The 72,089-nt window shown below is 41.2% G+C and overlaps 1 protein-coding gene across 2 annotated transcripts; it reads right to left on the bottom strand.

Moving 5' to 3' along the window:
• Nucleotides 1-42,003: 42,003 nt before the first annotated feature.
• Nucleotides 42,004-62,251, bottom strand: bag6 (BCL2 associated athanogene 6). 2 transcript variants are annotated; one of them, XM_030781894.1, is made up of 25 exons: nucleotides 62,086-62,251; nucleotides 61,226-61,317; nucleotides 60,917-61,034; nucleotides 57,978-58,222; nucleotides 57,671-57,742; nucleotides 57,451-57,573; nucleotides 56,916-57,109; nucleotides 55,961-56,090; nucleotides 54,693-54,896; nucleotides 53,571-53,796; nucleotides 53,405-53,464; nucleotides 52,939-53,258; nucleotides 51,962-52,043; nucleotides 50,424-50,752; nucleotides 49,808-50,120; nucleotides 49,199-49,368; nucleotides 48,600-48,653; nucleotides 47,479-47,581; nucleotides 46,677-46,801; nucleotides 45,959-46,093; nucleotides 45,546-45,596; nucleotides 45,148-45,309; nucleotides 44,656-44,763; nucleotides 43,836-43,982; nucleotides 42,004-42,806 (listed from the first exon to the last, which is right to left on the bottom strand). In XM_030781894.1, the coding sequence occupies exons 2-25, from the start codon at nucleotides 61,304-61,306 to the stop codon at nucleotides 42,711-42,713; spliced, it is 3,648 nt and encodes a 1,215-aa protein (XP_030637754.1). In that variant the 5' UTR covers nucleotides 61,307-61,317; nucleotides 62,086-62,251; the 3' UTR covers nucleotides 42,004-42,710. The 2 variants fall into 2 exon arrangements, with proteins under 2 accessions (XP_030637754.1, XP_030637753.1); XM_030781893.1 differs by lacking the exon at nucleotides 62,086-62,251 and adding an exon at nucleotides 61,473-61,588.
• Nucleotides 62,252-72,089: the final 9,838 nt, after the last annotated feature.

Raw genomic sequence — 72,089 nt, 5'->3', positions numbered from 1 at the left:
TGCCTTCTTGCTGCCTTCTACGCTCTTCTACCTGTCCGAGGTATTTGGCCTTTTTCTGCTCGTGGGCCTCCTCAATCCGGTCTTCCCAGGGGACAGTGAGTTCTAACATGACCACTTGCTTAGAAACCTCAGATGTTAAGACCAAATCTGGCCTTAGTGTCGTTCTCGCAATGTGCTCCGGAAACTTCAGCTGCTTCCCTAGGTCCACTTTCAGCTGCCAGTCACGAGCTGAGGCTAGCAGCCCAGTTGAGGCCCTGAGCTCTGCCTGAGCTTTTTCTCCCGCCCTGACAAAGGCAGGGCTGTCAGCTCTCACGCATTGAGCGTGAGACTCACACAACTGACACAGATCTCATGATCTCGTGCCACACATGCCTTTTGTGTGTAAGCCTGTTAAATTACTAATGTGTTGGCCCTTTTTCATAGGTTTGGATTTCAAACGCATATTTTGTGGTCGTGCTGTGTAGTAATGTTTCAAGTTTAGATGTAATGTTTCAAATTTAGATCTGCAAATGATAGTGTGTCAAGCCTTACTAAGTGTTTTATGTTTTAGAATGTACCTTGCAAATATGTGTTTTGATGCCATGTAAATAAACAGGACCTGAAACCCCCTTTTTTAATAGATGGAAATCTCTTCCATCTATATAAGAAAGAAGGGATCCAAAAAGGAACTTAAGGTAAAGGTTGTTGTTACACTGGATGAAGCAGATCAAAAATTTGTGGAATTCCACGCAAGTGCCATAGATGCTCAATGTGGCCAATTTAAAACAAAAGATGCTATCTTCAAACAGTACTACTGGCCAGGAATGTCTCAGGACATTGATGACTAGGTAAGTTCATCATTTTCAAGATGCAAGTTGGTAATTGGTACACTGCAGTGATGGGCCTATGCAGCTTGATTGCCATTGATATAGCCTCACATGCCAGCTTTATAAGATATATAAGACATAAACTGAGAGCCTATTTCATTGATGTAACAAATGTGTCCAAACCAATCACATCAGCTGAGTAAAGGCAGGTCTAAAGTGTACGCAGCGATTAAAACCAGAAAATACATATGATTCCACCGCAAACAAATGTCATATTATTTCCTTAGTTACAAAATTTTGTAATCATTTCTGCAATAATTGAAAAGGTAGGATCAATTTTGTTTAAATGTGCCTACAATGGAAAGTCAAGGACAAAAGTTATGTGGTATGAATGCCAGCCATACACAATAATACAATCTTTCATATCTTTCACAATCTTTCATAACCATTTTTGCATGCTCAGGTGTTGAAGTGTCAAGAATGCCAGTGGAAACAGAACCCAATAAAAATACAGCATACCATCACTCCCACTGAAGTGTGTTCACATTATATTTCATATTTGAGTATCATCATTGCCGCGAATTATACAATTACTATAGATCTATTGGGAGATGGGAAATTGTAGGCATGGACCTAATTGGAAAATTGTCAAGAACCCAAAGCGGATATAAATATATATGTGTAATGATTGTCTACTTCAGCAAATGGCCAGAGGCCTTCCCAATTAAAGCACTGGGTGTGGTACTGTTTTTAACAGCAGGGATTATCCAGGGAGTGGAGTCTGTCCAGCCTTTTTGATGCTCCTCAGAGTCTGAATTGTGCCAGGAACCTAAATTTAAAAAAGAATAGTTGCAGTTTAGTATTGGTCAGACATGCACGAACTGACAGATAGCTAAACACTCAATGTAGAGAGGCTTGAATGAAGACCCAGGCGCAGAAATAAAGTTCATCCACTTTTACTTGTATTTCCTCGGTAATCATGTGCTTTCTCTGACACTGATTTTTGTGAAACTGAAATAACAATAAAGAAAGCATTTAATATCAAGCTGGGACATACAGTATAAAACAATTAAGAGATCTGCAACAGACAGAATGTAAAATGCAAATAACGTAAAGAAAATGTTACAGAATAACGCCGTATAGCTTAGGCTATCATTTGAACTGCTGAATACGAGAGCGCTAACGACTGAGCTAATGTAACAGTACGGCAAACACGGTGGTGAGCTGCTTATGTTACACAGCATCACGAAGTGTATGCGATCGCTAAATGTGCACACGCATACAACTTAATAGTGTAGATGAACAATGCCACTTACAAACGAAGCTTCTCCAAGGCTTAACACGAACAGGAATAAAGATAGTTTGACAGAACCGTAAATGACCTCTACACTAAATGCTAGAGATAAAATGGAAGAACAAGGAGTGATGTCGGAGGTCACGTGCATGAGTTACGCCAATGAGGAAGAGGCCGTCTCTTAAAGTGACCTCACTTAAAGCAGCTTTCCTCACTGCCCTGAGAAATGGCTGGTAGGAGGTGCTAAAACACGGAATGAAGTAGAACATGACATTTCAAGGTATCACATCAAACAGATTTTAATAAATAGTTGTGCACATTTAGCATACCTGTTCCCTGATATGTAGAAAGTTGACATGTGCTTTTTGAAAGATTTAGGACAGGCATGTGAGGTGGGGCAAAACATTGGCCTGGAGGTAAGCAGCTCAGGTTCCCCTGTAGGGTCTCAATGGCCCTGTGCTTGTGTCCTTCACTTCCTGGAAATGTTGCAATTAAAGACATAATGATTAGTTATGAATGGACACAAGATAACTTCTTTGGTATCAGATTACCGTACATTATTACATTACACAAAATGATTAGTTATGAACATACAGAAGATAACAACAATGCTATCAAAATTACTATTACCTTTATTTTCAAGCCACTGTGGATGTTGCCTTGAGTGTTGAAATACAATTTGCACTGTTTCTGAAATATAAATTAAGTTCTTGAAGGTGGCCCCTGAAAGTAGAGGCAAGGGCCAGACTATAGGCAGCACAAGCAACAGCCACAGTCTTTGGGAAGCTGTCTGTAAGCTGCTTTGCAACCCCATTCACATGCCCAGAATTTACATAAAATTATTGCGTGACAAACATGGGATACAATAAACAAAATAATCTCACATGGGCATGAAAGAATTACCCATCATAACGGCTGGCCCATCAGTCCTGAGTCCATAGAGATTCTCTGTTGGGATGCCCTTCTTCAAGATTACCGTTCTTGACGGTTGTCACAACAGTGTCTGCTCTGCAATTGGCAATAGGGACAAGGTCCAGGAATTGACTGAACACATGTCCCTCTTTATCCAGGTATCTGAGAGAGAGAAGAAGAAGAAATAAGAAAGAAATAAGAAAGAAAAAATAAAAATAAAAACATTACTTCTCATTATTTATTCATGATAGCACAAATTATGTGGATATTAAATATACCATGCTGTTTGTGGAACATCCAAGTCTTAAATTGAGGCATATTCAGCCACTCTGGATTAAATCCAGTGCCTCTGTGCTTGCTGCTTGCTGATGATTCAAGATTTTTATTTGTCACATACTCAGTTATAAACAGTATACAACTAGCAGTGAAATGTAAACCTGGTCCAACTCCTTAAACTTTGCAAAACAGAAGCGATAAGAATAAATAAAATAGATACAAAAGAAATGTACAATCAGTTGCTCGGATGGGTGGAGTCCTTAACAGTTTTAATAGCTCTGGTACTGCATCGCCATGCAGAGAGGGGAAGGCTGTCCCGGAAATGCACTCAGCAAAGCCCACCACTCTCTGCAAGGCTTTGCAGTCCTGGACAGAGCAGTTTGCATACCACACTGAGATGCACTGAGTCAATACACTTTCTATGGCCCCGGTATAGAAAGTTTTCAGAATCACTGGGGGGACCCTGAATTTCCTCAGCAGTCTTAGGTGGTATATCCATTGTCTGGCCTTTTTTACCTGAGCTTGAATGTAATTAGTCCAGGTCAGGTCCTCAGAGATATGTACTCCAAGATACCTGAAGCTACTCATTCTGTCCACTTGGGTCCTGCCTATCATGAGTGGGGTGTAAGTCTGCAGCTGTTTCCTTATGAAGTCCACAACCAGCTCCTTGGTTTTGCTGACATTCATATAGAGACAGTTCATCTGGCATCAGGTTACCAGCTTCTCCACTTCGTCCAGGTAGGCTTTCTTATTGTTGTTGGAGATGAGGCCCAGAACCGCTGTAGCAAACTTGATGATAGAAGTGGAACTGTGTGTAGTAGGGGGCGCAGGACACAACCCTGCAGGGCTCCTGTACTCAGAGTGATAGTGTTAGAGGTGAACTGGCCCATTCTCACTACCTGAGCTCTGTCTGTAAAGTTCAGAACATAGAGGGGGGCATTCAGTCCAAGGTCCTTGAGTTGGAGGCCAGCATGTGTGGGTCTATGGTATTGAAAGCTGAACTACAATCAACAAACAGCAGCCTCACATAGTTCCCTTTTCCACCGTCTGTGTGTGTAAGGGTGGTGTGCAGGACATGAGCGATGGCATCCTCAGTAGACCTATTAGCGAATTGGACCTATTAGTTGTGGATGGAGGAGCAAATGATGTTTTTAATAAACCCTTCAAAAACCCTCATAACCTGTGATGCGAGGGCTACTGGTCGAAAGTCATTCAGGCACAAGGGCTTATTGTTCTTCGGCACAGGGACAATTACTGATTTTTTAAAGCAAGTGGGAACCACAGACTAGGCTAATGACTTGTTGAAGACAGAGGTAAACAACCCAGAGAGCTGATCAGTGCATGATCTCAGCACATGGCCAGGAATGCCATCCGGGCTGGCCGCCTTCCTGATGTTCACGTGCTTCAAAGCCCTCTGAACCTCATCCTCCGACATGGTGATCACGCTCTCACCACTGACAAGACTGCTTCCCACTGCAGTGTTAATCAGCAGGCTAGTACTAGTGCGGTTAGCCTTGAATCGCACATAGAAAGAGTTCAGTTCGTCAGCTAGAGAAGAGTCAGTAATCTCCACGGGTTTGCTACCGAAGTCGCTGATAGTCCGTAGTCCATGCCACATGTGTCGGGAGTCGTTCACTTGATGTCCCGTGTACAAGGAGGAAGAATGGAAATGAGGCCCCTTTTCCTAAGAAATCTGCTTTTCTAACCTGCCCTGCTTCTACATCTCTCAGTGTTGCTTCTGTATTAGCTGACTCTCCCACAGCAGCATGTGGGCTGCTGTCTTCCTCCTCCTCTCTTTCATCTCTCTCTTCATTAGCTACAGCTATCTCCTCCTAACCCTTCAGCTGCCACAGCAGCACTGGTTGAAGCTTGGAAATATTCTAAAAAAAATTAATTAAGTAATCACACTGGTTGGACTGTTCAGCTTTCCCACTTGTGTTTTCTTAAGTTTCTAACTCTGTTTTTCTGCATTGATCGCCCAGTGAGTGCTGGGATAGGCTCCAGCACCCCGCGACCCTAATTAGGATAAGTGCATTAGAAAATGAATGAATGAATCTGGACTGAGGGAGCAAACATTCAGTGTCAAGAGTTAAAGAATTAACATTAATATTATCCACTTGCATGAGCAGTCGATATTGACTAGCAGCTACATACAGTGTGCTAACCTCGACAACCCAGCTGTATTCTAACGTAAGCTTAGATATCCTTACTAGTTTGGCATGCTTGCTAATAACTTATTTGAAGAGTTGGGTCTCTGCGATTGACAACATTGTGTTAAGAACGTAGATAGACTAACTTATCAGAGTTGACTTGAATGCATCAGTTTTGGACAAATTTGTGCAGAGGTGTTCATGATACTAACCATGGACCACAGAACCGGTACTTTTGATCATCAAACATGTAAAAAGAAATTGGAATCCATCAGTAACCACATACTGTATATCATACACTCCTTCCCTACGTGCCCCCACATAGCCTATGAGAAAGCAGTAAATTATGTTATCTAAAAATGAGTTGGCTAATTGTGTCATGTGACATGAATCGATTTTCACACACCAATGCTGCTCCCTTCAATCAGTTAATGTTAAACTACTACTTCATTTTTCGATTATCTAGTTAGCTTACTGTATAATGAAACGCCAAAAAATTACATATTTTTTCAGGGCAATACCAGCAAAAGTCAGAAAGGAGTCTGCTGTCACTGTAGCCAATCATGAGCCCTTTGAGGAATCTTCAGAACAATGCTCCATATCTGCTCCAGCTAGCCATTCTGCCTGTATTCCTCTAGCGAGCCACTCTGTGTCTGGTGCCTCTGATCCAGCCAATGACATTCACTCTGTGTTCCAGCTAACGTTACGTCTTCTGCATCAGCTCCAGCCAACATTAGCTACTCTGCCTGTTCTGTCGCTGCTCCAGCTAGCCACTCTTCCTGTGCTCCAGGAAACGATAGCACTGCATGTACTGGCTATGCTGCCCCAACTAGCTACTCCTCTCCAGCTATACACTCCTCTGTTGCTCCAGCTACCAACTTTGCTCCTTCTTCAAGCCTGGCAGAAGTCCACCAACCAGACGACCCAGCTATTCTCTGAGGTACAAAACGTGTACAAAGTGGAACACAGAAAAGCTTATCCGTTCAGCTGCAGTGGTTTAAAAGAGTTCCGTTGGCTAACATTGTGTCAAACACGAGCAAAAATGTTCTGCACTCAGTGTTGCCTCTGGGCTATTAAAGGGCTGGGTTCAGGATTAAGCAAAACTAACGAACATGCTTTCTCTGTGTTCGGATTCCGAAACTGGAGAAATGTTGTGTGCTCTTTTTGGAAACATGAAAACAGTAAGTATCACAGAGAGGCCGTGGCTTACTACAATGTATATTTATCCCAGCAACTGATTGCGTCCCAGCTTGACGCCCTGCTGAAAGTTAAACAACAGCACAAACGCGAAATGCTACTTAAGGAGATAACCTCCATCATTTATCTCATGGGTCAGGCCATGGCCTTGGATGGCAATGATCCGAAGAACAGCAATCTTTACAAGTTGCTGGAATTACAGGCTCAGGATTGTCCTGAAATTTACCAAGGGTTAGCTGACAGAAACTACATGAGCCATGACATTATCAGTGAACTGATTGATTTAATTTCTCGTTCAGTTCTATGCCAAGTTATTTCGCCTATTTGTTGGGAGTTCTATGCAATATTAGCATATGAGACCAGACACATTTCAAATAAAGAACAGCTAGTGGTTCTATTCTGCTGGATTGATGACAGCAATGTCCCTCACTGATTTCATAGGTTTATTTGACTTACCCCAGGCTGACGCTTCAACCATTCTCACTGCACTGAATGACATTCTCACCCGCTGCAATGTTTTGTCCAGTATGTGCTGTGGACAGGCATACGATGGGGCTGCAAGTATGTCCGGTCATTTGAAAGGACTTGTAGCAAGCTTTAAACAGGACTATCCTGCAGCCATTTATTTCCATTGCCTTGCGCATTGTCTTAATTTATGTTTGCAAGACATTGGTAAAAAATGCAAAGTTGTTGAGATTTGGACTTCGTGCAAGAGGTGGTACATGTTGTGAAGCAGTCCCCTAAACAAAACCACAAGTTCCAAGTCTTAAAAAATTAAATGAAATGGCTTAAAAAATGAAATGGCAATAATAAACTCCATACTCTCTGTCAAATGAGATGGATGGTGCACACAGATGCAGTGAAATCTGTGCTTGACAATTATGCTGTACTTTCCTTATAGAAATTAATAAAGAATCATATAATGATGCTGGTAGGAATGCTGGGGGAATTTTGACAGTCCTTGATAAATTCAGCACATTCTTTGGCCTGCACCTCACGTTGATGTGTTTTTCTCCCACTGAACAGCTAACATGGACCTTTCAGACTGTAAGCATAACATTACAGGATGCGCAGAAAGCTGTGGCTTTTACTCAAAGCTGCCTGTGGTCGCTTTCCATCTCTGCTCATAATATGGCAAACAGGCGTGATTGCAGTGGATGACTTTTGGTGAAATTTACTGTTCCCACTGCTTCAAATGCTTAAATCCGCAGGCAAATCCATGTTTGTGGCCAGTGCCTGTCTGTGGATACTGTAGTGGACAGCTGTGACCAGCGAAGCCATGTCTTTGACCTTTTTCACAACTCCAGTGAGTTTCCCCACCATGGCCTGTGCTCCATTAGTGCTTAGAGCCACACACTTTTTTAAGTGTATTTCACTGGAAACCATGAATGAATTCAGTGTTCAAAAATGGTTTCCACTGTAGTATGTTAGGGCAAAGGTTTCCAAAAAAGAAAATCTTCATGTATTTCTCCATCATATTCATATCTGACAAAAGCAAGCAAACTTGACACACTTGCAGTGTCTGTCGACTCATCAATCTGGCGAGCATAGAAAAGACTTGCTCATATTATGCTCACTAGCTGCTTTAACACATCTTCAGCCATATCACCAATACGGCGCTTTACTGTGTTTACTTCAAAGAAATCATGTTAAGTTGTTTAGCTGCTTTCTCACCAATCATCACTCGAACCATCTCTTTGGCAGCAGGTAAAATCAAAGCCTCCCCAATGGCGTATGGCTTTCTGGTTCTTGTGACCAGCTTTGCTACTCAGTAGGGCACCTCCATTGCCTTGGTGTTTTCACTCCCAGTGACACATGTGGATTCAATTGCTTTCCTGTGGCTCAGATATTGTCTCAGCTTGTTTTCAAAAAATTCTCGAAGCCTGGATGAATATGGTCCATGTTTAGTTTCTAGATGGCAGGGCAGCTTGCATGGTTTCAGGGCCTCGTTTGTTAGCATCTCCGAGCACAGCACACAGACAGGCAGGGGATCATCTTCTGGTCCCACACTTGTAAATCCCAGCGATAGCGACTCATCTGAATACTTTCTATGAGTCCTTCTTTTTGTTTTCATGGATTCCTTTTGATCTCATGATTATTCTCCATTGCCACCTGATAGCCACTGCTCCATTTTAACTCGTCCCCTGCCAATGATGAGGTATTCCATCAATTGCAATTCCCTGCCATTGATGAGATATAAGATACATTCCGGATCAAAAATAGGTCAGACATAACTTAAATCCTATGGCTTTCTTTTAGTAGTTCTGATTACTTTTTTAAAATGTCAATAATTAATCATGAATATTTTATGGTAATTTAAAACTTAATTACAAAATTGAAAATTAAAAACTTATTTATTTATCGTAAATGACCTTTCATGTCCCATCCTTTGGTAAACACTGTCTTAACGGATAAAAGCTTATCTCTTAACTCATCCTAACTTGTAACTACTTAAAAGTACCTTAAACCAAATTAGAACTTAAATTACTAAGACTCCAAGAGTGTGTGTGTGTGACGGAGGGCTCTGTCGGTAACCACGGCGGCACTTTTGATTGACACCCAAACGCATTACATTCCCCTCCCCGTTTGTAGTTAGACGCTTCTGTGAGTGCACGCACAGAATTAGCGGCTAAATATGTTCCATTTGCATACACGCAATCACAACCACAACATAATTCATCCCGGTCCTACATAACACAAATCTACACAGACACAAAAATCCATTTAAAGCCTTGTTTATTGTCTTATCTGTTCGTCGTTTTTGAAGATCTTCGTTTGTCGTTGTTTGTAAATGCGCGTTATGTTTGTCCACTGTCTTCCGTGTTGGCTATGGCTATGGATGCTGCAAAAGGCCAAACTAAGTCACGATTTCCCGGACGGTTTTAAAGCTTGGTGGGTAGCTCTTTCGCGCCACGAGCTGGTGGGGCAAACCATGCCCGAGTATTAGAACATAAAACATATTAAAGAAATGGCTTGTGGAAATGGTTATTTTAAATATTATGACCTTTTTATCATCACCGTGGGATGTGTAAATGGAATGTGATTTTTAGAAATGCCTCAAATTATAACAGGGGGAAAAAAAGGAGGAAAAATGTATTTGGTGATCAAGCCTCCAATATGGTATGAGCTAGGGGCGGGGCTTAGGATAGAAGAAGAGCCCCGGGGTACCTAGAAGGGGAGAGTAGTTGGGAGAACTCGGTCATGGTAGGACCATTGAGAGTTGAGTACATTAAATCGCATTTGTATATACCTGTAAATTGGGATTCCTTTTGTTTTTGCTTTGTCTTTTGTTTTCTGAAATTTAAAAACGTATTTTGCACTTTTTGGAAATTTTTTTTTTCACGGAATTTTGCGTTGTTGGACTGTTTGGGGAAGCACTGTAAATAAAACACCATTGCACCGAAGTGCTATTGCGGCGGAGCCAGTTTTTTTTTGTTTAAACAACCCACGAATCACGTCACTCCACGACATTTGGTGTCAGAAGTGGGATGGCCAGCCGTAAGTCAGTGCGTACCACAGCCAGACGCATAGGGCTTCGGTCCCAGACAAAAGGTAAAGAAGCCGATCGGAAGAGGGACGACTGGGATACCGTTGATGAAGACCAGTATGAGGAGGAAGCAGCACACCCAAAGTCCAGTTCACCACGTCCAGAGCCAATCATTCCTAGGCCAGAAGTTGAGATGGTGGCCCTCTTGAGGGATTTCCTCACCTCCCAGCAGAGAAGGGAAGAGGGTTTTCTCCAGGAACTTCAGGGTATTAAGACAGCAATACTAGAAGTTCCTCGCCAGACAGCACCTGACGAGTCCAGACAACCGAGGTCAACACTGAGCTCAACACAATCCGAGAGCCCCAGACTTGACCTTCCCACACCAGCCCCTCGACAGCCCATCCTGGGGCCATCACCTCAGCCAGCCTTCAGCAGCCCACCATGGTCCCCTCGGAGAGCGAGAGCATCAGTCCAGCCACCTCAGCTGGTGGAGAGAGTGGTCCGCCAAGAACCCAAGATGCCGGTGTACCAGCAGGGGGAGGACATTGAAAGTTACCTCCTCCGTTTTGAACGCATGGCAAGAACATGGCAGTGGCCGGAGGAAGATTGGGCTTGCCGGCTGGTGCCACTGCTAACTGGCCGAGCGTTGGAGGCCTATACAACCATGGATGAGGAGCGGGCTGACTCCTACTATGACCTGAAGGAGGCGCTGCTAGAAAAGTTTGACATCTCCCCAGAGACCTACAGACAACGCTTCAGGGCGCCTACAACGCCACCTGGAGAGACACCCACCGAGACCTACCACCGTCTGAAAGGGCTTTATCGGCGCTGGATTAAACCAGAGCAGCACACCAAGGAGCAAATTGGTGAAGCCATCATCTTGGAGCAGCTCCTGCGTGTACTGCCTTTTGACACCAGGACCTGGGTACGAGAGCACGAGCCTGAGAACGGACTCACCGCGGCAAAGTTGGCACTGCAGTACATCAATGCACGCAAAGGCCATCATCGACCCAGCACAGCAGCTCCGAGAGGTACCCGAGACAGCCGGAACATTGGAGGTAACTCTGTAGAGACTGACTTTAGAAAGGGGGAGGGTAAGGAACCATCAGCACGAACTGCATTTAAGGGACTAATATGTTTTTACTGTCAGCAGCCGGGCCATAAGGCCTCTATGTGTCCTGTGCGTAAGCCAAAACTGTCTGGATTTTGTTATGTGCCGAGGGATGGTGACAATGTGTGTGTGGGTGGAAACTGGAATGATGCTGCTACCTGTCGTGTTAAAGTTTATGGTCAGCAATTGCAAGCGTTGCTAGACACCGGGAGTTCCCTTTCTCTCATTAAAAAGTGTCATGTACCGGATAGTTGCCTGGATTATGAGAACTCCACTCGTGTTCAATGTGTACATGGCGAGCGTAAAATGTGTCCTATAGCAGAGGTCACAGTGGCGATTAATGACCAGCTGTATTGGTTGAATGTGGGGGTGGTGGAAGGGCTACCGGTAGACATGATACTGGGGAGAGATCTGCCTGTTCTGAAAGACTTGATGCAGGATGTGAGATGTGATGTGACTGGTAATGAGCACCTGTCTTGTCCTGTAGTCACAAGGGCCCAAGCAAAGACAGGTCTAGAGCCTCTCCCAGACTTGTGCAGTAGTCTGTGTGAGGGTGGCACCAAGGGGCCTAAGAAGTCACGACGACAGCGTCGTCATGAAAAGTATTTGGGCACACCTACCTCCAAATTGCAGACATCAGGGTTAGAAGTAAAGGAATGGGAAATCCCTGAAAACATAGCTGTGTTACAGGCAGCCGATGTAACATTATCACCTCTTTTTCAGAAAGCACGTGGTGGGGAGGCCACAGCAGGTAAACACTGTGAGGAATTTTATGTGGTTGATAATGGCATCTTGTATTTGCAAGGATCTGAAACCAGACGGTTAGTTGTGCCTACATGCTGTCGACCACTTATCCTACATCTAGCACACACAATCCCTTGGGCAGGACACCTTGCACACCATAAAACATACATGCGAGTCAGTACAAGATTTTTTTGGCCCTCCATGTACACAGATGTCCAACAACACTGCACTACATGCCCTATTTGTCAGAAAACCAGAGCTGTCCGTAGGTCCGACAGAGCCCCTCTGCAGTCTCTTCCTGTAATTTCCACGCCATTCCAACGCATTGCAATGGACATTGTGGGACCCTTAGAGAGGAGTAGTGCCGGGTATCAGTACGTTCTTGTCATCTGCGATTATGCAACTAGGTACCCAGAAGCTTTCCCTCTACGCTCCATCACCACTCCCAAGGTGATCAGTGCACTAGTGCAGCTGTTCTCCCGAGTGGGCATCCCAGAGGAGATTTTAACGGACCAGGGGACTAATTTCACCTCCAAGCTGATGAGGCAGCTCCATCAACAGTTGGGTATTCGAGCCATTAAAACCAGTCCTTATCATCCCCAAACAGATGGCCTGGTCGAGCGGTTTAATCAAACACTGAAAAATATGCTCCGGAAGTTTGTGGCTGACACGGGGAAGGACTGGGATAAGTGGCTCCCCTTCTTGCTGTTTGCCTATCGGGAGGTACCACAAGCCTCTACAGGCTTTTCTCCATTCGAGCTTGTCTATGGGTGGCCCATCCAGGGACCGTTGGACCTCCTGAAGAAAGGCTGGGAGGCGCCACCTGTGGATGCTGCAGAAAAAGGGATTGTACAGTATGTCTTGCAAATGAGAGACAGGCTGGAGAAGTACAGGGAGGAGGCCCGGGAGAACCTTGAGAAGGCCCAACAAGCTCAGAAAAGGTGGTATGATCAGCATGCCAGACATCGGGAGTATCAGCCTGGGCAGAAGGTTCTGCTCCTCCTACCTTCATCCACCAACAAGCTGTTGGCCAAGTGGCAGGGACCCTACACGATCACCCGTAAGATGGGACCTGTCACCTATGAAGTGCATCACCCTGACCGAGGTAAGGACCGACAGACATACCACGTCAATCTGCTGAAAGAGTGGAAGGAGAAGGTGAACCCAGTGAACACAACCCTGATGGCGAGGAGGGTAGAGGAGGATGAAGAAGAAGACTGTGGTTTGGAGAGCTGGAAACAGAAGACCCAGGTGGAGGTAAGCCACCTAGAGAAGGGCCAGGCAGCAACACTACAACAGGTATTCAGTGAGTTTCCTGCCTTGTTCCAGCAAAAGCCAGGGAAGACTCCAGTCATTGAGCACAGAATCTACCTGAAGGACCCTACCCCCATCCGCCAGCGACCTTACCGGATCCCAGAGAGGCTGGTCGAGCCTCTAAAGAAGGAAATTGAGACAATGAAGACTCTGGGGGTAATAGAGCCATCCGTGAGTGAGTGGAGCAGCCCCATAGTTATTGTGCCCAAGAAAGACGGATCATTGAGGGTTTGTATTGATTTTCGCAAACTTAATGCCGTCTCCCAATTTGACGCCTACCCAATGCCACGCATTGACGACCTACTGGAGCGCATTGGGAAAGCCAGCTTTATCACCACCTTAGACCTATGCAAAGGTTACTGGCAGGTTCCTTTGGAGCAGAGGTCAAGGGAATACACTGCTTTTAGAACACCACTAGGCCTGTACCAGTTCACCACAATGCCTTTTGGGCTACATGGAGCAGCTGCCACTTTCCAGCGGCTGATGGATCAAGTGCTCCAAGGCTGTGATGACTGCAGCGCTGCATACTTGGATGATGTTGTCATCTATAGCGCCACCTGGGATGAGCATCTCCACCATCTGCGAAGGGTCCTGAGACGCATCCATGGAGCAGGCCTGACTCTGAACCTGCAAAAGTGTGCCTGGGCCAGGCAGGAAGCTCGCTACCTGGGGTATCAGTTGGGCCGGGGGACAATTAGGCCTCAAGTGGACAAGGTTGAGGCCATACGAAATAGTCCACGCCCACATACCAAGAAACAGGTGAGGTCCTTTTTAGGTTTAGTTGGCTGGTACCGGCGATTTATTCCGCAGTTTGCCTCCCTTGCTGTGCCTCTTACCAACCTGACTGCTAAAGCGGCAAAGAACCCGGTGGAGTGGACAGAAGACTGTGAAAGGGCGTTTAAGGTTCTCAAAACCCACCTTTGCACTTCACCAGTCTTGCAGAGCCCCGACTTCAGACAAAGGTTTCTGGTACAGGTAGATGCCTCAGCGGCAGGTCTTGGTGCAGTGTTGGCTCAGGGGAGGAAGGGAGAGGAGCGCCCTGTCCTGTATTTAAGTCGTAAGCTGCTGCCACGGGAAACTAGGTACTCAACCATAGAAAAGGAGTGCCTTGCTATAAAATGGGCCCTGGAAAGTCTCCGCTACTACCTGTTGGGGAGGGAGTTTGACTTAGACACTGATCATCGGGCCCTTACCTGGATCCAGACTATGAAAGACAGCAACGCCCGAGTGACCAGGTGGTATCTTGCCCTCCAACCTTTCAAATTCCTCATCCGTCACCGTGCGGGGAAGCAAAATGTCATTGCAGACTACCTATCCCGACTGCCGAACCTGGTCGGTTCCGGAGAGGAGGGAGGTGGTGTGACGGAGGGCTCTGTCGGTAACCACGGCGGCACTTTTGATTGACACCCAAACGCATTACATTCCCCTCCCCGTTTGTAGTTAGACGCTTCTGTGAGTGCACGCACAGAATTAGCGGCTAAATATGTTCCATTTGCATACACGCAATCACAACCACAACATAATTCATCCCGGTCCTACATAACACAAATCTACACAGACACAAAAATCCATTTAAAGCCTTGTTTATTGTCTTATCTGTTCGTCGTTTTTGAAGATCTTCGTTTGTCGTTGTTTGTAAATGCGCGTTATGTTTGTCCACTGTCTTCCGTGTTGGCTATGGCTATGGATGCTGCAAAAGGCCAAACTAAGTCACGATTTCCCGGACGGTTTTAAAGCTTGGTGGGTAGCTCTTTCGCGCCACGAGCTGGTGGGGCAAACCATGCCCGAGTATTAGAACATAAAACATATTAAAGAAATGGCTTGTGGAAATGGTTATTTTAAATATTATGACCTTTTTATCATCACCGTGGGATGTGTAAATGGAATGTGATTTTTAGAAATGCCTCAAATTATAACAGGGGGAAAAAAAGGAGGAAAAATGTATTTGGTGATCAAGCCTCCAATATGGTATGAGCTAGGGGCGGGGCTTAGGATAGAAGAAGAGCCCCGGGGTACCTAGAAGGGGAGAGTAGTTGGGAGAACTCGGTCATGGTAGGACCATTGAGAGTTGAGTACATTAAATCGCATTTGTATATACCTGTAAATTGGGATTCCTTTTGTTTTTGCTTTGTCTTTTGTTTTCTGAAATTTAAAAACGTATTTTGCACTTTTTGGAAATTTTTTTTTTCACGGAATTTTGCGTTGTTGGACTGTTTGGGGAAGCACTGTAAATAAAACACCATTGCACCGAAGTGCTGTTGCGGCGGAGCCAGTTTTTTTTTGTTTAAACAACCCACGAATCACGTCACTCCACGACAGTGTGTGTGTGTGTGTGTGTGCATGCGCACAAGTATGTCAGAACTGAAAGAGGGAAAGTCAAAAAGGTCACTGGGTGACCACAGCACTTTTGTTTACATAGCAACAGTTCATTTAAATCAAGAAGTGCAGGTATAAAGACTTCTCACACGCATGAAAGAAATGGGAAAGATTCAGTGTAAAGTGTGGGCCAAGAGAAGGGCACAGAGACAGGAGTGGCAGTGCAGAATTTTGGTGTTTATTGAAAGAAGTATCAGTTAATTGGGGAAAAAAGGAAAATCCAATAAACTATGGAAAACTAGAAGTGAAGCAAAACAAAATGAAAAACAAAATAAATCTATAGAACTAACAAAAAACAAAGTGTGCTCTAACCTCTGTCAGTACAGAGGTCTAAAAACAGCAGAAACAATTTTGCCAGTTTTGGCACTTGGACAACAGACAGGTAAACAGACAGGTAAACAGACACAGCGACAAAGCACAGGGACCAAAACGGAGACAAAAGACAGGGAGTTCCCACACACATATAGTTTGGTGGCCAGCACCAAACAACAAACAGAGGGGGTGACAAACAATAGAACATAACTAGTACATAAATGTATAAGGTTACACTCAACAAATATAACAACTGAGATTTACATAGTATCATTTCACAATTAATCTTAATAGACAAAACAAAGCAAAATACATTTTAAGAAGAATTAAGGAACACGGGGTGATCTTTGGTCCCCTCGGGCAATTAAGGATGGTAGTTTCCTCCGCCTTCCCCTTAGGAACCCGACAAATACACTGTGTTTCCACACGCACCCCTTTTCTTGGCACACCAACCTGGAAAGATGACTCAGGCAGGTAACAACGGAAAAAGTAAATTACAGAGTCCTTCAGTAACTCATTTGTGCACTTAACTTAGCAACTGAAAGTAAATAAAAGGTTGTGGAAGACAAATAGTAGTTTGTGTTATTATTTATTGCAGATTTATGTGTAATGTGATAAATGAGGTGGAAACTAAACTGATGTAGTGACCTATATGTGTGGCCATCACACATAGCCGTCACATTCAGTCAGTTTCATATTTGTGCCGAACACATTACATTTTGAATATAAAGACCCAGGGTTGTATGACGGGACAACAAGAACACATCGTAAGCTGTTAATGTCTACATGCTTGGTTTATATTTTTGACTCTCTTGGAAGTCACTTTGGATAAAACTGTCTACAAAATGAACAAATGGAAATGTTATAGGGCTAAGCTGTCGGCTCTTCCTTATAATGTTTCCTGTCACCGTCGCATCATTACTAGTCAACTGCCTTATACACTAACTGCACAAGCTAAGGTTAAGTGCGCAGCAACAGTAAGAGAGGATAACCCCCCACCCCAAAATGTGTGGATGTGTGTGTGCTTAATAATCTCATGCATGAGACAGTGGGTGTATGTATGTGGTTGTTTACAACTAAAACAGTGTCATGCCCACCGCTCTAATGATTCCCCCTTTCTGCCTCAGCAGGGAAATGACGACCTGTCTGTCATCGGTGGTGTGGCGTCCCTGCCACTTCTCTTTTCCTTTCTCCAAAAGTGGGTGGGCTTCAAGAATTCATCATTTAGTCAATAACAGTTTCATTTGTATTTTCAATATAGGTCTGAAAGCTAAGATTCTACAGGGCTTGTCATAAAGATGAGCAAAATGTTGGATGATGATAATGATGACAGTGACGATGATGATGATGTGAACTGTCCTCTTGTTATTCATGCTTATTACAGAACTGAATGAATATAATCTCACCATAATATCTCTGAGGGTCATTTAATGAGTTCTTTATGTTATAAACAAATAACAACAATCTTAAAATATATTTTTTCAATGCGCTGATCTATTTGTAGTATTAAATTTAAAATAGGTGGACAATATTGTATTTAAATATGTATAATCTCATTCATTAATGATTTCATTTTCAATAAATAAATGCATAAATCTGTTTTCACTAATTTGTGCATCTTTCCCTTAGATGAAATGACTGAGTTGTCTTTTGTTTCGTTTTGTAAGTTTGGTGAACATGCTTGTTGTGCTCCTGTGTGACAGAAATGTTCTAGATACTTAAATTACCCTCTTGCAATCCACAAATATGGTTTGGTTTCACAAGTTGAAGACTTAGATGGTGATTGCATATCAGTAACTTTAGGTTCTGTCAAACATTTCTTTTTAAAGTTTTTTAGATGTAAGTTTGGGATCATTATGCTGAAAGGATCTTTCACCGAAAAATACCAGTTACAGTGTAGCCCCAACAGTGTAACAGTGTAGCCCCAAAATGTCTTGGAATTTGCAGTGTAGCCCCAAAATGTCTTGGAATTTGCTAGATTTCTACAGCAATTTTTTTCAAGATTTCTTTGAGCTTCAAGATAAAGAAGTGCAAAACAAATTCATAACATTAAAGATCTCCACTATATTCCCTACAGAGATTTTTAAAAAGTTATTTTTACATTAAAAAGTAGTGTGTGTGTAATTAATTAAGTTCAAATTTACCCCAAACCCCACACTGCAGACATAATTCCCCTTTCCCAAATTTTATAGACCTCTGATTTTCCTTTTCCCCCCCAAGGCATCTGGGGAAAGCAACAGAACAAATGTGAAAGATATGGTACTTCCATTTTCCTGAATGTACCACTTAACTCGTGATCTATAAATCAGAATTGTTCAGTTTGCACGTTTCCTTGGTCAAATTTATTTAGTTTTGGATGATACTCTATATCTTGTGGAGAGAGACTTGTATTACTTAAGAATGGAAGTAAGTTTTTAACCATAGTAAAACATCTGATCTCACATTAAGAGAAAACCATAATTCGGCATAGATACATATTACCATGTGAAGGAGAGAGAGAAAGAGGCAAAGAGCAAAGTTTGGGGTAGATTAGAGGATAGAGGAAGTAGAATATTATTGCTCAACTGAAAACTGACAAGGGGAAGTAACATGATGAAACCATGACAGTCATCCAATCATTCATTTTTTTCCCATGCACTTTTTTTAATGTGTGGAAAAATATTGTCATTATGTTGTATATTTATATTATTGTTAGGTTAATATATATGTAAGCAAACAAGGGATTTTTTATGCCGCACTAAAAGACCCCCCACACACACCCACACCCAGCCCCATCCTATACGGAACTATACCCAGCCCACGCTGTGTGAAATCTTTCCCAAAAATGGGGGATTCCTGCTTTAGGCATAATGAAACAGACAGCTGTGAGAAATATCACAATATCATTTAGAAACAATGGTGTGGGAATCCACAGGATTTCCTGCATTTGCCCAAACCTCTACATTCACTGCCTAAGTGAAAGTGTCAAAACATCCACACTAATTGTGAAAAAAATAGTTGAAATTGGCTTAGTTTTACTGTTAGATAATGTTATTGGATTGTAAAGGTGCTTTGGTGGTATTTGTAACGTTGGTGGCACTCTTTTGGGTACGGTCTTGGCCGTTTTGCCAGCTTGAATCTCATTCCTGAATAAGTCTTCTAATACATTGAATCCCATGAAATGTTGAAAAAAAAAGTCCAGTTAAATATTAAATAATGACATTTTGTAATAAGCAGCAACTTTGATACATTTCTAGTATATGTCCCATGTTACACAAACATTACTGGGTCGATTTTGTGGTTTCTGACAGTTGAAATAACTGATCATTGAAATATTTACATAATTAATATATTAACCTAGGTGCTGTTATATCAGACTTAATTAATAGCTATAATTATTTGACAAATTAATTTACCAGTGGGTGTAGTTACATCGACCGTTCAAACAAACGTAGTTCATCAACGTATTCTCGTCAATCTGTTTCAGGAAGAAGATTAAATGAAAAAAAAAAAAAATTAATTCACATAACACTTTCAAATGTATTATTAATTACTGGATGAAACTGTTCTTATACATCTTTAAGACTGTGTTATACAGGGACTCATGTACCATTTCATATTTTTGCTAAACTGTGTTTGTGCTGACTACACTACAGGTAACTGGGGAGGTTATGCTGACTTAACCACACCAACCTGTGCATTCTCACATCCTCAGGTGGTTTACCTCAGACACACACACACACACACACACACACACACACACACACACACACACACACACACACACACACACCTCTTACCCTAAGAACATGAGGGCGCTATAGCTACAATAAAAATATTATTATAATGCTGTTCAATGCAGCAGGACACTTTACCACATTTGAAGTGCCAGTGTGTTAGTACGGCAGTCATGGAGTGCTGATATGTCAGTCCCAAAACTCCTACAGGATTTATCCAGTGCACTTCATAGCACACAAGTTATCACCGTGCAACAGCTCCAGTGTTGTAAAGGCCCGTAGACAGACAACTGAGCTGTGTGATTTGTTGTACACAGCAGAATAAAAATAAATAAAAGTTAACTTTTAAAAAATCCAAAAGTGAGCTGCAGCATGTAGGTACACCAGGACGAAACATGAACAATTCTCATTCAAAAGTCGAAGTAAATGTACAACAATATATGCTGTTTTCTTTGAGCTAAACACCATGGGTACATTAGTTAAATACAAGAAAAAGAGCTTGGAGGTTTTTTCATTGTTTCCCAGAAAAGAAAAGAAAGGAGGAGGACAAAGTGTGCTCTGAACTGAAAACGGAACGAAATCAGCGCTCAAATTTGTCCTCCCTCCCTCCCTGTCATGGGCCCCAAGCAGCCTCTAGTACTTCCCAGCATTAAGCGGTGCCCCACATGTTCCACTGACATCAGTGTAAGGTCGCAAAACACATGAACAGACTTCTCGCTGACTTCTCTTTCTCCCATGCACACACTAATTTTAATTGAAACATCTCTTTATAAATGACTTTCGAGAAATAAAATATATCATTAAGGAGCATTATAGCTTTAGTGTACATTTTATATATAGAGTGATTGTTCTTGTACATTGCTGGCACAATTCTATCAAAATATGACAAAAGCGTTTCAAATGTCAATAAAAGTAGATGAACATATAAACAACCACACAGAAACCTGAATAAATAAGTAGTTAGTCACAATTATTGAATCATATTGAACCAGATACACATTTACATGTGCTAGTATTGTTCTATGCTAGAAAATTAGGGTTTTATCTTTTTGGATAAACAAATTTTGCAATGGATTGAAAAAAAAAAAAATCTAAACATGAAAATGTTGGAAGTTTAAAGCTGGATTCTGATAGCCCTCTTAATTCTGTCCATCCCCAGAGAGCAGCTGACTTTTTGTTTCACCTCCCCCTCCATGTGAATTGTGAAATATTCCAGTGTAATTTATCCCTGTAACCAGAGGAGGGTGAGGTTGCACCTACAAAATGCACTTTTGGCAGGAGGTGGTTCTTTTTTGTCTTCTAAATACTTTGAGTTTAAACAAGAAAGAACACAACACAAACAGTGCACAATAACCCCCACCCACCCCAGACAGCTATACAGTGTATGCAACAGAAACACAGAAATAATTGAATAACTGAAAAAAAAAGTCACAAAATTAAACCTAAATAGACATCAAGCAGGTGTGTTAATCAGTAACAGTGATTCCATACACTATATGCACACAAGTAAATTATGTATAAGTATAGTAGCAAGCAAGTAACTATGTATAAGTGTATATATATGAATTTTAGGGTAACCAGTCACCATGAGCTGCATCATGTGTGTCCCATAACTGGGGTTATGAGCGGGGTCTTCCACTCAGAAAAATGCTTAGCCAACCCCTTGTAAGTTCTTCAGTCTGCAGGTAAATACTCTAGAAACAGTGACCAAACCTTCAGAAATAGCTCATCTTTTCCTTTTCTGACAGCCTGTAATCTTTCATGGGGGAGGGTGTTAAATCTCTGCACCACAGTGTAACAGTTGGCAGGGACTCTAATTCAACTGCGCAAAATGCACTGGAGGGAAGTCCCAAGAGGAAAGCACCAGGGTCTTTTAATTTTTATTTTAAAGACCCCACTAATTACCTTAGACATACCCACCCAGAATCTGGAGATCAGTTTGCACTCCCAGAAGCAGTGGAAATGTGTCCCTCTACCAGAGTGGCACTTCATACAAAAAGGAGAAAGGCAGTAATTTATTCTGTGCAAGATAACAGGGGTGATAGGTAGCCTGTGAAGTATTTTGTACCGAGTCTCCCTCAGTCCGTTACATGTAAACATGGATCTGATCAGGTCTATAGCCACCTGCCAATCATCTTCAATATATTCAGTCCCTAAATCTCTCTCCAACTTGTGAGAAATATTTGGCAACTTGTGTCAGAGGAACCAAGAAGTGAAAAATGATGAAATGTTTTCCATTTTAAAATGACTCATTTGCAGATATCCAAAGAAATGTGCCTTGGGAATATCAAATGTCTCTTGTAATTGCTGGAGGGACAGTAGAGCATTATCTTTAAAGATGTCACCAAGTATGTGAAGTCCCTTGTCGCACCACAAACACAGATGAGCTGGTGCCTGCAGGGAAATCACGATTTTGGACTATAGAAGGCAGCAAGGATTATCATTTTCCTTCCTAGATATTTGGTTATCATGCCAGATTCTGATACTGTTGTAATACAAGATTGCGCTTTACTTCTGAATTTATTTTATTTGCATCACAAGTAACCAGACTCCATGAGGAGTGTAGAAAGCAAACCAGGAATCAATACAAGTCTCTCTTAAGATATCTATGTAACCATAGTCAGAAGTGGCGTGCATGATAAGCCCAGTTGTAAAATAAAGAAGGTTAATGTTAAAATTGCTTTTCCCAGTGTAAATTTTGAACAAATAAATAGTTGCTAGACACTTACTACATAAGTTAGAGTAAAATTTAGTATGTTCAACTAATGTTTAACAACCATCAAACAGGAACTGCTCATCCTCTCAATTTTACTCTTCCATGTAAAACCACATTTATAATGTTAAGACTACAACATTTGAGTAAAAGAAAATCTGTTTTAACTGTGTCAGGGCAGACTGGAGGTGGACCCAAGCGCAAAACACAGTGATGGTGATAACAAAAAGGAGGACTTTACTTACAAAATGTAGATAAATAAACAGGTGCAAACAGGAACAAAGACCAGGAACAGGAACAAAACCTGTGCAGCCTAACAGAGTGTAACTAAGCACTAACAACAATAGACAAAGGACAAGTCAAACACAAGGGCTTAAATACAAGAGGAGAACTAAACAGGGGAAACATGATTGATGCAAATGAACTAGGCTGAAACAAGGTTAATAAATAGAATAAACAGAATCAGGTGAAAGATGGAGACACACACGGAACAGGGGCACAAGACAATTCAAAACAAAAGTCCAAAATGAGGTGCAGGCTGTGACAAACTGATACAACTGGACAGGAACAAACACAAAATTAGACTTCGACTGATTAGATTAAAATGACTTAGACTGCTTTTTCAGACTTGATAAAAGCAGATTTAGGTTTTTCAGAAAGAAATTGAATAAGTGTGGAATTTTACAGTTAATGTTCTGTAAAATTCCTAAAATTCCTAACTGAGCACCAAATGACGATTAGGTTATGGTCCTATAATGTTTCACCTTCCTGGACTTGCAAACTGAATTTTAATGGGAAAATAATGGATTTTCTATACTATAATTGTAACCTCCTTCCTGGAAAGTTCCCTGTGTTCTGTCTTAAATGGGACTAAGGGTGTAAATATGTTATCCATTAATTTTTCATGAAGGGGGCTCTAAGAGATTCAGGGGAAATAAAGAACTGTATGTGTTTGTTTTCATATGATGTCATAACACTATTATGTATTCACACACCCACTCAGCATGGTGTGTACACTATGGACAATCCATATGTTCATGTTTCCAAAATAGCACTGTTTCTAGAATTTATATCTTTTAATTGTGTTGTTCCTGTAAGAGATTATGGATAAACTCAGTCTGGAATGGAGACCAGCCCTCAGATACTGATGGATCAGTTGACGCAACATAATTGCTCTGTATTCTAAGAACCCTAACCCTCAAATGGATCTACTAGAAGTAGGTTATGTACACAGATTACATATGACCCCAGTAAAATGGTTGTGCAGTTGGAGACATTAGGCAACAAGAATTCTCCATTTACTGTTTTGCTTTCTGTTTTTTTTTTTGCCTTGAATTTTTTTGCAGGTCCTCAGGGTCAGTCGCATGTTGGTTCTTGGTGCAAGTTATTTTATGCAAGTTGCCCTTAACCAGTAATGCTGTTCCTAAACCTCATTATCGAAATAGACAGATAATAACACCAACCACCAAAGATAGCTTCATTAGCAACCTCCCAGGCTTAGCCCCACTACATGTTCCACAAGGTCCCGTAGAACTGGACAAGCTGAACAAGCTCTCAGGTATTACTTTATCTACAACGCTGGATGCTGTTGCACCTCTCCGCTAGAAAAGGATTAGCGTGAAAAGGGGTGCACCCTGGTTTAAAGACCACACCCACACACTTTAAAGAGCTACTCGGAATATGGAGTGTAGATGGAAGAAAACAAAGCCTGAGGTATTTTGAATAGCATGGAAGGATAGCATGACAGGCTAAAGGTAGGCTGCACGGCCCACATACGTCCAGAGACTTATTGAAGAGAATCAGAATAATCCCAGATTTCTGTTTAGCACAGTGGCCCAACTGACCAGAAATCGAGCAGTCACTGAGTAGAGAATTAAGTAGTGATTAGTTTTTAAACTTGTTTAAATGCAAGGTTGAGGACATTGGGAAGAAAATTGGAAGCAGTTGTAGCATGTCAGCTAAGTGACGCCAGCTTAGCTAAACCACCTTAACAACAAAATTTCTTTTGAGCTTGATGAACTCAGAAAGATAATATCAACATCAAATTCCTCAACTTGTATACTTGATCCAGTGCTTACTAAATTATTGAAAGACTTATTTCCCGCAATTTCAGAAGACTAATCTAATCATTTACAAATCATCGTTAATTTCTCTCTAAACCTTGGACACATACCTAGCACATTCAAAATAGCAGTCATCAGACCACTTATTAAGAAACCTAATCTTGACATGTGTGATCTGAATAAGTATAGACTCATCTCTAACCTTCCGTTCATATCCAAAGTAATAGAAAAAGCCATGTCTTTTCAGTTGTGCTCTTTCCTACATGGGAATGATGTACACGAGGACTTTCAGTCTGGATTTAGGCCTCACCATAGCACAGAGACAGCGCTGGTCAGAGTAACTAGCAACCTACTTTTGTCCTCTGACCGTGGATATATCTCACTACTTGTATTACTAAACCTTAGTGCAGCATTTGACACTGTAGACCACAGAGTACTTCTGGATAGGCTTGAGAAGCGTGTCGGCATTTGTGAACAGGCATTGGCATCGTTTAAATCTTATCTGACAGATCACCACCACTTTGTAAGTGTAAACAGAGAACTGTCAGATATCTCTCAGGTTAAGTACGGTGTGCCACAAGGCTCTGTTTTAGATCCCTTATTGTTCTCCTTGTACTTGCTACCGTTAGGAGACATTATCCGTGAGCGTGGCATTAACTTCCATTTTTATGCTGATGACTCACAACTGTATATATCTGCAAAACAAGATGAACTCTCCCAATTCTGTAGATTAGCTGATTGTATTAGGGACATTAAAGACTGGATGGCCATTAACTTCCTCCCATTGAACTCTGATAAGACAGAAATATTAGTGCTTGGACCCAAGTCCTCTAGATATAAGCTGCCTGATCTTGATTTCTGTTTAGATGTCTCAGTGCCATATCATGAGCTACAGTTAAGAATCTTGGAGTTTAGATGGACAGTGACTTAACATTTGTTACCCACATTAGTTACATTGCAACATCCTTCTTTCATCTCCATAATATAGGCAAGATAAGGAGCATGCTGTCCTTGCATGATGCAGAGAAGTTTGTTCATGCATTCATAACATCTAGATTAGATTACTGTAATGCACTATTATCTGGATGTCCTGCCATGTATATGAACAAGCTTCAGTTAGTTCAGAATGCTGCAGCTAGGGTTCTTACAAGAACCAGGAAGTGTGGACTTATTACTCCAATATTATCCCATCTACACTGGTTACCTGTATGTTAGGTATGAAATTCTTCTGCTGACATATAAAGCCCTTAACGGTGTAGCCCCCCTGTACCTAAGTGACCTCTTTTTTGTGAACAATTATTTTTATTTTGTAGATACAAAAGGCACTGAAACAAATTACAAATTGGAGCCTGCATTCATTAGGCGAAAGGCGGGGAAACACCCTGGACAGGTCGCCAGTCCATCACACGGCAGACACACAGACAAACAAACTCACACACACATTCATACCTAGGGGCAATTTAGTGTCTCCAATTCACCTAACCTGTATGTCTTTGGACTGTGGGAGGAAACTGAAGCTCCTGGAGGAAACACATGCAGACACGGGAAGAACATGCAAACTCCACACAGAAAGGAATCGAACCCGGAACCTCCTTGCTGTGAGGTGCCACCATGCTACCCCAAAATTGTTTCAGTGGAGTCAAATAAATTCTATATGCCAGGTTCCAGTGTATCATCTGATGATTTGGGCTCTTACAGAGTAAGATAATTACTTCTCATGTTTGATTAGAAAAAATTTCTTGTACATCACATCCTAGATCTTTTGACCAAACTGCAACTACTCTAAGAGAGCTGTGTGAGGATTTAAGAAGAAAAGAATTACTATGGGAGGCAGAGCTAGACCTATTGTTGTTGGAATATATTAACTTGCGGAGTGGGTGTGATGGTTGCTGTGTATGCAAGGGGACCCCATAAGCATGAAAAGCTGATTTGATACACAAGTACATAAAAAATGAAGTGCCAGGTACACGCTATTATGCCTTAATGCTCTGAAACGTTCTTAGACCTTTGTCATTGAATATATCCCCAGGAACCTTGATGCTGCACCGAGAGTATCGGAATGGAACATTTCCAGATAAAAACCTACAATTATTAAAGAGTGGGAAGAGATGATGCCATTTCAGCGTGGATCCTGTCTGTCTTTCTAGTGTCCTCCGGGTGGATATTAAATGGGTTATTATAGGATCAAAATGGAGACTACCATTGTCTAAGAGGAATACTACAAAAAACCAAGTCCTTTAATTCATGGGGAGCCATGATGGATTTTTCGATGACCCTCAACTCCACTCTGGCATCTGAGCGGAACCAAACTGATGCGGGATGTAGGATAAATGATTGGGCATAAAGTCTGAAATTGGGAAAAGAAAGACCTCCATCTGCCTTACTTCACTGAATAGTGGACAACTTGATACCAGAACGCTGCCCTTTCCAAATATATTTGAGGAGAACAGAATTAAGTCGGTCCCTGAGGTGGATTGGGGGTGGTAAAGGTATCGTGGCACTACAGAAATTAACACGAGGGAGGATGTTCATTTTAACTACGGATATCCAAGCATATAAAGAGTTAGGTAAATGAAAGATTTGCACTGACTTTGGAGAGTATTTTACTGAAATTTTTGGTAATAATATCATGAAAGGAAGGGTAGTTGTCGATATCTAGATATTAAAAAGAATTGGCAACAGGTACTGCACAAGGAAGAGGCCAGGAGCCAGGGTCGAAGTTTAGAGGAAGAAAACATGATTTGCTCCAATCTATGATAGAACCCAAAAGATAACTAATATTGTCAAACAACGTCAAAATATGAGGAATTGGAAGGGGAGGCTTATTTATAAAAAATAAAATATCAACAGCATACAATGGGCTGTGATGAAAAGTTTTTCTAATGGTGATGGGAGAGATGAGTTCTGATTGTCGGATAGCCTGAGCCAAGGGTTCTAATGACAGAGCAAGGGGGAGCAAAGGGGAGAGAGGGCAGCCCTGACGAGTACCGCACCCTGAGAAAGACCATGAGCATACCTGCCCTGTTAAAACAACTGCCCTTGGATTAAAGAATAGTATAATACTTTTATTGTACTGATAAAATGTAAGTGACCTCTTAACAATTTACAGCCCGCACCAACCTCTTAGATCACAGAATGCAAACCTTTCCTTTCCTTACCAGTCAGTGGCAGGTCCTTCTCCTACATGGCTCTTACGCTATGACACAATCTTTCAACCAGTGTCCGGGATTCTGGCACACTCTCTCAGTTTAAGTCTAGACTAAAGACCTACCTATAAAGACCTAGCATATTATCTTAGCCAAAGGGGTTTAGGCAGTGGACTGTGGTCACGGAGTGTTTTTGGTGAATTGAGATGTTGATGCTGTCTCCTCTCTATTCACATGCTATCACTTATGTTTGTTGACGATGGAATGGAGAGTTGTTGATGTCTCAAGGACCAGGGCTCGAGACATTCCTTCTGTTGTCTCAGGCTTGTCTTGGACTCGTCAGACTTGTCTCGGTCTTGGCCATTGGTCTTGCCCTGGTAACCAATCGTATGCCTGCCAAAACTCATCTTCGCGCACAATGCATCCATGCTCATCATTTTCATAGAAGATATACTATGTCTCTAACATCACACAAAAATTATAAACCGGTAAGAAAGTGGTCTCAAAGAGCATTCTTTTTTTTCTGTCTTGGTTCTCACTCTGCCCAGTAGTGTAGCCAGAAATTTATTTTCAGACAAGCCTAAGCATTGAGTAGGCACTACTTTCACTAATGGTCCATCACTAGCCTACACATTCTTTATAACCTACTGCTGAACTGAATGATAGGTCAGACACCCCATATCGCAACTGTAGCATACTCAGTAGCCAAGCCAGTTCAATCTTTCATTCTTTGTTTCCATTGAAATGGAATATATAGGCTAGTAAATCACAAAATATCGCCGCATTTTTATTCATCAAGCGCACTTTAACCAGAAGTAGTGTAAAACGCATCCCCTGTCACAACAAATGCACAATATAATGCTGTCACAACACTCGCTGGGTTTCCATTACAAACTATTTAATGCAAATTAACGCTTAAATTTCACATCAAATTTTTGCAAATCTTGCGAATCTTTGCATCAGTTTGCTTAAACTTTCTTGTTCCCTCTCTTCTTTTATCTTCACTTCCCTGCCCCAATACTGGAGTATCCATCCTGAGGTCTACAAGGTTCCAGTCCTAAGTGTCTGCTCCCAGAATGAGGCCTATGTACTTCTGTCACTCCCGCCCAGACCTCATGCGGGCCCCTGTTCTGAGGCAGCGGCCCACCCGTGATGCTCCTCAACCTGACTATGAACCAAGAACAACCTGTCCTATATAGCCATGTCAAAATCTCAGTTTTAACTATAGCACTGCTAATCGCTCTCAGCCACCATACAGTTGGTCTTAAAGACAACTTACTGATATTAACACTGCTTGGTTATCAAATTAATTTATATCTGATACCACCGACAGCTCCTAGAACCTTGTATATGAACTCTTTTATACTATATACAAATCACTGTACACATTTTATACTGTATACTGTAAATAATTGTATAGACCATTGAATCTGTTTATCATGGACTCATTCTACACTGTGAGTGTCTATTTTATGTGCTGGCCAGAGGAGGATGGTCTCTCCATGTTCAGTCTTGGTTCCTTCCAAGGTTTTCTCCTCCTATTTGCTCCATTAGGGAGTTTTTACTTGTCACTGTTGCCTTGTGCTTGCTCACGGGGGGTTTAGGCAATGATTGCTGTAAAGCTGCTTTGAGACAAATTTGATTGTGAAAAGCGCTATACAAATAAAATTGAAACTGAACTTGAACTTGGTGTCACTAATGCAGAATGTGCACGGCTAGTCATACCCTCTACTCTGTGACAATGTCCTGCAGCCTTTGCCAACAGCTTCTTGGTATAACCTTCTCACTGATGATGACTGAATGTAACACTGATGACACAGTGACTACACGTAACACTAGTGATGCAGTGACTGTATGCAGGGATGGACAGTACGAAGTACATTTACTTGTGTAGTGTACTTAAGTACGTTTTTCAAGTATCTGTACTTTACTTGAGTGTTATTTTTTTTGGACACTTACGACTTTTACTCCACTACATTTGAAAGACAAATATTGCACTTTTCACTCCACTACATTTCTATGAAGGTTCTTGCTACTCATTACTTTGAAGCATAGCTTTGAAGTCAGCGGATGAATTTTCTTTTCTAAATTGTGATAGGCTATATTGTGTTCGTCACAGGAGAAGAACCAATCACAGTATTCCAATGCTGTCAGTCAAGCGCGTGCTGCATTTTTTTCACAACTGAACTTGGCGGTCTTACTGATGGCTGCTACTACGGCAGATAAAGATGATAAAGATAAAGGTTCCTCACCAGAGCACCCATGGCCATATCTTAAGTCCATGTTTGAGGTTTTTTAAATCAACTGGTTTTCAAGCTAACTGCTTCCTGTACACGTTTGCGCGCTGTGTTCGCCAAACATTTTTCGTAGGTAGCTGTGATGTAGTGCTCACTGCTCACTTACAATCATATTCGCCGCAGTAGATGTAAAATATAAAATGTAATGAAAATCGCAATTAATAGGCTATGTTTGTGAGTGTGCGACGAATCTGGTGACAAAGGAAGATCACAACTGCTACTGTTAACACTGTGTGTGAACACGTGCGGAAACCAGTTAGCTTGGAAAACATTTGGGACATTACACTGCGTCCTGTGTGAATCCACTGTTGACGCATACCAATAGTTAGCTAGCGAAATTGCCGAGTTAACGTTACTGACAAAAGTCCTTTCAGGAATATGTTTTAATCTTTTCAGATAAACACAGTACATTAGTAAGGTCACGCAAAGGTCAAGCGGTGAAGAGGGTCATCCAGCTGTTTTACATTTCAGGCAGTGCTATGTGGTAGAAGTAAAATTAACCTAGCCTGCAACATCATGACGTGTTCAACCTTTTAAGGCCAATCTGAGTTAACCTAGGGCCTGTTTAACTGAAGCTATACACTGTTTTTATGGAGGATTTGATTCAACTGTGTTTCTGTAGACTTTGGAGCGTATTCCACAAGCTTTTTATTCTACAGGTCCTACAAGCAAGTCAGTGCATTGAGTAGGTTGTTTCAGAGTCATTAGGATCTTTAAATGCATTGTGGCAACAGTACAACAATGCGCTGACATTAAAAAGAAAATGTACTTTTGAATACTTAAGTATTTTTAAAAGCAAGTACTCCAGTGCTTTAACTCAAGTAAAAATTTAACTGAATAACTTTTACTTGAATTGGAGCAAAATTTGACCAGGAGTGTCTATACTTTGACTCAAGTAATAAGGTTGTGTGCTTTGTCCACCTCTGACTGTATGTAACACTAATGATGCAGTGACTGTATGTAACTCTGATGATGCAGTGACTGTGTATAATACCGCAGATTCTTTACAGACACTGCTGCTCAAACACACTCAGCTTCCGTGTTATGTTTTTCTATGTTTTCCCATGTTTGCATAAAGCACAGTTGGTAGGACAGTAGTACTTTACAGTTGGGTCTTTGTCACAGTATCTGTGGCTGGTGCTGACTAAACTGAGTGCATTTCTGAGACACTGCTGAAGCTTTGCTTGTTCTGCAGTTTACATCCGCCTTGACTTCACCATCACAGAATAATATGCTCCCAGGATAGGTGAACTGGTCCGTGTTCTCAAATGGTTGGCCTCCAATGGACACTCATGGCCCCATTCTCACACCACCAACCTGCATGGCTTTAGTTTCTCTCTGCTTATTCTCTGACCAGTCTTTGCTGCCATCTACTCTACATGGGTTGTCAATTGTTGTCAATCTGGGTCTGTGAGACGGAACGGAAGTTTTCCATTATATGTCTAAATTTGGCCTGCTCATGGCGTTCCTCAAGACAAAGTCAACGGCTAGGAGGAACAGAAGTGGTGAAAAAACATACCCTTGCCTAACACCAGTAATGATGCTGAAGAAATCCGCAATGCCAGTATCAGTTTTTCCACAGCAACTCCCATTCAGGTACATGTTCTGGAAGGTGCTTATGTAGCACTGGGGTATACTGTATACCACTGCAATATTCCACACGACTCTCCATGCTTATCAAATGCTCTTTCAAACTCAGTGACGTTTATAAATAGTATCCGCTGGAATTTAAGGCTTTGTTCAATAACGGTATGCAGTCTGTAGATTTGTTTGCGGCACGACAGCCCCCTGTAAAATACAGCCTGTTTTTCTCATAGGACTTGGTCTACTGCATCCTGTAGCTGCCTAAGCAGTATCATGCAAAAAACTTAGCCTACTGGGAATTGAAAGGAGTGTAACATCCCTCCATTAGTAACATTTTGTGACAATACCCTTCTTTGGTATCCGGACAATCCTCTTCTCCATTCCACCAGGGTACACTTTGCCTGCCAGTATGTGTTCAGTAGCCTTGTCAACACTTGTACCATCTTGGTTTCGCTATACTTTAATAACTTGGCTTGGAATTTGGTCTGGCTTTGCAGCTTTGTTGTTTCTCAACACTGTCATTGCTTTTACCTTTCTGCTTCTGTGATTGCATCCAGGTTCACTTTCAATTCATTGAGGAAGTTGGAAGCACCAAAACTGAAGGGTGAGCTGGATTTGACTGGTTTGGTGTCTCTTTGAAGTGTGATACCCAATGTGCATCCTGCCTTTCATATGTTAGCAGAATCTTCAGTCTTTTCCTTGATTGAAATGTAAGACAAGCTTCTTGTGCCTGACAGCTCTTTGACAATTTGAAACCATGTCTTCATACCATCCTCGTTTGCTGCTTTTGTGCCTGTGCTCCTTTCTGTACCATCCAGTCTTTCGTATCAGTTTAGCTGACTTTCTTCAGTCTTGCATTTTATTATTTGTCTGCAACTTCTTCCCATTCTTCTGGTGTTCTTCTGTGTCTGGTCCCACTGATTTGTCCCCACATTCCACTCGTCAGTCAGTTGCCAGGTTCAGTTCTGTATCCATCACTCTCTCGCTCTCATTTTATACAATCACAATAATATCATAACCTGATAATTGCCTTAAAATATATACAACTGCCTCATTTATCTACAGTTCACAGTCCATTCTGACTGGGTGTGTGCTATATTGTTGATTTCCGTGCAAAATAGATAAATGAACGAATAAATAAATAAGGAAGGACATTCATTGTAACTATATGGATGCACATAGCTGGCTTACAACATTCTAATGTCATTTCTGATAGTTACTCAGTGTAGAATAAAATAACATGGTTTGTGTGTACTGGTACTAATAAGTCCTGGCTTTCTTTCTTCTTTTTTTTTTACACTGCATCACAGTGTTCAAGAGAGCTGTGACAAAATCAGTGGAGTATGCCAAGTTATATTTGTGTAGTTTTGTTTTTGTAGATTTGGTAGATTTTCTTGATAGTTTGGTAGGTTGTGTTTGTGTATAAGGGCAACATTCCCACATTTCCATCCTGGTACTACTGCTTTCGCTTTGTCAGTGAAATAATATAATATATAATATAAGGTATAGCATAGCACAGCATTTCTCAAGCTTCAGTCCACGGACCAGTGGCGGGCCAGGGCAAGGAAACTGCCAGGTCCCAGTCCCCTTGACTGAATTTCTTACTTTGAAAATAGTAACAATTGTAACTGTCGGTCCACAGAACCGTGCTGCTGCGCCAGTCAAATTATGCTCGGTGCTTCTGTCACTCACCATGTGAAAACAGTAACATTTTATTCAAGACTCTAGAATGTTAAGTGTCCCCATCCACGAGAACTTGCTTAAAATGTTACTGTTTTCACCTGGGGAGTAACAGAAGCACCAAGCATAATTTGACTGGTGCAGTGGGGGGTTTTGTGGACTAGCAGTCCTGTTGCGGACCAGCGCGTCATAGTTTGAGAAACGATGGCATAGCATACTGTACATTCCTCAGTGAGATGACTAAATTGTTTGAGTCCAATCGTGTAGTGAGTTGTAGTGTGTGTGTAAAATCTAATGTGTACTTTGTCAGTAAGTTTAATTGTTGCACTTATATGAATTATCTGTGCATTACTATATTTGGGATTCTATAAACCATCTGTGTCTCATTGGAAATTCTTCATTCTGTATGGAAATGCTGTTATGCTTAATGCTTAAGCGTGTTTGGTTTGAAATTGGACCATTCCTCAAGAATGAGGGTCTCCAGGTGTTTGATGGGTGAAATACACTCTGCACACTACAATCAAGAACTTCCCCAAAAGTTTGAAGATATTTTTGATTCGGTAATTGAGAGAGGGGGATTGGGAGGTTTTGACTTCATGCTTGTGTTCATGAAATGAATCCCCTTAGCAACTTCCTCTGAGCGAACTTCATGACTGATGTACCTGCAGTTCAGGCACTGACTCTTCAGTCTCTACCGAACTCACCTTAAAACTGAGATTGTCACGTACCTGTCTTATTCAACTTCACTTGACATGTCTCCTTGCACATCTGTGAAGCTGCTCTTCAGTCTCCTCACATTTTAAATTCTTCTTCCTGTGGTGTTTTCATTATTTTGCACAGGCACACACACACACACACACACACGTATTTAGTACTCAAGGTCTGAGCCCTTAAGAGAACGTAAGAGAAGTGAGTCTGTTGTGGAAATTATCTCTGAATTTCATCTCAGCTGATTCCACCTCTTCAAACCCAGGGCACAGATAACATGTCATGTGATGGTAAAATGTCACAAGTCTGTTATCACAGAGGGTTTCATATCATTGTTTCACATGATCTTCACATGTCCATGTACTTTTCCTCACGGTTATTGAAAAAAGCAACTTGGAAATGTGAAATTGTGTATATATAGGCAGTGAGTGGTATTCAATCTATCTGCAGTGTCCATTCTGTATGCAGAGTTAATTTTGTCTGCAGTGTTCATTCTATCTGCAGTGTTTATGCTGTTTGCAGCTAACAGGTGTGAGTCCCTCGTCCTCTGCCAAAGCTATGCTTTCATATCCTGTCCCAGTTGCAAAGTAAGAACTGGTATAACCTGTTTTATACCATAGACAATAAGGTCATCCATGCAGGGTGGCTCCAGAAGGCTTTCTATCTCTGATGATATCTGATGAACTGCTAAACCTGTCTGACTTTGATTTTTTTTTTTTTTTACATATCATTTGCTTGTGCATATAATTTCAGATGCATTTTTAGGAGCTTAAAATGGGCTTGTTTGTCATAGTCAGGTCAATACATTTGAAAACAGAGTCTGACAATATGGTGTTTAACAGTTGCCTGGTGAGTTCAACACCGATTCTCTAGGTATCTGCAAAGCTGACCTTGACCCCACTCTGCAATTTCTCCCCAATAGTTATACCCCACATATTAGAGGTGTGCATCTGTCCCTTACAAGATGATCCGATATGTATCTAGGTACATGGGCTACGATACGATTCAGGGACGATACATTTTAATATGTAACGATTCGGTGCGATTCAGTTCAGTGCAATTCGATGCGATGTGATACAATCTGATAAAGTTCTTAACATTTGTTTAATGTAGACATTCATTTTCCATTATAAATTAAAATAAGCCAATTCTATAAAAGTGGCATTGCTTACATTCAGATAGATATATTTCATAAAAGACCAGGGAATCCCAAGTATTTTTATTACTTTATGGCACAGGGAAAAAATGGAACACAAATGTATCATTTCAGAAACACTGTGTTTATTACTTTTCCAATATACACAGACAAAAAAGACTTGAACAAACTTGTTGACATTAGCATCCACAGACCCCTCCTCGTAAGCATATGGTTTTAGAATAACGCCTCACCAGGGGAATGGTAAGATTTGTCGTGCTACCAATGTACTTAATCGCTGTTCTACAGACTTTACGAATGGCCAGACATTCTTTTCTTTTTTTTAACCAATTTTCCTTCCTTCTTATAAAATCCAAATGTCCTCTAAAGTTTAGATTTTAGATTTGATGCTGCACTGTAAATCGCGTCGGCGTTTTCGGACATGTTGTTGTTTTCACCTACCAAGCAATGCTAACGTTACCCTCGTAAAAGGTCAACACGAGACGCTGTGCAGATTTATTAGCGAAAGAGAGGCGGTCATTATGCTATTATTTTGAAAGTACCAGGACTTATAACGTTAGATCAGTGTGTCTTCCGCAGCTTAGTTTATAAAAGCAGAATTAGCAGCAAAGCTTCAGTCAACCGATTCGTAAATTTGCAAAAGGGCCATCAACCGGTGCAGCACGCTGATTCGCTGAACAAATTTATCGGCTATCGTGACAAAACGTATTCAGGGTTTAGAATGTGCTATGTGTTAAGAATAACTCTTGGAAGTCAGTTCGTTTTTTAAAGAACGGCGTTTATCCATTTTTGTCAAATGAACTCTTCAAATATTCTCAGTTAAATGTGCAGGGTGAGACACGTTGAAAAGGGGTTAATAACAATAAAGCGATTAAGACAGGTAGGCTATAGCAGAGAACGGGAGAGTGCGCTCTGTAGGTAAATTTTAATCCTCAGTTTTGCGATACAAATAAAGACTCGCCCCTTGATTTACTGAAGCAGGCGCAAACCAGGTAGATTTAAAATCATTTTTATGTTTGCGCCCAAATGACTACATGCTTTCACTGGGCGGTAAATAGCGCGATTGCATAAGCTGTTTTTCTTTTAGTAAATCAGGCGTAAGGAGCTACTATAATAATTAGAAAAAACCCATCCTTCATTTTTGCGCTCTTTGGCTTCCTTAAAATACATAATCATCAGTTTTACGGTTCAACCTGATCCCCGGGGAAATCCCCGCAAATAAGTAATAGATAAGATATAAGTAATATATATTTTCTACGTTATAGCTACTGGAAGTGTGTGTGTGGCAGGGTGCGGCCCACCGTAGGTGAGTGTGTGTGAGTGTGTGTGTGTGTGGGGGGGGGGGTCCTGATGCTGGGCTCAACATTGTGATGGCTGTCAGCCATTGACTATGGACTGATCTGACGAACACACCTTTGACACCTCCCTGCCTTATACGGCCATGCACAACAGCTCACAAGTATTTGTCCCCAACATTGGACTTATCACATCTTGCACTGATGAAGACGTCTTGGTACCAAAATCCTTTGGTTGTCCTCTTAAAAAAATTAAGACTCTCTTCCCCTAAACTGAGCCCTGGATGCTCTGTAATAAATATCTCAGAACATGTGTCATCAACTATGAATCCAGAATTCAAAGTAAAATTGATGAGTTGTTCCTCGAAAACTGTTAACTCTTCATTTGAGTCAGAGAGGAACACAATGACACGGTCTTTGTCAATCAGAGCCTTCACAACTTCTCCGTCATGAGTTCCAACTCCTCGAAGCTTCTCTTCATCATTAATGGAGTGAACAAGAGGGACGAGACAGAGACTCACCAGCAGAGGAGTGAGTGGACACCCAACCTTCAGACCTCTGGATGAAGAACCTGACTGAGAAGACCTAGCATCTGTCACCACTAAAGACCTCAGCAGAAATCTAAATCTTTCAGGGAATTTCAGTGTCTTTAGCCTGTGGAATAAGTATGGCCATTTCAGTGCAACAGGATTAACCCTAAGTGAGATGACTAATATGGGCATGTGGCTGGTTTTCACTTTCTGGAGAAGTTTAATGCAGTCTTGAACAGACAGACTTGTTCTTGTTTGACCTGGATTGAGAATATGGTCAATGACACCACTCAACCTCTCTGCAAGAATAGTGGCTAGAATGTTGTAGTCTACATTAAACAAGGTGTTTGACATATCATTTTTGACACTGCTGCTATAGCTGTGATCATGACTAGTATCCCTTATAAGATGCGGGTTGAATGACTCATTAAAAGCACATGTAACAGATTTCATGTCAAGGATTTGGTTAAAAAACACTTGAAGGATATCGACAAGTTTGCTACTGAACTGATGGAAAATTGTCACTGGTAGTCCATCTGGTGTCTGGTAGGCTGAATCATTGAGGCTCAAAATGGTCAGGAGGATTTCCTTCTTTGAAATGGGCTCTGCCAGAACAGCATTCAGCGTGGATTTGACCTCTTCAAAATTCTCTCTGTGGTGAAGATTATCCAAATATTGTTGGATATATGACGCTGAGTAAGGAGCTTGAGAGACAGGGAAAGTCTTATCACTCTGTGCTTCATTCAGATCACCTAGAAAGGGAAAGGAACAGTTTGTATTTTTTTTAATGAAGGAAAACAATAATGGAATTAGGTCAAACACCTATGCAGAAAATAATATGGGCTTACCTTCCTTTTTCCTACGCTGTCTCAATGTATATCTTTGAGATCTACCATTAGCTTGTGTTTCGCGTAAGCCTCCAAGAGTGCTGATCGTTTTTTCACCTCTGTCAACTTTCCTCCTTTTACAAGCAGTCGCTTCACAAATGAGTCTGACCTTAAGCCCTGGCCATAAGTCTCCTTTTCTTTTCATGTCTTTGCTTGTGAACATACCTGAGAACTTTCTAACTATGCTGGAGAGATGGGCAACGTAATTCTCATCCCTAAGCAAAGTACGATCAAACTGCCACGTACATTTGCCCGTCCAAATCTGAATGGATACAGGAGCGTGATCAGAAATGTAGCCTATACGCTCTGAGTGCTGTGGTCTAGGATGAATCTTGCATGCGATCACTCTTCTCAAATTGTGTTTGGGAACAAATATATAATCTAGTCGTGATTTTCCTGTAACACCAAAGAAACTGAAACTTTTTTCCTCTGGGTAAATAAACCTCCAAACATCAACCAAGCTGAAACTTTCTAAAAAACCCAACAGGTCTTTTAACCGAGCCTTGTGACCTCTGTTTTTGATTTCAGATGTTTTGTCAGATTTGGGGTCTAAGACAGTATTGAAGTCTCCACCGACCAAGAGGTATGCTGACTCTGGGGCTTCAGACAGGGAATCCCCTAACACAGAAAAATCAATTTTCTCATCTGTTGGGTTATACAGATTGACAAAAATGAAATCGTTCCCCATTATCCTGCATGAAATCACCAAATATCTTCCTTTTTTATCACTAACAGCTCTGAGTCCCTCGCAACCAAGAGCCTTTTTGAACAGTATGGCTACACCTCGAGAGTTCCTTTTAAACACGGTAAACACTGCCCAAGCATAACCATCTTCTAGCTGTTGGATTTGGATGCCTTCCTCTGGGAATGTGTTGTCGGGACTTATGCGGGTTTCCTGAAGAAAAACCACATCAGCATTTATTTGTTTTAGGTGACCTAGCACACTCGATTTCTTTCGCTTGAATCCATTCACGTTCCAAGAGAGGACAGTAAGTGTGTTCTCACTGTCAGCCATGATGTCAGACCATCACTTTCTTTCCTCTGAAGATGCAGCGCAGTCTCTTTAACTGTCCAACTCAACCAGAGCCGCTCCACAGTAACAAATGGGATAGTATGTATGAGTTCACTGAAGAAACCAAAGAAAATAGATAAACTCTAGACGAATTCCTTTAATAACTTTAATAATGTAATAATATGATGATTTTTGACAATGAGGCAAACTCCTCATACATACACATATACATACGCACGTGCGCACACACACACACACACACACACACACATATATATATATATGCATAAGTCATGTGTAATGTGCAGGTGAAGTAAAAATAATGTATTTTGTAAACAGGAAGAAAAATGGAGAAATCAAGCTACCCATTTTCAACACTGCCCAAATTGAGACACACCAAATTACACCCCAGCAGGAACAAAACATGCCAGACAAGTCTGTCAGTATCGCTGATTAGTGAGTATCAAAGAAATCTAATTAAAAGTAATTAAAGGTCAGTGAAGTTGTAAGAGCTGTAGTCAGTTATTCTATGCATGGTAGGTAAGGACCTCCTTAAGCATTTACCATACAGAAGTTATTTACTAAAACAGACCAAAAAATAATAAAGTGTATGTATTGTATATCATGCAATATCTCGTATCAATGCTCAATAATACTATGAGAGAACATCCCATAATGTATAAAGGATCATAATGCCAGGTAACCTAGAAGAGCTTGGCAGAGCAGTGATAACCCATGAGAATAATTGAGACGTGGCAACTGTTTTTGTTTTATAAACAGGGGAATGCAAAACATCAGCTCTACAGTTGGTTTAACAGTGTCACGAACATCTCAGTCCGTGAGACATGTTCACCAGTGACTCCCATTTTAAGAGAATAAATTACTTTCCACTGCTATTTCACTCTGCTACTCACTGATCTGTGAATCATGTGTGTAGTTGGCATAAATCTCATTCTCAGATGTAAATCTCATTCTAATGAGAAGCACACATCAACTAACCCACGGAAAAATATCTATCTACATACGCACACACACATATATGTGTGTGTGTGTAGATATATATATATGTGGTCTTTGAGAGAAGATGGAAAGCAGAAAAAGAGAAGTTAGAAAGCTAGCCAATATTAATCATTAATGCTTACCAGAGTGGCAGCAGACTCATCAGGAGACAGAAGACAATTATCGTAACAACCCAGTCCAGTACACAGCTGATGTTTAGTCCCTCCCCATTTTTTTTTTTTTGGTTGTTGATGTATGTGAATTGAATTCTCCATGACTAAAACTACTCTCCTGTATTGGTCATTTAGACTACAAAAGTGTTGGTGGGTTAGAAAAAGTCATGAATGCAAACAAGTCATTCCAGTAACATTTTAATTTAGTTCACTAATTCCATCCAGTCCCCTATCCTCCATGCCTCTTTTTTCATGCCCCAACAAGCAAAACACACAGGTGATCTTAACAGTAAGAGGTATGCAAGTTATTTTAAATCTGCGTATCTTTCCCTGTTCCTCCATATGGTTTTGTCTGAGCACTGAATAGAAGCATGATTACTTGTTATCTCCCCACCATACATAACACAAAACTGTACATCACCCCAAGCAGTTTCCCTTTGTGCCTTTTGCTTTGCGCTTGCCATGAGAAATTTTTTGACCACATGACTACTTTTGTTCCTCATTTTGGGTTTAGGCACAGACTTAACGTTTTTACTTCTGTATTGCTGTATTTTTATAGGCTGCTTTTCTGTAAATTAAATGTATTGTGTTGCGGTTTCCTGCTTGGTGCAACATGGATGGATTGATGATCAAACAATGCAATGGTGTTTTTAATGCTTTTGCTAAAATGTATGGAATTATTTAGAGATAAAAAAAAAAAAAAAGTATGACACTGTGGTTACTGTGCTTGTGATACAAGAGAACACCTCTGTACCAATTTTGTCAGATGCTTTTTCAGTTACACTTCCTTGAGTTCTGTGAGAACTATACCAATGATTTGGTTTTCATTTGCATTTTGACAGCCATATAATTTTTTCTTCCTGTGAAAAGCTCTCCTGTTTCTTGTCACTGTAGTATAAGTAAACTTAAGTATGTTTGCTGATCAACACTCTATGTCACGATGCAAAAGCTCGGATCTTTTTCTTAAACATCCTGTGGCAGCCGGCAGCTTTGATCCAGGCAAAAAGTCTGGCTCTGTAGTGAGGGTGTGGCGTTTACTGAGACTACAGTCAGGACCTTGTCATCATGCCACCATCTGTCAGTACTGGAAAATAAATGGTTCATGTCTGATCCACTGCCTGTTACTGTGAATTATGTTGATTCATTTTTTTACAGCAAGTCTTACCCTTCATTCTAACAGCACCCTGATTTAATACGTGCTGCATACATAATGAAAATGAGATTGTGTACTACAGAATCCTGTTGGATTCTTCAAATCAGCTGTTTCAGTGCATGCTGTGCAGGGCAGTTCAGCTTCTTCCTGTTCAACCAGTTCACTCTGAGGAACACAGACAAACTGGTGCCACAACTGCTTTGTTTATAATCAGTGATTCATCGCTATGAAGCCGCAGTGTCCCTCTTTGTGGCTGGAGTAACAGTCAGAAGCACTGTGCCTGTCTGATCAGTCCATTCCACATTGATATCAAACCTAACCTGCTAAATTACAGTGCTCGTCAGTAGGTGAGAATTACACGAACCTGTTCATCCCAAACGATTAAATGAAATTACACAAACTTTGCCATTGTAAAGTTTGGTATGAACAGGGTAAAACTGATCCAACCCTGCACTTCAAAGACTGACTGAAAAAAATTAAGCATATTAAATTGCCCATTATGAAAAGTATAGAAGGACATATTATATCACGCATATTAAATTAGTCATTTGCAACAAAGCGCGATGGTGGCCCTGAGATCATAAATAGTAGATAATCTGCGAAGAAACACCCATAAAAGACAGACACTGTGAAGAACTGGCATGAAGGTGTTTATTTCAGAAATTCTGTTCTTAGCCACACCCAATTTTGATATCTTTAGCCTTCTACTTCATCTGTACTTTAATAAACTGAAAATCAGCAGGCACACGCATTATTATTACTACTGTTATTATTGAATTACTTGTGGTATTAATAATAATAATAATAATAATAATAATAATTTACAGTGGATTTAAGCTTTTAGGTTAGGTAATCAAAATCAAGACATTCAAGACAAATAAGAGAAAGGGGAGGGGGGGGGGGGTGAACAGATAATACATGGAGCAATGCAAACATAAACCGAGGCCTTTGAGAAGATGGCAGAAACCATGTTCCATTACAGCTATGACTCTGCCTCTTTGTGTCAGCAGGTTCAGCTGGCCTGTCTGGACTAAACCACGCTACCAGATTAGCCAGATGACCCAATTAAAGACCAGTGGTTTAGTTAAATGTTCAAGTGAAATGTCACCTTTGTACATGCTCTAGCACTGATCAGCTTCCAACAGCTTTGACCAGCAGTCAGGTCACAAATGGATTTTTGAAGTCTTTTTGACTGCTTTGCTAAAAATGTGTGTCACACCTCTACATGAAGCCCTGCTTTTGCTCTAGTATAACTGACATGGGAAAAACTGAAAGTAAAGAGCATTTTTTTTTATCAGTAATGGCATATTAATGCTGGCCAAATATATTCAAGTCACAATTGACATTGTCAATGATCACCACAGCGCTTGTAGCAAAAGATCTGCAGCAGTAAGAAAACGTCTTGACAGATGACAGTTACACAAGAAAAGAAGAGAAAAATTGGGCAGGCACAGCAGAGCATCCTCTTCAAAGCCCGCAAGGACCAGAGCTCAGAGCTAGACCCAGAGCTGGTAAAAGCATAGGCATTAAATGCTTAGACAGAATGCAGATGTAGAGAGGGAGGATGTCTCCATACACACACACACACAGAGAGAGAGAGAGAGAGAGAGAAACTGAAGTTATGAATCCGGAGAGAAGACGCGGTCAGTTTTGGGAAACCTTTGAGAGTTGAAGTCTGGATCATCCTTAACCCGTTTCTTAATGTCGTTTTTCAGCTGACAGAAAATAAATAAATTAATAAACATGGTTAAAATCATTTTACAGTTACTTTGCAAGGGTAAAATTTAAAATAACTTAATTGCTGTATACATTACACATTCATTTCAATACTAATTACCAACATGGTTCTAATATACATATATATATTTTATATTTTATTTATATATATATATCAGAGCATATATTAGAACTCGAGCATTCGAGTTCTCGAGCAGTTACATCAATTCTCGAGTTTCCAAATTAACATTAAGTACTTGTTAATCGCGTGATGCTAGATCTTGCGTGCACCCAATTTCCAGTTAGAGCCCTTGGCAAACCAGTGTAAGGATGACGACAGCAAAAATTTGTCCTCATCATGGATTACCAAATGTGTGTTTGCTTTACTGTTGTAGTTCACTGTGCACATTTTCTTTCCCAAATGTTGACTGTGATGAAACAAACGTGCAACAGTTGCGAGCTGTGAGCGACATATTTCTCAAAAATGGCTCAAACATCGAATCTGTTATATAACAGACTAGGCTACCACGCTAACGCAGCCGAACAAATTAATGTTGTTAAAACATAGATGCCAGCAAATATGACTAATTTCATTTTTAAGTCAGTTAGGCTTAGTAATGATGAGCAGGTTTCCCCGAATTTACCACAAAAAAAATAAGTAGCAATAAGAACACTTGGTGGAAAAAAACCCCACTTTGTTGTTGAACCCCCACCCCCCAGGATGTGGACTTCTGACCAGTGAAACAAAGCATGGTCTAATTGGAGTGTTTCAGAGGGTGGACGTGGAACTAATTCATATCAGGCGGCATTTGGAGGACAGATATATTCTCCTTTGCAGGGTGTTGTATTGGTGCCTCTCTGTTATTTGAACCAGTTGAACCAATAATCATGTTACTCATATACCACCATATCTAGTATTTGAAATCAGGGTATGCCAGAGTTTAGTGGACTCTTAATAACCCAAAACCCAAGAGCTTTTGTTTACAGGGCAGCATTAATCAGGACAGCAATGCCCATGAAGACTTTACCTGCTCGTCGTATGCCTCCTGCAGCTCTGGCCTCTCCAGCTCCCTCTGCAGGGCTTCAGGTGCACTGACAGGCATCACTCCTGCTGCTTTAGACGCTTGGCTCACTGCCTCAGAGAGGGAGAGGCGCAGCCCGTCTACCTGTGTTGTCTGTTAAACAAACACACACATGCATGCACATAAGCACACACACACGGAAGTACATACACGCACATGTGCGCACACACACACACACACACACACATACACACACGTAAACAGAGACAAAAATGGGTCCATTGACAGCTTTATCATTGAAGACAAAGATGGGCAGACCTCAAAAAGCATATCAAAACATTTATATTTTCATTTCCTTTCAACAACAGGTTATCCTTAATTGACCTAACCCACCAGATTGGTTCCTTTAATAAAGATGAACAAAGCCTACGCACGTCCACACACAAGCACACATTGGTGTCTTATGGTGGCAAATGACTAAAAGAATTAGACACATGGCTGTTTTATAAACAATTATCATTTCTGTTTTGAAAAGACCATAAAAGACCTAACAGTGAGTCCCATTAAGACCAATTGTGAAATTCTGAAAAAGTTTAAGGGGGGGTCTTTACTGTGCCACTATTAAACCTACAGCACAGCTGATAGCTACAACGAAAGTGTTGATTTAATTTGAGGATCTCCCCATCAGTCCTGACGAGATATGGACACACTGAGTTTCAGTCACCCTACACAGCATTCACAGGCAGCAGTTCACTGATGCGTGGACATGAGCAGGCAGACAGAGCCTTGGGCTGCAGGGTCAGAGTAATTCCAGGCTCTGCTTTACCTTCCTTCGTTTGGCTGGCATCCCATTCAGGTAGGCATCGGACAGAGGAGGCTGGGCCTTCATTTTCCTCTGAGTGAGCAGATCCTGTCTGATGATGGGTACCCACTCCTGAAACCAATCAAACTCGCATCAGACTAAACCAATCAAACTCACAACAGACTAAACCAATCAAGCTCACATCAGAGTCTGCTCCTTGAGCAGAGGAAACTATCAGAGTAATTCAACCAAATCAGCGAATAGCTATTGTGACAGTGAAGTTCTCCGGTATTTTGTTTTTTCTTTTTTTTTCAGACTGGAGACAGCACGATGGATTCAAACATAGAATCTATCATTAGGATGTGAATCAGGGGCTACACTAGCACGCAAGAATTTTTTTTCGGTTGACCCAGACAATTGCTTATTTCAACTACTCCACAACCTCTTAGGTTATGTCTGAATAATTCAGAGAGGGGTGGAGCAGACTGGGAGGAGGAGAAGGCGAAAGGAGCTTACAGGAGGTAGAGCAGCTGCCCAAGCCTCAGGGTCTCTCCCAGACTCCTCTCCGCTGACTGCCTCACCATCTCTCAGTGACATGCTGACAGCACCCTGCTCCTGTGACAGGGCCAAAACCTCCTCTGCAGTGGTGGCCGGAGTCGGCGAGAGAGTGTCATCCATCTGTGGAGAGATTACAGAGACGCCTGCATTAAGGCAAAACCTAACATTACAGCAGCTAAACACACATTTCATTATGAATCTATCAGTGACACTGCGGTATCTAACACACTCCAAAGAAAAGAAACACACAAGATTAATAAGTCAGACACACTGACAGCCACTGCAATCAGACTATATCTGTTTTCGTCAAATGGACACCTGACAAAAGCAAGTAAGAGGGAGAAAAACACATCTACCTCCACATTCTGGGGTTCTGGATCTTGTAAGGCAGGGGCCGGCTCCTCTCTCTGTGACAGAACACAGTACACAGCATGAATGAGGAGGAAAAACTCTAATCTGTCAAAACTCACATTCTCCAGATGTTTTGTTCAAATGAATTTTGCATCTGTTTCAAAGCCTCTTATCCAAATAAAGCATTTTAAAAATGTACGGTGAAAATGTTTAAAAATGTACTGTGAAGGCAAAATGAATCACAATAACTTTGGGATAACATCCAAAAACTCTTTTGCATTTTGGCACATACATGAATGCATGAGTGAATGAACAAATGAACTAATGAATGAATGCATGAACATATGAACTAATGAATGAATGAATGCATGATTTTGAAGCCGGGTGTGAGGGTGACGAGCGCTGATGAGTGTTTGACCTGTGTGCGGACGACGTAATGCTGGATCTGTTCCTCTGTCACTGGGATGTGCTCCAGGATCACATGGAGTCTCATTGTCATCATACTGGTCAACCAGTTCACTAGACTGGGATTTACCTCAGCAGACATACTCCTCTGCAATGACGGACAGACACAGAGACAGAGAAGAAGACAGTGGAGTCAGGTGGTGAGTATACACATCCAATGGGCCTGTCATATACCACACACAGAAAAATTCAAATGCTAGAGGGCAAGGAAGAATATACTGAAAACAGGTGCACAGAGAAACTGCAGTGAGCAGGTGAGTTCAGAGAGAGAGAGAGAGAGAGAGAGAGAGAGAGAGAGAGGGAAATAAAAGAGTGACTGAGAGGACAAGTAAGAGACAGAGAAAAAGTGAGCACAGATTAATAACGCCTGAGAGAAAGCAGAGGTGCTGTCCTAGCAGAGTGAGAAGACAACAAAGAGTCTAAAGCTTTCTTGAATATTGAGTAATACACTATAGCTGCACTATGACTTAAAACAACACTACAGCCAAATGGAATTCATGTCAGCAACAAAAAGTAGTCTAAAGTAGGAGGCAAAGGCAAATGTAGGACTGTGAAAAAGAGTAAAGGGTGTATGAGTCTCTGTCTGAGAGACAGATGGAGAGAGAAAGAGAGAGAGAGAGACAGACAGACAGAGAGAGAGAGAGAGAGGAGATAATCTTATCTGCACTGACTATACGGTTGTTGATAACTGCGATGAGTGCACGCTGTTCTCCCCCCAGGCAGTACAGGTTTAAGGCAAGACACTCAAACAGGGCTCGATTACACAGCTGGAGCAGGTGTGGTCCGAAGGTGTTGTCTACAGAAAGAGAAACAAAAACAATTACATGCCAGTGGGCATGCGGCCCAGACAAAACACACAGAAATCCCACAGAAACACATCATTCATCAAATCAGCACTTCATCATTCTAAACTGACTGCACATGGTGTCATAGAGAAACCCTGTCATCTGTGGGTATATTAGCTTATCTTATATGTAATGATAACAACATGACACTCATTTCCTCTTTCTTCTTAACACACACTGGCCAAAGGGTGAAGTGGCACGGAGAAAACAAAAGGTTTACAGAACTGAGGTGTAATTCCTCTGTGAACGGCAGTCAGGGCTCAGTCATGGTGTTTTCATAGTGTTTAACAGCTTTACACAGTGTTAGAACGACTCAGTCTGCTGTAGATTTGTGTTGTGAAAAACATGCACTGTTTTCAAACAAGACAAGCTTTGAAAGTCAAACCACTACCATTTTTATCTGTTTCATTTTCCCCCCCTAATAATATCTTTACAGTGGTCTAATGTAGTTCTCAACGACTACCAGCAGGTGGCAATATATCAACAACATATGCATCAGTAAAATTAAAACAAAACAAATAAATCAGACCATTCCTCTGGTGCCCTCTCTACAGCAGAAAAGGAAATGCAGGTTAGTTTAAGGAAGAGATGCCTCAGGACAGTGGGAATGAAGGTCTAAGTGTGAAACCTGTGCAGTGCAGTATGTGTGAGGCAATGGCACACAGCTGCTGACGCAGAAACAATCGATTCGTCTGGGTGATATCAACCCCCTCCAAGACGGTCACAGTGGACTGTGGAAAGAAATAGGGAGAAGAAAGAGGGAGAAAGAGGGAGAGGGGGAGAGAGGGGGAGAGAGAGAGAGAGAGAGAGAGGGAGAGGGAGAGACAGAATGAGAATATGAAGGAGCTGTTTAGTTCTTCTTGATATGGTTTGAGTTCTGGATCAGACCCACAGGCATAAAATAGGAGCCCAGTAACATATTTTCCAGTGGAGGGGCAGAGTTTCATTTGCTGTGCTGTAGAGTTCCTTTCACATCCACAGGCTTCGTTACATAATGCTTGCCACAGTTTTCTATATGACAAAATGTGGATCTATTAAACCTATTAACATTCCCATTATTTCTCAACTGTTCTAAACAACTTCCTGTCTGCACTTTGAAGACAAGTTAATCAAAACTGCGATCATGTCAACTTTAAGTCTGCAGAAGAAAAAACAATTAAAAAAAAGCAACTCGGTTTTGCTTGTATCTGCAGTGTGTTTCATAGCAGAGGAAGTGTCATCTATGGGTTTTATCAGTCGACCGTCACTTGAACGATCACTTTGGCTTCTCACTGGACTGATCGAGGCAGTGAACCTGGCCTGACAGCGGTAAAAATAGTGAGGGGAAAATATTTCTAGGTCTGTTATTTTCCAGATGTGAAAGATGTTCCAGTTAAGCAGGTGAACATAATCGTACACTTCACAGCTGCGCCTCATGGTATGTTAACCTAACATCTTAAAATTGTACTGATCCGAGATACAACATACAATCAAAGTTCAAATTTCACTCCAATGCCAAAAAGACATTAGCTATATTTAATAAATTAACACCATCATGTCACTAATATTACTCAATATTTCAAACCACAAGGTATTTGATTGGCCTTAGTTAAATGCCCTAAACTGTTTTGCTGATCACATCCAGGCAAATCTTTCAGTTTTTACACATTTTGCCTTTGAGCCGTGTAAGAAAAGAAAAGAAAATAAAAATAAAAGAATAAAAGCCCCTGTACTGGAACATGCCTAAGTGTCAGGATGTGTTTCACTTACAAAGCTCTCTGTTATGTATTCTTCTAACTCCCCAATGAGTTCATCTGCAGCTGCCTGGGGTTGAGAGAGAAACAAACACAGTGACACACACACACAAAATACAAGCTGAGAAAAGCGAAAAAAAGACCCATTTGAAATAAAAGTGGGCAAGAAATATTCATCCTCCTCTTATAAAACGACAGAAGTGTCATTTTTTTGTTTTTCATATTGAGATGGCAACAGTAAGAATTTCATCTCAATTATCTTCCCAGCTGGTTTCAAATACAGCTATAAATATCACAATACTGAAACTATCAGTAAAACACATGTGTTTGCTGAAAAACAGACTTTTAGCAAAAGGCATTTTAAACGTTCTATGGCAACATCTGCATTTAGCATGAAACATACATGATTGGCTTGATCACTGAAATAAAACAGCAAAGCTAACAAGCCTGTGATTTATAAACAAGAAAGAGATTTTTTTAGCCATAATAAACAATGTTGACTTCACTTTGTACTTTTCCCCATATATTTGGTAAATCTAGTGCTTTACACAACATTTAAACATTGAAAAAACAACTAATGTATTTTAACATAAAAATCAAGCAGTAGTTACATACAGCGATGTTCGCCTCAGTGAGCTCTCTCCCATGGAGGAAGTGCTCAGTGAAGAACTGGGCCAACTGGGGCTGGATTCGGCCCAAAGGCTGGTGTTGGCCGTGAAGCAGCAGAACCATATCCACCATGGAGAAGTTCTGACAAACCAGAGTCAGCAGTTCCCCGAAAAAGCCTAAACGCACACATAGGAAAGAAAGGAAAGGATGGCCTTACGTCAGTCAGACTGCACACACTTTCTTTATGCCGTCTTTTTTAAGGTTTTCTCTAAAACCCAGCCCAGACACCGCAACCGCAAACACTAGTCAAAATGAACTTATCCAGTGTACAGGTAACCAGTCACAAGTATAGTAAAGAAAGACTAAACCAGCAATCTGTTGCTGTTTCTTAACATCGAACACTTAAGCTATTTTCTGTGTATGTGAGAATCAAGCACTTAAGCTGTTTTCTGTTTACGTGAGAATGACTGATACTGAAAGACACTCTTGACAGATCAAGAATAAAATGTTCCAAAAGAAAGAAAGTACCAAACAAACAAACAGAAAGAGCAGAGGAAAGAGAGAGAGAGCCAAAGGCACCACAGCAGGTCCAAACGTTGAATAACTAGAGCGTACCCATGGCCTCTCCAGTGCCGGGTGTGAAGATGTTGCTGGTCTGGGACAGTCTCTGTATGAACTGGGCGATGCTCTCTGTGCTGTTTTGGGGGGTGCCGAGGGATCCCATCATGGTGGAGAGAACTCCCTGCACTATCCCTGTAAAGAGCTCTGGATTCAGAGTCTCCTCGCCCGATGCTGCACCCGAGCCAGGCGCCGCACCCGAGCCAGGCACCGCACTGGGAGCAGCAGCTGGAGGAGGTGTTGGGGTGGCACTGGTGGAGGAAGGTGGAGGTGTCTGACCAGAAGGAGACTGGAAAAGTGGCTGTGAGGCCTGAAGAGTATAAAGTATTTTTTACAAAGAAGACAATCAGAAGAATATTAATTTACAGTGTAGTCATCTGCAACTGGCAGGACATGAATTCAGTAACAAATTATAAGAGAAGCTGGGTTTCAGTAAGGGTGGATAAACCATGCTTAAGTAGGCTTTGTACTCCTGTGCTATGTGTATAGAGGGTTGTGTTGAAATTACAAACTGAATGCCAGTGTCTCACAAATAAAGCATCCCTCACCAGGAAGCATAACTAAAAAACCAAACCAAAAACAAAACAAAAGCCTACTTGAACCCTCCACTGACCTGCATGAAGTCGGTGACGCCCTGGATGAAGGCAGGGACTCCCGGCATTGTTACAGTGATCGTGGGGGCTGCTCCAGGGACGGGGCCGCCCACGCTCACCCCTCCCCCCAGTAGACTCCCCAGCAGCTGGTTCAGGCTGGCCCCGAGGGGAGGTCCCTGAGGTGGGGAGGGGGCGGTGCCAGACTGTGGGCTGGCACCAGTGCCACCGTCAGAGGCACTGTTGGTAGAGCCGGATGGCGTAAAGGTAGAAGAGGAGGAAGAGGATGATGAAGATGAGGAGGAGGAGGAGGTGAATGTGTGAGAAGAGGTTGATGTCGTAGTTTGAGCAGCTGTGTAAATATGAAAGAGAGAGGGATAGAGAGATAAGTGGTAGATAAGCAGTATGGTTTTGCTCAATAGAACGAGGCTATGCTCATACTCTCGGCCTGAGCGCCACACTGTTGCTCTCACTGTTCATGTGCCCTTTGCCCTTTTTCAAGTGTAAACTGATCGCTGTCTTCACATGTCCGTCATATGTCAATGAGTTGTACCCCTGGACGGTCCACAGGCTTGTGTATCTGTCTCTCTCTATCTGTGTCTCCCGGCCTGATGCGTACCTAGATAAAGACTACCATACAATTCACACATCAAAACATGTGCTCATACGGTCCGATACCACTCCACATGATACTGCACCATATGATTCCCTTCATTTGTTGCAGGACAGTAGCTTCTGAAGGTATAAATTTATCAATTGAGGGTCGGGCAGAAAACATGTTTATCTGAAAAACAGGTTAATGTGTTTATTTGCCACAGTGGTACTAATTTACTAATTTTAGATATCAGGTTATAGCTGTGTGGTGTGGAATAGTTTATCTAGGTTTGACGTTTTGGAAAGGTTCAACACGGATGAAAGTGGCTTGTGGAGACGTATGGGGCAGGATATGAAACAACCACCCCCAGTCTCTCATGCACTAACTACTAGCATTTTCCATGGAATCAACCACGTGCCAAAATTTATTTATGAGTTTCCTAATCTGATAAGTGACAGGTTCATGTGTTTTTGTGTGCATCTGCCCAGATTTATCTTCAGCATGTTAGCTCACGATTTGAACAATGTGAATGGTCTATATCCCTACAGTCTGAACTCCAACCACTGTGGAAGCCACTGATGTGGCGGCTCTTGGACTCTTCTAGAAAATCTATACAGATTTCTGCTATTCACATTGGTTTACAAACATTTGAATCCATATGATTTAAACAGATAACATTTGACAACCATGTAATAAAAATCCAAAGTAGGTCTCTTTCAGGAGCAGTGTAAGTGCAACAGTCTAATTATGTGTCAGTAAATATTACTTTCAGATCCATAAAATATTTATTATTAATTAACAACGAAAATTATTAATGAATCACCTGCCATTACATTAAATTACTGAAATGAGTATGGTCTAGTTACCAAATTTAATAACAGGTTTACCCTTGGTAGTCACAATTTGAGACTTGCCACTTACTTCGGACAAGAAGTTCATACTCAGGTCAATCCCTGAAAAACTTACCGTGCCCCTGGGCCCCTGACAGGACTTGTCCCACCAACCCGCCAATCATCTGACTGAAAGCTGTGGGAGGAACTGACGTGGCCTGAGAACGACAAAACATAAGTCACACCACGAGTTTACAATCATTCCTCTGAGAGAACCAAGCCAACGTCATTACAAGCATGATAAACTGGCTCTTTTAAAAAATAAAGATGATCTGCTCCCCATTCAAACACACCCACACACACATATATATACACATACATACACACACACACTTGCTTTGGACTTCAGTAGAACAGTCACATTGTAAAGGAACCTGTTTGTCATCTTGTCAAGACTTGCCAAAGAGATGTCCGCATCACCAATGTCAGAGCCAAGTATTTAATTCATAAACTGAGCCTGAATGAGCGTGACATTCACTTGATTACTTCCTCTTTCTATCTGGTGTCTCACTTCACCTTAAGCCAATAATAGGCCTGTATTTTTCCCCATGTAACACCAGCTCACACTCTTGACCCAAGAGAATCAGAGAAGTGAAATTTCTATAAATCTACATCTGTAAAACAGAAGCTTTCCTTTGGTTACACGTTTGGTGGTTTCTTTAAAAACAAACTAGAGTGTCACAGTCTTTCTACGACACAGACTGACTTTGTTGGCAGCTGCGGTTTAGAGAAGACTTTCAACCTTCACCTTAAAAATTATTCTACATATATAATCATTGTTACAGAAAGACATTTTACAAACTGCAGTCATGTATGGTTACACGTGAAACAAACAGTTTCAATCGGTTTGTTTCTTAACACAAAGCTTGTTGTTCCATCTCTCTAGTCACACTATGAGTGACAAGACTCGGGGAACATTGGGCGTCCCACAATTTAGTTCAAAAACAGTCTGGGGCATCCTGCACACTGTTTAATATTTTTTAACACCCTCTATAACAACAGGGATGAATTCCCTAGAGAAAATAATTAGAGGAGAAAGTGGTTTGTGCTAACCTGGCCTGCCTGTTGCCCCATCATGGGGGGAACTGTTGCCCTCAGGTTGATTGTAGTGCTCCTGGGGCTGAAAGTGGGGCTGGCCGCTATATTGGTGAAGGGGGGGTGAGAGAAGACCACCCTGGCCTGTGGAGCATGAGGAGGCATGGGAGGGGCAGTGGGAGTGGTGGTGCCCGTGTTGGCTCCTTGCGCAGTCTGATGGCCCTGCTGGCCTGTAGTTGCAGCATTAGCCATGCCCATGGCCTGCTGTGTGACCTGGTGAACAATGGCCTGCATAAACTCCTGGGGTAGACCTGGGATCTGAACAGAGGCAGTGCTGCCTGGAGGGAGAGGGTATACGTACACATGAAGACATATAAACATACATGTATATACACACACACATAATACATACACACACATAAACAACCATATTACACATAAAAAAAATAAGCATGAGAGTCTCATTGAAATGTTTTTCGCTTACCAGGTTGCCCTGTGCCAGTAGTGCCCGGTGGTGCTGAGTTTTGCGTAGTATTTCCAGAATCTAAGTTGAGGTCATGGATGAACACACACACACACACACACAGTAAAGATGAGAATGGTCCCTTTCATTGAAAAGATGGCACAGTAAAGGGAGCTTCAAACCTTACCATCGATATTCATCTGCATCATCACCACTGGCTCCATGGTCTGATGGCTGATACGGATCACTCGAGGCCCAGGCTGACCTTGTCCAGTCTGCTGATTGGCTGCGTTTGGCTGTGGAGGTGGGGCATGGCCTTGTCTTTGTTGCTCTGACTGGCTAGCTGGCTGGGGCTGACTCTCTGTTGTAGGTCTGCCATTTCTTGCCATGGTAACACTGGCCCCCAAATTCATCTGCCATTAAGTTGAAAAGACTTACATTTCTTTTCAATAAATTTCAATAGTCAAAAAACAATACAAAGTATTGAATAACACAATAAGCCGTCATGCTATGTGCACCATGGTACTGGCTGTAATGTAGAGATGAAACGGTATGAAAATTTAATATCATGATTATAGTGACCCAAATTATCACGGTTATTAACATTATCACGGGATGGTTAAAATGTGCTGAAAATGTTCAGAAAGTACTGATACACAAACTGAAATCATTTCACCAAGTTTTATATTGAAAAGCACAAATAAAATCAGCAGTGTTTTGGTGTGGACGCAGAGCATTTGGAAAACGGCACAAAAACGATAGTGTGTACGGAGAAACGTTCCTACATAAAATCTGCGTTTTCAGATTTACCCGACAGTGTGGATGTAAAGGCCTGTAAAATATCCGCAGCACTGTCACTGCCTTCCGCCATGTTTTTGCTGACACAAACTAAACCCATGTTGCATGCTGCGCCTGCATCTGGGAGACTGTTGCTAACTTTGGTTGATGCTGGACAGTATTTAATGTGAGTTTTTGAAACCGCTATGATCAACCACAGTTTGAAACGATAATGCTAACCATCAGGAATATTACCGTGGCTTACCATGAAACCGGTTACAGTTTCATCCCTGCTGTGAGGAAAATCACTGAAACCTTAATTAGAAACAATGTTCGTTCAAAACTGGAGAACAATCTGATTTCACCGGTCAATTGTTGAGAGTGTGAATGTTTCTATGCAGCAAGTGTAATACACCCACTCAGACACACAGAGCACAGAGTGACTTCTTGTAGAGGGCCAGCAGACAGAGGCCCTGGGCACAGTCAGGCCACGCGTTACTGAAGACCACTCAGGTTCACAGCAGTTGCTTACCTGAATGGGAGTGTGATGGATGCCACCTGGTGTCACGAAAGGGGAGGTGTAATGAGAGATGGGCCGGATAACATGGAGGTGGCGTGGAGGAGCATTCAAAAGATTACATCGCAGGTCACTCAGGGCAACAAGGGCGTTGCCCAGAAGACGCAGGGCTTCCCCAACCAGGTTGAGCACACGCTGGTCCTCCTCCATCTCTTGCATCTGATGCGGAGAGATTTAGAGCCAAGCATGTTATAAGACTAACTCTAACTATTAGAGATGTAACGATCTGGCCTAGTCACAGTTTGGTTTGTGCCTTGTCTTTTGGGCCACGCTTTGGCTGGTAACAAGTTTGGGTTGAAAGAAAACTGAACTGAGGATATTTTTTTTTAACAGACACAAATTTCACAAAAAAGAACACATTTAAAACAAACAGCAGTTAAGTTCCTCAAAAAATGAGAACGAAAGAAAACTAATCTTCCGTACCTTTTATATTTAGGTTCTTCTTTTAGAAATTGAGTGTAAGAAAATAACTTCAAAGATCTCCATTGTCATAACTGACGGCAAAACCAAACTACTGCCACACTGGCAATTTGAATGAGGCAGGAGTGGAATCAATTTTAGGACTGTCATTTGAAAATGTTATGTCAGGAAAAAAAGAAGCACACGACTGCTCTGACTTTTTTCAAATCAATGCACAGCTGCCCTGATACGAGAAAAACAAGCTCCCGCCTTAAGAGGCCTGAAGATGTACTTTATCCATTATGTGGAATCATATATTCCAATATATCTTATATTATTTAAGGTCTGAGTAATGACACCATGTGTTTTGTTATTTAAAATGGTTATTCGGTCAACACTGTATTTAAAGCACAAACAGTGTGAAATGTACTCCCTTGAGACTTGAGAATTCGAAAAGAGAAAAAAAAAAAACAACTTCACTTACAAGAGCTGTGGTGGGAAAAAAAATCAAAGGTTCACAACACACCATGAACCAAATCAAGGACCACAGAAGCATGGTTTTCAGTTCTGGTGCAAAACCGTTGCACCCCTTGTGACTATAACTAGCTTCTTAAAAGTCTAGTGATAGATAGATAAGAAACATGACGTGAAAATCCCTTCGCTTTTCTACTGAAGAATAAATGTAGAAGTTTCCTTTTTCTTTCTAAAATCTCTCGCTCCAAGGTGAGAGGAACTGTACTTTGAACAATACCCTGGAGAATACTGTGGTGAGGCATAAAAAAAAAAGTGCTGGAAAAAATGACGCCAGTGGCATCGCTGCATACATTGTTATTGTAGTCCGCAGTAGTGGCTGCCTCTAGGATGGTATGGGCTCTTTGGATGAACGGCTGCAACCTCTCCTCCACCCTCCTCAGCTCTGACAACATCTCTACCAGCTCGGCCGGACTGGGGTGACTTAGGGACAGAAGGGAAACAAATGCATGCGTACCACAATTACTGCCCACAAATCTAATTCTCTCCCTAGGAGAGTGTTAAAACAAATGAAAAATGACAGCAAATAATGAAAGTCACTGTGATCTTCATAGCAAGAAAGTGAGAACCTGTGGCAGAATTTATCTTTACAGAATGGCGTAGGAGTCAAAGTTTCATTCTTTAGTATGCAAAGAAACACATTTACTACCCACGCCCACAGGCAAGGTGTGCACTATATTAAACTTTCTTGTAAAAAGGACTCATGCTGAGAGCTCAGGAACAAAGCAATACTGACGTATCATTCTGTGATCAGACATGAGAGGCAACCACAAAAGGAAGCATCCCACCTCAAACCTTCACGGCCTTCACACGTGCAGTTAACCAGGGTTTCTCCGACTGGGCTGAGGCCTGTTATTAAGGGTGGCATCTGCAGAACTGGACTGAGCAAAGATGCTAAAGCTAAAGCCGACCCAAAATACCTCCAAAACCCAGATAAACCCTCGAACAATATAAGAGTGCATCTACTGCATCATTATATTTTGGGAAAACAACCGACTTCTGCTTTAAAGTAAATCACTGTTCTGGTAAGAATATCACTTATGGAAAACTTATGTCCAATAAAGAAACCCCTTTAAACTGCTCTACATACCATGCAATATTATACATGTACGCGAAAAAAAAACCCTTAACGAGCAACGCTACAACTGCTCATGGGCTGAGTTAAGATCATCTCAGAGATTTTCATATCCTGTGTCAACACCAGCGAGCATTCGTGGAAAAACAGATAAAACCTCCGTTCAAACGTACCTGGGTCCAGCAGGAGGATGTGGTGTTCCGTCACTCTGAGTAGACTGACTGGAGGTAGATGGGGGTGTGGTGGGTGGAGGAGGGGAGGTGTCCATAGGCTGCGAGGATGGGGAGGGAGTGGAGGTCGACGTTGAAGACGAAGGCGCAGGTGGTACAGGGTCCTCCTGGGTGGAGGTGCCATCAGAACGTTGACCCTACAGGACAGTAATATGGAGAAATTGACTGGGGAGGGATATGAAATCACTGATTTCTCTAGCCTCTGATTAACTCTAGATTGACTCTGAAGCAGTAGATTAACGTTATGTAGCATCTGTGAACTGAAATCATAGAAGTAAATTAACAAGCTCATTGCTCCAGTACTATTTCCTCTTCACTCTAACATTAATGTTACCACCAAAACCCCACAGAGAAAGGTTTTGAAATAAACTGACTAAAGCAGCAACAATATCATCATCATAATAAGAGGAAAACAGTCAAAACCGTTGTGGTTTTAACCACCCATCACTTCCTTTGTTGGATGACTAGTACTGCTTACCTCTAACCTCTGGATAAGAGCAGTAGTGTCCCTAAGCAAGTTCTCGGCCAGCAGCAGACGAAGTCTGGGTTCACTCTGTATAGACTGCTCCAAGTCTATGTGAACGTTCACTGAGCCATTGGTCTGAAAGGAAGAGGTGTCAACACCACAAACCACAGGTGAACAAATATGTCTTGAATACATTTTGTGAGTTTTTGCAAGAAAACACAGTTTGTCTCACCCCTGTACTTGTGCTGACCCGTGCATTCCTTACACCCTCTCCAAAGCCTGCCATCATCTGCTGGATTGACATCTACAAGAGAACAGTACCACAGTCAAGGCCTAGACCTGCACATCCTCTAGCAGCTTCCACTGGTAAATATATTTTTGAAAAATTAACAGAATAATTTAAAAAATGACGACAGTCACAATTCACAAGAGTTGTTTTAAGAAAGAATATCTCATTGGTCCAAACTGTCAGGGTATCCAAGGCAAACAGCTATCAGATAGCTAACCCTCACTCAGACTCATTGGCATTGTGTTCAGACCTGAATCTGCTGGGGATCCATGATGTTGACTGGCAGGTTGAATGTACCCAGCATCACATAGTTATTGGCATTTCGATCATGAAGCGGTCCATGAGGAGTTCCCTGAGACGTAGTGGAGGAGTTTGGGTTCTGGTTGGACCCCTGGGTTCCCCCTGAAGAGCCGGCGACACCCCCTTGGCCAGAACCTTGCTGAGTGGTCTGGGGAGGTGCACGCTCCACCAAATGTATAACCTTGCCATCCACATCTAACAGACAAGATAAAGACAAAAAATCCCCAAAAAACAGAGAGACTCAGAGGTGGCATGTCTTCTGATCCTAAAATCACCACAGACCAATTTTGTCTGAGTGATTAAAAATTCCCTTGGGAAACCAAACCAAATCACTGAAAGGCAAGACCACACCCCCATTCTAAAATTAGGAAAGGAGAGCAAGACCCATAGTAAATACAGCACTTTTATCTGCTTCTTAATAGCACCACTGAAAAACTAAAAGTCTTCCTAAACCACAGAACATTCACATACTTCCCTTACATGCAGACTGATGGCAAAATGTGTTTAACAGCAAAAGAAAATCACACAGGTTGTCAAATGTAAGAATATGAAATATTATAAATAATATATAATATAAAAATCACAAACACATAATCATATACTGCAATGGACTGGCAACCTGTCCAGGGTGTTTCCCTGCCTTTTGGCCAATGAGCGCTGGGATAGGCTCCAGCACCCCCCATGACCCTAATTAGGATAAGCGGCTTAGAAAACGAATAAATGAATAAACATAATCTTATAACTAATCATAAATACATAAAGAAAACAGCGTACACATTCACAAATTTAAATGTACAGTCACGAGGAAAATAAAGGACTATGGACTGAAAGTGTTTTCTGTGCACTTTGACACAGCAGTGCAGCCTCTCTTCTGCTGTGCCGCTGACTGCTGTGCAGTCCATAGAGAAAACTCTCCGGGGCTCTGTTGATTTTTGCCTTAGCATGTTGCATAGAACAAGCCCTGTCTGTGAGAGTGCTATAAGAAGCTAATCCACCTGCCCCAGTTTCTTGGTTTCGCTCTAGCCAAACTGCCCCAGCCGGTAGGCTCAATCCTGGCTTTTTTTTTTTAAGCAACTCTGATGTGTCAGCTCAATTCCTAATCATTATCATCTTTCATTTCAAAGTCAATGTCAGATCTCTGGCCAGACTCTAACTCCTCTGTGTGCCGCAGTACGTCTAATGCTATCTGGGCATCTGGGATATGCTTGGTGTAGCTTGCCCCTGTGTAGACTTATCTCTTTGTAAAGTGATAAGGCATTGTATTTTCCCTGAGGCAAACCGTATACCAATTCTATCATTACACAATTCTCAATCTGTAATCATCTTGCTGAAGGTGTGCAGTTAAATTTAAAATATTTGTGAAACAAAAACCGTGATATGGGAAATTAAAATATTTGTGAAACAAGAACAGCGATATAGGAATTTGGTCTGGGGGAGAGAAACAGCCCAACTCATGCGTGGGCACCTGCACAGATCAGCATAGTGGGTAAACTGAGGATACCCCAAACTAGGTATACACATAAAACACAGATATTTAGGAAAAGTCACAGAAAAAAAAATTGATGATTTTCTACTGTTTATCGCTTTAACTACAAAATCACCAGTGTCAGCGGACATGCATTTGGTGGTTCTATTGCTTAATAATTCCATTGTTTCAAATGAACTATATTAAAGGTTTACATAATAACGTAGGTGATGAGACCATCTCGTCTGAACTTTTGAGGGGTATACCATTGATGATGACATACATTTCTTATAAGAAATGAACAAATAATAAGGTAGTTCAAGATAAGTGTGTAACTATGTGAACGGCGATATTGAACTAAATGGTGTACTCTACATAGGGGTCAGCAGAATACATAAGAGACAGATCCTCATATGCTTGACTACACTCACATGATCTGCGTTTACAACAGTGACTGTCAAATTAACGCAATGACAACAAAGGTGGTGTGACAATAGGAAACTTGCCACAAACTACATGTTTCCTGTGATGAATTTCAACATTTTCATTAAACCACTGGATCACCAGCACCGCTCCTAATAGCAGTCAGAGATGAGAAACATCCAGTTGATTTCCCTAAGGCCCTACAGCTTCCAAATACACGGTTTAGTGACTGACCCGGATAAGTTAACTCAGAGCAAGTAGTAAACCTCCTAATAGACCTCCTTTCTCTTAGCAAATAAGGCCATAGAGTTCTTCTACGAGAAGGTTAGTCAGTAAACCACATACTTAGAATACCCCCCTGATTAATGTCAATCAAGGTCAACAAACAGCTTGGATATTGGGGAGGCAACATAGTTGTGAACAGGATGATTGTAAAGACATTTGACAGAACTGTGTTTTTTTTCCTGACTAATTGGGGATGTTTTTAATGAAATAACTGTATCAGCAAAGGAGAACTTAGCCTTTCATTGTACAATTTTTGTAAATCATCATTGTTTACATTGTTGCATCAATCCCATTTTACTGTGCTTTCTACACTATTTAAACTGTCCTTACAACTCCCGGCCCTACAACCCCTGCACCACATGTTCCTCGGATATCAACATTCAAAGTCTGCTGTTTTCTCTCAAAAATGATAACAATAATTTAAAAAAAATACTAAAAATAACACTTATCTAGCTAGCTAAAGCTTGTCAGTCTCTCCTCTTCATTTACCTCCAGTTTTAGCTACGTACTGAACAACTGTTGAGGAATAATTTGATGCTAATTAAACCAACTCAGGCCAAGCTGGTTTCAGTTCCTCATTTATTGGCACTCATTTTGTGACATTCACTGCTGTCCGATGTGTCAACAGGCTAGGGCGGCTCTAAACTCTGGTCCCATTTATCAGTCAGCAGGGAATTCTTTCTGACTTAAGTGTTATGACAACTCATTCAACTCACTGTACTCAGACAGCTTCTTCTCGTCCTGGAGGACCCGTCCCTGGTAGATTAGCCTCTGTTTATCAACAGGGATTCCAACAGAAGCAGATATATGCTCCTTGAACTCTTTCACTGTCGACTAGAAAAGAGGGATTGGATGGAAAAACAGAATACAGACTGACAGTGGATGGCTACAATTATTACAGTGATCAGGTGGTTCGTAATTTTACACCTCTGTACTCATGTAGACGACAAAAATGAAACTACACTAGTTGTGAAGTAGATAACTGTCCCTTTCTTGCTATGAGAGAAATGACAGTCAACACTTACCTGTGCCCTAACAGAGTAACCTCTACTCTGAGAATCCAGAGTTTTCACTGTCACGTCTATATTGTTGCCTTGATCCTCCATCGCGATAAATCCTGTATGTTGCGAATCATAAGTATCAATGTAATGTGACTGTACATACCTAGAGTAGATTCTAAACTTGCACGTTATAGAGAGGTCCGCTGATAACGTGAACCACCTAGTAACTTAACTAGCTAGCTAATAGAGAATTAAGCAAAACGCGACTTACTTCCAATAATGTGACTTGTTTCCCCACCTTTAATGTCACTGTTATTTAAACTGGCTGGTAGTTAGTGGGCTAATGAGTTTATTAGCAAAACAGGAAAACTATGTTAACTATGTAGTAATGTGTCAGAAGTTAGCAAGCAACATTAAGTTTACTCGGCCAGGCCACACCAAAACACATCAAACTTATCGATGGCATTGCCTAGGCTGGCTCGCCTGTTACGCACGCTTGTTACTCCAGAAAATTCCTCTGAATTATCAGTGACTCAGTCCTAATACTAGTTAGCCGTAACTTTGCACAGTGTCGCGCAGATCCAGATGCTAAACACTAGCTGTACAGCATAATTCACGCGAGTACAACGTTATTTCAGCTGTTATTTTAGCCCTTTGTTAATGAATTAGCTTCGGTCAGGTAACTTCACCTTACCTAGTTAGGTTAGTGGCCCTAGCTAGTGTGAACTAGTTTACCTAACTAGCGCTAGCTTGGGTTAGCTAACAGTAAACAAGTATAGCAATAGAGCCATGGTAATTGTAAGCACCTTTCTGTTTACGGGCTAAGGGCTGGCTAGCCTGTCGGCTCAATGTAGATAGCTAATGTCGTTAAACATACTCCCTACCTCGGATGTAAGGCCCTCACGAGATCTACTTTATGGCGTTTTGATGATTAATTCCGACTCATATACGGATAGCTGTTCATTAGTTATACGCCGACATGAAGTGGAGGTACCAAGCTAACTCAAACTACTTGAAACTTGTAGTCAACTGGCTAACTGCTAGAGGGTGCCAGCAAGAGCACTGCGGATTCTCAGCTAGCAAAGCCATGTGAAATTGGCGAGGACCAACTGATTTGGGGTCAGCCATTGCCTTATGTTCAGTCGTAAAATTCGAAAGTAAGAATACATTTGTTTTACCTGGAACAATTCACACGAGAGAAAATCGAGTTTAGATGCTTAAAAAAATCAGCGTTTTGTAAAGCACAAAGTAAGCCGCGTTCCAAGGAGATTCTACCTGTATAATTGAATGGGCATTATACTTAAGAATTCACACGAGTAAGTAAGATTTTGTTGGCCATAGCACGTCGAAGGTTTTTGTGGCCTAGAGAGGGATGGCAAAAATATGTTAACAACTACTGAAAACTATAGCTGAATGAAAGGACCTACATATAGTGCCTTACAAAAGTATTCAGACACTGCTAATGTTCTCAAATGTTAGGGGATTAAAAATTATACAAATAAACCTTGCCCAGCTAATATTTTTATACCAAAGTCACATGCTCAGACAGAAAATATTTAAAACAAATGAGTTATTTGTTAGCAGATATTGTAAACAAAGCCTAAATCCAAAATATGTTGCTTTTGTAAGTTTTTAGACCATGTCTTCTGGTAGTTCAAAGTCCACAGGTGAGAGAAAATAACCTTAACATGGACATATTTGCCTACTGTTCACTCCAGCCTGTGTAGCTAAAAGGAAACTGATCCCGCTTAGTGAATAAAACCCTGGACTATGCAGAGATGAAACAGTGAATCTGATGATATGAAAATGAAGTCCAGAGAACATCCCAAGGAACACAGCAATTAAGGTATACAAATGCATAAAGAAGAAAAAGTGTACAAAACAATATGTAAGTGTATGCATGTCCCAGTGTGCACTGGTGGCTCAGTAATGAAGTGGAAGGTGCATCAAACCACTCAGCCTAGCAAAGGCTGTGCTCCAAAACTTAAATAGGAGACTTCTGAAGTAAGCTATTGAGTGGCCAGTGATCACTGTGAAAGAGGTACAAAGTCCAGTGGATGTATCAGAGCACGGATGTATCAAGAGCTCTGCAGAATGCTTACCTGTATGAGAGGGTGGCAAGAAAGAAACCCTCACCTAAAAAAAAAAAAATCAAAGGCTGTCTGGAGTCTGACAGTTGTGTGAAAATGTGTGGTCGTTTCATAATACCAAGACTGAGCTTTTTGGCGTAACTACAAAGAGTATGGCACAGAAGTAATACAGACCGTGTCTGAAAAAACCATCATCCCTACTGTGATGTGTGGTGGCAACAACACGCTGTGGTGATGTTTTGTCTTCAGTGGGGATGGGTAAGCTTGTCAGAAGTGAAGGAACAACAGGTGACACAAAGTGCAAAGAAATACTGCAAAAGAAGTTCTTTAAGGCTGCAAAAACTGGAGCCTGATCAAAGTCCTGCCCTAAACCCCATCCAGAAGCATGCTTTGAAAATACCACTCAGTTGATACTGTCTAAGGAACTTTCTTGAACTGGAGCAAAGCTGTTAGGTGGACTGGGTGAACATTACACCTGACTGGTGTGTACACTGGTAGGCATCTACCCCAAGAGACTCAAATGTGTTATTTTGGCAAAAATGTTTTCTGTCTGAATATGCAGCTTAAATAGTCAAAAATGTGTCTGTCATTTGTAACTGAGCAAAATTTGAGAAATATTTTTGGGGTCTAAGTACTTTTGCAAGGCAGTAAATATTTGAGAGTAGGGGTAACAGCTGCATGACTTGTCTTGATCCCCATATCATGTATATTATGGGTGTAATGACCATAAACAGAAAATCGAGGAGGCATTTAAGCTGTAAGATGCATTGTCCTGTGCCTCACCAGCTATGAGCGAGCAATGTACACTCAACAGCACTGGCATGTAGGTCAACAACAAAGTGATAACAGTGGAGAAAGTGGCACTAGTGTGCTCACTGATGTGCTGCAAACCATTCCACAGAATGACAGCGTCATTTTGTTCATATCCACCAACAGTTCTGTACAGCTATTTCATAAAGCATGAACTGAATCTAATAATAGGCTACTATTTGCCCATGAGATTAAAAAAAAAAGGAAGAAAGAAAAAACATGTTTTACATCTTGATGAATGCCCACAGACCCAGGGCTGACTCATACAATTCCATGGACACAAATATTTTTGTTTGTCAAGAAAAGACCTGCTGGAAACTGAAAAAAAGCAGAGTGTGGGTAGAGGGAAGATATAGGGGAGACTATAGCCTATTTTCTCAACCTGGGGAAAAGCACAGCGGTGTGTGTGTGGGATGGTGCACAACTATACAAACAAATAATCTGTTCATTATTATCAAAGCAATTTTAAATTGTTTGAGAAAGAAGCTAATCTTCATCAAAAGTGAAGTTAAGTCAGCTAGGAAGAACTCATCAGCAGTCTTTTCTGCAATAAAAACAAAGGCATATCCAGGTTCTAGTTAATATGCTGGGTGAAAGGCTGAAAAACGGTACTTTCTCTACGTGTTAGCACACACACATTGCCTACTTCCACCTCCTGTGCCTGCAAGAGGCCATGAAACTGCATAGGTAAGACTAAATGGTTAGCTTCAAAAGAGCAGCACAATTCTCTTCAGTGAGTATTCAGCGCTTTGATATAAACTGTGTGTTGTCTTATGCAAATAGGGATTTACAGAACAGAATAAGGCGGTTTTGACAGCTAAACAGCAATTAAACAGAAAATAAATAGTTAAACAAGAATTAATTCACTCTGAAGCTGTTTAAATAAATACATAGCAAAATCCCCAGTGGGAGCTTGGTTGGGAGTATGATTAGAGTATATAATCTCAAAAACAAACACGCAGCCCTACCTTGTGCTGCTTTCCTACAGTCCATCGGTCATGTGATGAGTAGCACACTATGGCAATAGGAAGTTCTACTGAAAGAATGTTTTTAAAGTGAATTAGACACACAGTCCTCTTAATATTGTTCCTATTCCTATGTTGGACATGAAAATGGAGTGCAATTAAAAGGCAACAACAAATGAAATATGGCAATAAGTCTTTCTTCCTTTCTTTCTTTCTTTTTTTTAAAAATCACTTTCAGATTTTACACTGAATTCTTGAAGTCCCATGTGAAGTTCCCAGAGGCATTTGAGTTATTTCATCCCAAAATGATGAATACTTTATTTTGGATAATTCAGATGAATAATTTTAAATACAACTATGTTGTATTTTGGAGCTGGATTCTGCTCTTTTGTATGCTGCTTCTTGCACATGACCCATAGATGCAGCTCTTAAAGAGGACGTGCAACACAACGTGTTACAAGCCCAACGACCCTTTCATACCCTGGACATCCTGAAATATAAGAGATGCATGTTATTGCAATATATTTGTATAAGAAAGATAAAGTTTGGTCACCTTCCTGCCTACTTAAAACTGATGGTTAATGATGTGTGTGCTACTGTCACTGGACTGGTAGGAATGTCACATCCTCAGTGCTGAGGTCCATCAGTGGTCACCAGAGACAGACAACCTTCGAATGCTAGAACAGAATCCATGTAAGGCCCCTGATAAATAAAGAGAAATGGAACCCATTCCTGAAAATCTGCTTACATATGCTTTTGAGCTAGTGCACCAGGTTTTAACTACTGTCAGAATCTCAATACCTCAATATTTAAAGAAGATAACATTTAATATCAATAGCTATACTGTTCTAAAACTGCTTTATGGATTACTGAGTGAACTTTCCAATAGACTCAGTCATGAAAGAGGTGGTTAGTTAACTTGCTGCATTGAGCTATCTTTGCATAAGTCTGTGGTAACTTCCTGCATCAGCATGTAGGAGTACTCAAGTTTCTGGAAGGCCTTTCTGTTTGTCCAATGGTGTAAGATAAAAAGTCAAAAACAGATTGTCTGCTATGGTTTGCACATAGCTGGATGCCGTGAGATGGCCGCTCCTTTGTGTGTTTGAGAATTTTCTCTTTTCATCTTGCAGCTCAAGCGATTTTTGACTCCCCAGTTAATGAATGAATAAGGACCTCTCTCCCCTCTTGTAAAATCAGTGTGCAGCATTGTGTTAGTTGTGTCAAACTTTCTATCATAGCTGTTATTTTCACCAATGTTAACACAACTTAAATGACATAACGTGACAAAGACAAAGACAGAATCACTCATATATTGAAGCTGTGATTTTAAAAACAGGAAAACTTTACATGATTTTTCACAGGATTTTTTACTGTTATTTTCACCATGGTCGTTAATGCTCTCTTAAGTCAGCTTAAAGTGCCAAAATGTTGCATCTCATCTTTAAACTTAACTCACTTATAGGATCCTAAACATTATGATCAAGTTAATCTGTTAAGTTCTTGGCCAAAAGAGTACTTCCGTTAAGTGATGGGTACAAATAAAAGTTCCAGAAGTCTCATAGAATCTGACATCAGCTCACTGATGCATACAAATGATAGGAAATCTCCTACAAATCACACACAAACCACAAAAAAATATTTTTTTTCCTCTTTTTTCTGCAGTGTGAATGCACCATCCTTGTTTCTCCCCTCAATACTGCATTTCATAGCAGACCAGTAGTCTGTGCTTGAGGCTAGGTTTGCAGTAGAATAGCATTACTTCTCCCTCCTATCTATAAGAATGTGTTGCAACGGTTTCTAGAGGTCGAGCTGAAATCACTGCTAGTAAGAGAAAAAATTGTTTCTTTTTTCTTTTTTCTTTTGGTTAGAAATTACAATAAATCCATATGTCAAAATGGAATGATCTTCCCCTTTAAATCTGACTGCTTACACCTGTCCAGGTGAGAACTCTCATCACGCAGAGCCATGCTAGCTTCACCATGACGACACCAGGAAATAGTGATACTTTTGAACGAACACATGGAGAATTAGCTGTGTACATAAGAATTACAAAAACAGTTTTCTCACTTTGTACTGTACTTCAAGCAGTGACAGTAACTACAGAAATGTGATTCTGATGAGGGACAGATTTTTTTTCTATCTGTCTGCAGAGGTGGTGGAACTTGTTTAGCTGCTATTAACCAATGGGTGGGGGTATATAGAGCACTGGGGGGCGTACACAGGTTTTTAAATGAATCTCACGGAAACCAGTTTTTCTGGGGTGAAACGTCTGTGGTTAGAAACTGACGTCATTAATAGGTGGCGGGGGGGACACGGAGTGGAGATGTGCCATAATTTTTAGATTTTAAATCCAGCGGGGTATGCCTTTATATGCGATAAGTAAATTGAAAATAATACTTAAGAACAATACTTAAGTAATGAGGCTTTTTAACTTAAGCATTTTCACCCCGGAATCACAGGCACAGGGATAGCGTAGTCTACAGCGAAAGTTCATATGCGATTTTTAGGACTGTTGTCACCATTTGCAAAGCATTTGCAATCACAAGTGAGCAGTCCACAGTATTCTTTTCTAACAGCTGGGGGAAAACTGTAGAATTTATTATTCTTCATTTTTTGTTTTATTAGTGTTTAATTATGCAGCAGAAGGTAAAGAATAGGAGGGATAAGCAGACCTTCATTTTATTGGAAACAGACTTGTCTGTCTGAGAGATGTGGTACGGTTTGCACAAATACTGTATGCAGTCATACCGTATCCACGGCAATCACTGGAAAGGGCTTCCTGGAGCATTCTTCCGGAATTTACAGGTATTTGTATCTGAATTAATAATTTACAGATTTACCACTTGCTCTGAGGAGAACTGAGCGTGTGTGTGGGGGGGGGCCCACAGTGTTCTGTCCTAGAATGGGTTCTACCAGTCTAATGAATATGCATTTCTCACATAGCAAAGACCACAGAAAAGATGAGTCACTGCATGTGGACTGATACTATCAACAGGCAAATGGTAACTGTGAGTAATCACATTGCAGCAAAGGTTATAAAGAGCATCTTATACCAAGGGACTATGTTAACAATGTTTTCTTTATATATCCCATGAGCATAGGGTTTATCTACTCTGAAGTCCTCTTCTTATTGTCACAGGAATTTGAATACCATTTGGGATAAAAAAAACCGAAAACAAAACAAAGGAAAAAAACCCCCACTTGATTCATGTTTCAAAACAGCATTTCAGAATAAAAGAATCCATGACTTTTGAAGATCAGTATAATTACAAAGAACCACAGTGTCATATTACATTGTTGTCTCATTCATCTCCTATGGACTCTGACTTCCTCTTGTCTAAGGTAGACATTCTGCTGGGTCTTCTGTGATAGCTAGTTGTGGACAAGGGGCCTCATTACAGAAACTTCCCAAGTCTGAAATCCTATCTTATCTCAGTTTAGGATGACATTTAGGATTTTTTGGTATTACAGAAACATGTTTCCTAACTGCATTTTGTCCGTAATAGCAATGAGAGCCGTTGATATTATGGCTTATCCATCCCAAGCAGCCTACCGGTACATTCTAATCAAAGATACAGACAGTCTCGTGTACATTCTAAGCATAGATACAGACAGTCTCGTGTACATTCTAAGCATAGATACAGGCATGACAGGACGACTGCCGAAAAGTTAAGATACGATAGGAGGTCTGAGATAGGATAGGACACAGCCATAAGTTTAGGAATTGAAGTTAAGATAGGACAAGCAGTTAGAATATTTTTCTGTAATTAACTGAAATGAATACATGGTCCTGTATAAAGATTTATTAGGCAAAGTCTTATGAAATGTGGATATGGATGTTCAGTGCCTTAAAACATAACACTTGATGTCTCTTTTTGCAGATTTGCAGAATGCCATTATTTTAGGCAATGTAACATAACTTTCACATTCGGAGTGAAATATAACAATTGTGGCATTATTTATTCCTGCCTTTTTCAAGTATACAATAAAACTTACTTTCTATACTTACTGCTAACACTTACTATCAATGTCTGTAATCTCATGCATATAAGACATTTTTATGAGTGAATTTAATACAAGACTTGTACAGTACAATATTTAATCAAATACAATGCTTATATGATGTTGAGTAAAATTGATGTTACTTGTGTCATATCATGACCATGGCATGTTGGGTGCTGTCAGTAAAGGACTAAAGAGGCAGTGTCTCAGTAAATCTGGAGACTTTATGACCCTTTACATGTTCCCCTTCTTCCCCCTCATCTTCTGCGTTTGTGTGTGTGTCTCATATGCTTGAGTATGAATGCCTTGTTTGAGTGTGAATGTCTTCCTCCCAGGTGTGCCTTGCTCCCCTCTGTCCTCTTCATTCCTCCCTGTCAGCCTCCTTCTCAGTGCCATCCCCTCTTCCTGCTTTTGTTGTTTTTATTTTGTCTGCTAGCGTGTTTGCTTTTGCATTATGATTGTATTACTTGTAATTGCACCTATTGCACACCTGTATGGCCAGGAAGAGGTCTCCTCTCTCTGTGGTCCTTCTCAAGACTTCTTCCATTTTTACCCTTTTACATCTGGGTTTTTTGGGAGTTTCTTCTTGCCCACTATGAGGATTAAATCAGGGGTGCCATCCTGTTTTGTTTGTTGTGGGCATGTAGAACCCTCTGAGACTTCATATAGTGATATTGGGCACTGAATAAACTTGAAAGATAAAAGATATAATACAACTAAAGTCTACAGTTTTTGAACTCTGTTCCGTTCATCACTGCCTACCTCAACGTCATTTGTGTGCATGGCGGCAACATGCAGTTACGCAAGTTTGCAGAGGCTCCAGATATTTGATTATTATGCTTGATTATCGCCAACCTTCTATCTCCTCTCATTTGATACTACTTTGGATTTCCCCCATGGTAAATGATTGTATACATGTGGGATTTTAGATATTTGTAACCTTATGTCTGTTCTTAAGTGAAATTCTATGTCATCGTCTTTTCTTGTACCTTTTTTGTTGTGTTTATATTTCTTTATTTTGAAACATGCCGAACGTATACTTTTTTCCCCATCTAAATTGGTGCAAGGCTGTGAACAGCCCATCTTACACTGTAACTTTTATGTCAGTTACATCAGCAACAAGGTATGTAGTTCTGATCAGATAACTTTTATTCTGTCTTTCAGTGTAGCAGGACAGATAAACATCTGACAGATGCTGTGATCAGATTTAATTTGTAGGAAGACTCTCATCCGCTGCCTCACTGGTTACACGTAGCCTAGGTATACTTTACCCTTTTATCACTGCAAAGCACACTTTTTGTGGACATAGCATTAGTTACCCACCCATATTTTAATTGTTTTAATCATTCAATGAATTAAACACATTGACCAGTACTCACTGTGCTAACTGCTAATCATGTGTGCTATTAAGTACACCGCATTGTGCTTGTTCTTTATAGCTATGGCATTAATACACATGATGTTAATGCATATGATTGACACATATGAAATTCAAGTATTTTATTAATGCAAATGTCCTGTGACCATGCCCTTATTTTGTTAGCCAAAGCATTTTCAGAATTCAAGATGAGATCCGGTCTTTCTTTGCCTTCTTCTTATTTTCTTTCTTTCTCTAACATAGAAAGCACCGATGCATTTCTAGATGCAGTTTAATTCCTTTGTAAGACTGAAGCAAACAAAAATGATTATGTAGACATTACACCCTTCCAAAAACAAGCACATGTTAAATTTTTGATAATGTTATAAGGGAGATCTTCAGTGTGCAAAACACTTAATACTGCAAAAGCTCTCTGTTGAAGGCTCCAACTGATTTGCATAGATAAAAGTAACTCCCACAGAGTGGGCTACTGGTTATTCATGCTTCAGTTGTGGTAAACAACAAATGAGCAATATATTTAATTTCTTTTTGCTCAGAATATTTTGCTCTTAGCAACCAAACACAAGTTTCTGTTCTCCCAAAGCTGAACAATAAATTACAGTCCAAATATGTTCAGAATCTCTTACAAAATAGCATGCATATGTCATGCAGCTGGTTACTATGGAATCTAGAAATTCAGATTCTGATTTAAAGTAGACTCATCAGCATGAAGCCTATTTCCCTCTGAAATGTGTGCAGTACATCATCTTTCGTGTGTGACCTAAAATTCAAGACAGACTGTTCCAAGATCAGTCACCACTGCTAAATTTGTTAGGCACTGGACACCCTGTCTTGAAATCCAAAGAGGTCCAGAAGGTTCCACCCTTCTTCAGCACAATGACAAATGGACTGTGTCAGTGTCATCCACAAAGGTTTGATGGATTCAAGTTGTTACATGATCTGAATCTCTTCACCTGAAGAGATTCGTGTCATCTGTTCATCCGACACACAATCCGCTCTTTGTGTATTCTCTGACAGGTAAGGGTGTGGTGTTTCAGGTGTAACTCATTTTTGGGGAATGTCTCACCAGGACTATCCTTAAATAGTCAAGGATACTCTGTGACGAGCCATTTGACATTACATTACATTTACGTTACATTTATTTAGCTGACACTTTTATCTAAAGCGACTCACAAGTGGGGGTGGCACCGTGGTGCAGTGGGTATCGCTGTCGCCTCACAGCAAGAAGGTCTGGGGTTCGCTTCCTGGCTGGGCAGCCAGGGTCCTCTCTGTGTGGAGTTTGTATGTTCTACAATTACAATTTTGTTATTTGGCAGACGCTTTTAGCCAAAGCGACTTACAGTCAGTTCATCAGTGGGATTTCTAATACCTCATGAGCAGAGATCACAATAAGACTGAGCGTCAATTTACCCCTTCGTATTGCACCCCTGGAATACTTTGACAAACACAGATACAAGACAAGGTTTTTTGTTTTTTTTTTATAAGGAAAGGGAGGTTAGGCAGTGGGGGACAGGTGGGTTCTAAAGAGGTGGGTTTTCAGTTTCCTGCGGAAGATGGTAAGAGATTCCGCGGTCCTCCCAGTTCTCCCTGTGTCTGCATGGTATTCCTGCCACAGTCCAAAGACATGTGGGTTAGGTGAATAA

The sequence above is a fragment of the Chanos chanos genome, chromosome 8 (genome assembly GCF_902362185.1).
Source record: "Chanos chanos chromosome 8, fChaCha1.1, whole genome shotgun sequence".
NCBI classification, from domain to species: domain Eukaryota; kingdom Metazoa; phylum Chordata; class Actinopteri; order Gonorynchiformes; family Chanidae; genus Chanos; species Chanos chanos.
This window is presented reverse-complemented; position numbering and strand designations above follow the sequence as displayed.

Bases quoted from the DNA above. Each gene is read 5' to 3' on its own strand.
- bag6 (XM_030781894.1), bottom strand. From the start codon at position 61,306: ATGGAGGATCAAGGCAACAATATAGACGTGACAGTGAAAACTCTGGAT. The intron at 57,574-57,670 runs GTGAGACAAACT...TCTTCCTTTCAG, and splicing joins GGGTCAGCACAAGTACAGGG to ACCAATGGCTCAGTGAACGT. The intron at 53,259-53,404 runs GTAAGCGAAAAA...CTCTCCCTCCAG, and splicing joins TACTGGCACAGGGCAACCTG to GCAGCACTGCCTCTGTTCAG.